The following is a 51,423-nucleotide window of genomic DNA, read 5'->3' on the forward strand; positions in this document are numbered from 1 at the left end:
CCACCTGGAGTAAATCCACAAGTTACCCTGCAGTATACAAAGTCATTCAAACTAGCTGCACCTTTACCAGCTTTGAGAACACTTTAATGATCAATCATTATAAAAACATATCATATATATTATTCTGAAATGGACAACGACTACTTTTACTTTTGCTACTTTAACTATATTTTTATGATAATACTTGTTTTACTTTTACTTGAGTAACATTTTGAATGCAGGACTTTTACTTGTAACAGAGTATTCCTACACAAGATCTGAGTACTTATTCCACCTCTGTCTGATTCAAGCTCTTCAATTTACACCCGGAGTAAGTTTGCAGCAGTGTGTTTTGCTCCACCTTGTAAATAAAACTGCGAAAGCTTGATCACAGAGCGATTAAAAGTCTCACAGTGTGAACGTTATGATCAGCTGATTTTGCGCAGTTCTCCAGTGTGTGCGCGGGGCACAGAGTGCATAGGGGAGTCTCCCTCCGCAGCCAGTTGGCGTAGTTTTGGTATAATTCTGTTTTACATTCCAACGTTTACAGCAGTCCCGTCTGTGCACACGGCCACCAACTCTGTCGTCCAGTGATCTAAGCCCGCCTCCTTGAAAAGCTTCCCCAGCTAGAAATGTTTGGTTCTAAAAACATTCTGAGAATGTTACATTCATTGTTCTTGGAATTTTTTCAGCGGGAAGTTTTCTTTTGGTTCCCAGAACGTTCTTCTGAAAGGTAGGATAACGTTTTCTAAAAACATTCTTTAAATGTTTGGTGATAACATTGTTAGAACATTATGCCCTCCTATTCTTAAATCGTTTTCAGCGGGAAGTTAGATTTGTTTACAGATGGAGCACTGAATTTCGGACTCCAGCTTACAGCTTCCTGCCTACCACCAGCCAAAGACCAGTATAGAGGAATGTTAAGCCCTCCCACTATTTTCTAAGAGGGCGTTGCCAGATTTTCAATTTCAGGTTTTAACCAGGAGATGGCGCTTCATTCACAAATAAAGAAAGACAAGTTTCATGGACTTTCAGTTGTGTTTTGAAGAGCATTTTAACACATCAATATTTTAGATCAACTAAAGTATATCTAATCTTGTAATTCAATAATATATAGTCTTTATATATTAAATAATCATAATTATAATGTAAATGTTTACATTACACTTCTTTATTTGTTATGCTCATACTTTAACCTTTACAATCGTTTGCTTTAATATGCAGTATATTTTTGTGTTTGCTTCTTCCTGCTCCCTTTCGGACACATACTGTATGATTTATTATTATTATTAATATGAAGATATTATTAAGATAAGATAAGATGTTACTTTATTGATTGAACATTTTAGTTTAGAATGTGCTGTCCCACGGTAATTCAGAAGGCTCACAGGTCACATTCCGACCCTTATTTAAAACAATAGGTGCTTTCACACCTTCTACAGTTTGATTTGTATAGAGGGAGCTCTGTCAGTTTTCGAATTACCCATTTGCTTTCGGGGAGCCCTATTTTTCAGAGCACATCCTGCTACTAAATATGTCACACGCACGCTCTGTTGACTGGCGCAGCAGCGCGGATGCGATCAATTGCTATAAAAACACTCTTCTACTAATACAGACGGTGTCACTATGCCGACGGATGTGGCCGTTGTTGAAGCCTCTTCAGGCTCCGCATCGGCAGGCCTCTCCCTCGGTGTGGAGCTGTCAAACTCGACCCTAACGCCGCTTACAGCCGGCCAACTAAAAGTTGTTTTCCGTTCACGTTGTCATTTTTAGACTCCTTCGCTTCTTTGCTTGTGAATCCAAAAGCTGTGACGCTTGGCTGTTTTCGTTTTGCCATATTTTTTTATTACACAGCCAGAGTTAAAAAAATATCAATATGAACATTTCAAATACCGCGCCGGCATCACCGCCATAATCATAGCAACGTGAGTAAGAATGCAGCGCCGCCACATACAGATGGCAACACCCAGACATATTCACAAATATAAAACAAATATTCAGAAACTGTAATGAAAAATAACTATTATTTATTTCAAGAACTGTTATTTACAGAAACTCAACATTTCTAATCTGTGTGACACAAATATGCACGACTGTTTTGGGCTCCCCCTATTTATCTCAAAGTCAGCCTTCAGGGGAGCTCCCTCCCTCTTCGGGGGAGCCAAGCTCCTCCTAGCTCCCCCCCATTTCGAACAGTGTCTGTGGCTGAATGGCCAGCGATTAGGTGCGGCGCATTTGTCATAGGTGATCAGAGCTAACTGCCTGCCGTCAGATTTCATTTAAAAAACAGATCTGATTTTAAGACTATTTCTGCGCTCATAAAGAATGATAAGAATAAGAATAATGCGTATTGAACTGGTTTCATTAATTAGTGAGTTTATTTAATACTAGAACCGCCAATCGGGTCAATTTGTGTGATGTGTTGTTGTGTGTGTGCAATGTAACTTTTTTTCAATAAAATATTAAAGTCTCCCAGTCCCTGACTTTTCCTGAAAGTGTGTTATGTAGCACCCTATGTTGTTAAAAATTGCATTCTAATAGCGGGATTTGACGGTTTGCACCTCCTGGTGGATCAATGATCCATTGCAGCTGGCTTCATTATAAATACATTTATCTATCACGGGGGCGGTCTCAAGTCAAGCTGGAGGTTTTCCCTTGAGCGAGGGCAGATCACGTACCAATCACGGCCCTCGCGTTTCAAACTGTCCGAAATGAATCGCTCCATCTGTATGTTGCCAGAATGTTATTATTTTAGAGAAGGATAACATGCTTTATGTTTAAAACATTATGCAAATGTTCTGTGGTAACAATTTACTAAAATATTTTTACATTATTAGAACATAAAGACATAATATTCCTGTAATTTTTCAACTCAAAATTGTGGACTGACCACTGTGGTCATTAGGATTATTATGATAACTATTGGAATTTGACTATTAACACATGTAAAAGGATGAATCGGAATCAGCTGGTGAAAGTAACGTTTGTTTATTAGAAAAAGGGAGCTGGGAGTGGAGGTTGGTTATGGCAGCTGTGAGAAACAGTTGTTCCAGGGCGGGTGGAGAGGCCTGGCTGTTCTTGGGAGTGTAGAAGGCCTTGAATTCCTCCTGGGATAGACATAAAAATGAGGGGGGGGGGGGGGGGGGGGGGGGTGGGGAAGAGACACACACAGTAGAAACAAACACATACAAACACTAACAGGGGTTTCAGGGACGGGCAGTGACAGTCGGTCCGTTCCTCTATATGTCTGTCGGTCTCAAATCTAAAGGGTGCAATAACGATTTTGATCCAATATGCATAAACAGCGGACACTGTTTATACGCAGCCCTCACAAACCACACACGGCCAGATAGCCTATCTAACAGTTAGAACCTACATACGAGAAACAACCTTTATAGTCAGAAAAAAGTGTGATTATTTTCGGAAATTTTACACATACAGTATGATAGGAATACTGTGGGCCTACATACCTTAGTGTGATTATAAGTGCATGTGGGTGAATATTGGCATGCATAAATTCGTTTTTATACGTCCTATTCATTGTCTCAATGCGCTCATACATCTTAAGAAAGTTATCACCAAAAATGTTAAGAATGTTTTTAGAGAAAGTTATCCTACCTTTCAGAAGAACATTCTGGGAAACAAAATAAAACGTCCCACTGAAAACGTTTTAAGAACAATAGGGCATAATGTTCTAACAATGTTATCAAAAACATCTTAAGAAGGTTATCAAAAACATCTTAAGAATGTTATCACCAAACATTTCAAGAATGTTTTTAAAGAACGTTATCCTACCTTTCAGAAGAACATTCTGGGAACCAAAATAAAACGTCCCGCTGAAAACATTCCTAGAACAACGAATGGTGACAAATATGTCACACATGCCACCGCAAACATGCAATATCTGCTTACAGCTTATCATGAATTACGTGCTTGTTTGTTTTTTTCAAAAGGAAAATATGGTGACATCAGATTTTTTTTAAACATCCTTTTCAAACAAATGTAACAACTTTGTTTTTTAAAGCGCTCTAGAAATAAATCTGATGTTGACCATGACCGTGTTAATATTTGCCATAACAGGAATGTTTTATAAAAAAAAGAATAACATCCTGAAAACATTTTCAGAATGTTTCTTGGAGAATGCTCTTCATTTGTTATCATGTAACATTAAGGGAACGTTTTATAAAAAACATCTTTAATGTGTTACCCAACAACGTCCAAAACACATCCTTAGAATGTTGCAGGCAAAACGTTCCATTTTTGTTAACATATCACATTAAAGGAACATTTTATGAAACACTTTCTGTCACCTCAGGCCTCAATAACATCCTGAAAATATTTTCAGAATGTTGCTTGGAGAATGTTCTTCATTTGTTATCATGTAACATTAAAGGAACATTTTATAAAACCCTTTCTGTCATCTCAGGCCTCAATAACATCCTGAAAACATTTTCAGAATGTTGCTTGGAGAATGTTCTTCATTTGTTATCATGTAACATTGAGGGAACGTTTTATAAAGAACATCTTTAATGTGTTACCCAACAAAGTCCAAAACACATCCTTAGAATGTTGCAGGCAAAAGGTTCCACCTTTGTTAACATATCACATTAAAGGAACATTTTATAAAACAACTTTCTGTCATCTCAGGCCTCAATAACATCCTGAAAGCATCCTCTGAATGTTGCAGTTTAAACGTTATGTCTTACTTAACCTTAAACCTTATAGGAATATTATTTGAACAAATAAACATCTTAAAAAGGTTCTTTGAACATCAGATTAAAACATTTCTTTAAAACCTTATTAGAACCAATAGGTAACGTTAGCCAAAGTTGTGAGAACGTTCCCCGCTAGCTGGGTCACCAGTCCGTCGGTTATGGCCTGCGCGGCGCGGCCAGCACCCAGTATCCAGTTAAATTGGTCCAAGAAAGGGATTTTGCAGATAGCAAAACGCCAACATAGCTGTTTAATGTATTTTGGAGATGTCTAGTAGTTTACTCCATTGAGTGGTGAAACACGTGTAGATGAAATATGTGTTTTGTGTGACGTAACAAGTGACGTTACGCAATTCAGATTTTTGCCGTGCATGCGTACCTGCGTACCAGTTATGTGCACCCCTGGATATAAACATAACTTAATATGGTGATTCCTCCATGGATAAGGGCTTGTTGAAACACTATTGAGACAAACTGCTTGTCCTGCAGAAACAGAGATATCCAAGTGATTCATCTAACACACACAGCTGACGCCTCAGATGAGTCTCAGTTCAACTTTCGGATGCATTTTTGCACAAACAAGGATTGTAGATGTTGCAAATATTTATATAATTTGAATAACACATTTATTCACTTTTTTCCTTTTTCTAATTTAGAATAATAGTATTTTTTGCAAAAGAAAAAAACTATAAATATGTATTATTAACATGTATCATTCTGTAAACCTCCACATGGTGGCAATGAGCCTTAATAGGTCATTAAATATTCCTTTAATTCCTCATCCAGGTACACACATGCTACAGTTTGACTGCTTTGGTAAGTGCAGATGCTTCATGGTCTCAGCTCCACAGTTCATAGGTGATGCTGTTTTAAGGATTTTGTAAAGTATACTTTAAGTACAGTCTCTGTGACATCTCAGCTTGCAACAGCCATTCTCAAAGGACCCCCCTCCAAACATACCTCTGCTACCATCACCGAGCTCCCCCACATGAGTGTGCTTTTAACAATGTAAGTCGGCGATGATTCTCGGACAGATCATGAGGGATCAGTTGACTTTTGGAGATATGTTTTTAATTAAATGTTTATGGAGGTGAATAAATAATGTAGAACAAGAGGTTTCCTCAACAACAATTAAACTGAAAGTACACTGAACAAAAATATAAACGCAACACTTTTGTTTTTGCTCCCATTTTTCATGAGATGAACTCAAAGATCTAAAACATTTTCTAGATACACAAAATAACCATTTCTCTCAAATATTGTTCACAAATCTGAAAAGATCTGTGATAGTGAGCACTTCTCCTTTGCCGAGATAATCCATCCCACCTCACAGGTATGGCATATCAAGATGCTGATTAGACAGCATGACTATTGCACAGGTGAGCCTTAGGCTGGCCACAATAAAAGGCCACTCTGAAACGTGCATTTTTGCTTTATTGGGGGGGTCTCGGGAGGTCCGAAAACCGGTCAGTATCTGGTGTGGTAATGTTGTGAATCGAGTGGCCCATGGTGGTGGTGGGGTTATGGTATGGGCAGGCGTATGTTATGGACGATGAACACAGGCCACTCGATTCACAACATTACCCTAACCCTAATCCTAACCCTCACACCAGATACTGACTGGTTTTCGGACCCCCCCAGAGCCCCCCAATAAAGCAAAAATGCATGTTTCAGAGTGGCCTTTTATTGTGGCCAGCCTAAGGCACACCTGTACAATAATCATGCTGTCTAATCAGCATCTTGATATGCCACACCTGTGAGGTGGGATGGATTATCTCGGCCAAGGAGAAGTGCTCACTATCACGGATGTTTTCAGATTTGTGAACAATATTTGAGAGAAATTGTTATTTTGTGTATGTAGAAAATGTTTTAGATCTTTGAGTTCATCTCATGAAAAATTGGAGCAAAAACAAAAGTGTTGCGTTTATATATTTTTTCAGTGTATATACAGTCAGACCCTCCAGAAAAACGCGGGCAAAGATCCTTGATTATGCGGGCTAAAATCCTTGATTATGCGATCAAACATGCGGGGTTTTTATCTGATTATATGCGGTGAAATTGCGGGAAGTTACGAAATATGCGGAAAGTTGCGAAAAATAATAGATTTTCTTTTAAATATTGGGCTGTCTTATTTATTCTCTCTCACACACAACCTGCCACTAACGTTAAACCCCTTTCCTATTCAATTAAACACATTCAATGTTTATTTATTGTAAAAGCAACAGGGCTATTTCTCTCTCTCTCTCTCTCTCTCTCACAAAAGCGCGAGCACCAGTGGCGCTACAGTGGAATGTTCTACTGCAACACTCCCCACACGCAAACACACAGTACACCCGCAACTGCTACAATGAAGGCTCGATAATCAGCTCACGGTATATAGGCAGGGGTAAAGTGCTATTTTTTACGAGTGGGGAGCGGACCTCACCTCCTCTAGGGGGGTCCGGGAGATTTCTTTAAAATATTGAAGTGAAAAGCATCAATCTGGTGCACTTTGAGAGCAACATTAAGAGATCTATGGATACATCTCTCAACATCCATATGAAACACAACTGTAATCAGATATTCTTTTTCTTTATGGATATTTTACAAATCACACCCCTTTCAAACTGTATTCTTGCTTTACTGCCATATAGTATTTCACAACTGTTTTTCCTTTATTCTCTTGTTTTTTTTATAACGATAATGATCATATGAAGGTGTGCCGTGGAAATAATCTTTTGAATAATTTGTGACCAAACCGTTTGAGACCCACTGAGATAACTTAGACTAAAGTTAACTATCTAAACACTCAGATAATCTTTTAGCTCACCTGAGTCTCTCAGTCTGAGAGGAGAGGACTCTCCCAGCTTGTTGTGGAACAAACAGCTCCTTATGTCCGTTAGTGCAGCTAGCTAACCAGATGCTAACAACACGGTCTCTCTCTCTCTCTCTCTCTCTCTCTCTCTCTCTCTCTCTCTCTCTCTCTCTCTCTCTCTCTCTCTCTCTCTCTCTCTCTCTCTCTCTCTCTCACACACACTTCTGCGGGGATTATGCGGCCTTTTGATAAATATGCGGCCTTTTAAAAATCTGCGCCATTTTGCTGATTATGCGGTAAATTCTGCGATCGCAGGATCGCGTTTTTCTGGAGGGTATGTACAGTACGCCTTTTGTGCAAAAACATGGATCCAAAAGACATTGTAAGCTGGAAACCTCAAGGCATACTGTTTACCATGACATTGTTTCTGCTGAACAAAAGGAAAGTTCTTAATCGGTTACATTTATGGAGGATGTGCTTTTTTGCAGCTCACTCTGTGACACCCACTACCAAACACAGCTAGCATTAATAACATAATAATAATAATAATAATAGATTTAATTTGTTAGCGCTTTTACAGGTGCTCAAAGACGCTTTACAGATAATAGTGAAGAAAAAAGAAAAGAGAAGAAAGGAACAACAAATAAATATATAGTTAAAGTTAAAGTCAAATAATACAAAAACAATCACACATTAAAAGCCAGATTGAAGAGGTGAGTTTTTGTGAGTTTTTTGAAGGTGGTGAGGTCGGTGCAGTCTCTGATGGGTTGTGGGAGTGAGTTCCAGAGGGAGGGGGCAGCGACGGAGAAGGCCCTGTCCCCCCAGGTCCGATGATTGGTGCGGGTGGGGATGGATAGGAGGTTGGCTTCTGATGAGCGGAGGTAGCGGGAAGGGGTGTGGTGGTGCAGCAGGTCTGTGAGGTGGGGGGGGGGGCCTGGTTGTTGAGGGCTTTGTAAGTAATGAGGAGGAATTTGAAGTGGATTCTTTGACGGACGGGGAGCCAGTAGAGGTTCTGGAGGATGGGAGTGATGTGGTCTCGGGAGCGGGTGTGGGTGAGGAGGCGGGCAGCAGAGTTCTGGATATGTTGGAGTTTATTGAGGAGGTTGGATGGTATGCCATAGAGGATGCTATTGCAGTAGTCGAGTCGTGAAGTGATGAATGCATGAATCAGGGTTTCAGCAGCAGAGGAGGAGAGTGATGGGCGGAGACGGGCAATGTTTTTGAGGTTGAAATAGGCGGTCCTTGTGATGTGATTTATGTAGTGGTTGAATTTGAGCTGACTGTCGAAAATGACTCCGAGGTTGCGGATGTGAGGGGGGGAGATAGAGTGTGGCTGTCAATGGTGAAGTTGAAATTCTGGATGTCTTTGATACGGGATGGGGGGCCGATGATGATGATGTCTGATTTGGCACTGTTCAGTTGGAGATAGTTTGTTTGCATCCATGCTTTTATTTCTGAGAGACAGTTGGTGAGAGTGGAGTGTGTTGTGGGGGTGATGGTTTTTGTTGAGATATAAAGTTGGATGTCATCGGCGTAGCAGTGAAATTGAAAGTTGTGGCGACAAATTATTTTGCCAAGGGGGAGCATGTAGAGGATGAAGAGGAGGGGGCCAAGCACCAAACCCTGGGGGACGCGTTGGGACAGAGGAGCAGTGGAGGAGGTGCAGTTGTTGATGTTGATAAACTGATGTCTGTCGGTGAGGTAGGATTTCAGCCAGGAGAGTGCAGTGTCAGTGATGTTGAGTGATGATTCGAGGAGGGACAGCAGGATGGTGTGGTTGATGGTGTCGAATGCTGCGGTGAGGTCGAGGAGGATGAGGATGTTCAGGTTGCCGGAGTCAGAGGAGAGGAGGAGGTCGTTTGTGAGTTTCAGAAGAGCTGTTTCTGTGCTGTGTTTTGATCGGAAACCGGATTGAAATGGCTCAAAGAGGTAATTGGAGCTGAGGTGGGATTTTAGTTGTGAGGCAATGACACGTTCAAGTATTTTTGACAGAAAAGGGAGATTTGAGATGGGCCGGAAGTTGGACATGATGTCAGGTGTGAGTCCAGGTCTTTTGAGAATGGGTGTGACAGCAGCCAGTTTGAGAGAGTGGGGAACTGATCCAGATCTGAGGGAGGAGTTAATGATGGTGGCGATGAGCTGGGAGATGGCAGGGAGGCTCTCTTTAACAAATTTGGAGGGCATTGGGTCAGGTTCAGGTGGAGTTAATTCCAGTCATGAAGTGGGACAGTTGCATGGGGGTCACAGGGGAGAAGTGGGACAGGGGCTGTGAGGTGAAGGGGGGGGAGCCAGGAGAGGAGGTGGGGGCTGGTGATGAGGGTGTCAGATTGCTGTAAATGTTGCTGATTTTGGTTTGGAAAAACGAAAGGAAGGAGTTGCACTGTTCGGTGGTGAAGGACGAGGTGGCGTTGTGACAGGATTTGAGAAGTTTGCTGATGGTGGAGAACAGACGCTTGACATGACCCCATAACTGATAATGAATAATCTTGAAAAGCAGTGTGGCCTGCAACTTCATGTGAATGTTTAATGAATGTGACCTTTACATTTTGTAGCAGAGAAACATCCCATTTGCATACAAATAATTCCTCTTACTGGAGCAGAAATTATGTGCCTGGTTCTGTGATGACGAATGATTAAAAACATTCAAAGAAAAAGTGTGGTGGACTGTAAGGTTTCCAACAAACTACATCCTCTAGTGGTAATAAGCGTGGCTGATTTGTTCTCCTTCTCTCAGAACTCTAGCGGTACTGAAATGATGTACTGTGGCTACACTGTGTATTATGTATCTGGTGTGGTTACAGTATACACTGACTTGATGAAACCCAGCCTTCATTCTTATAAATAATACAGAAACAAATATGTATAGAATCATGATTGTACAACTCAAACAGCACAACCCCAGAAACCAATAGCTTATAAATCCAATGTTCTATACAAATCTCCAGGTAGTTGTATAAATTATATTTCTTGAAGTTTCTTGGGTTCCAAATACTATTAACACTGGACAGTTTCCAGTAAAGTGTGAGTAGTTTTCAGTAAGAATGCTCTCCAAAAACCATCATGTGCCACAAAGGTCTCCATCCTGAACATTGTTCCTGCAGTAAACTGTGCTGTTGTTCTCCAGGGGGGAGTCTTTGAAGCCGAGGCCCCCATTAGGGGTGTAAATAGGCTGAATGCAGAAGTCTCCCTTGAGGAGCTGTTCATTGTTAAGTGAGACTATCTGAAAGCTGGTCTCAGTCATTTCCAGGATGGAGTTGTCTTTCTTGGTGCTTTCCTCGCAGTAGTCGTCTTTTCTGCGACCCTTGTTGTATTTCCAGTTGGTGGAGGACTTGGAGCGGCTCTTCTTGTGCATTTGCCAGCAGAAGATGCTGAGCAGCGCCACCAGCACCACGATCACAGCCCCGCCAATCAGCCCAGCCAGTAGGAAAGGTGAGCTTGGTTCCTGCTGCGTGGTCTGCTCGGGCCCAGACGCTCTTTTGTTGTTGTCGGGGCTGAAAGAGGCCGCCGTGGTCATGGCCTCTGTGCACATTGTGTCATCCTTGGGCCGGTAATTATTGAATGCATCCAGGGGAATGACACATATCCGATAGGTGGACTTTGCCTTGAGATTTGATAGTCTGATCCCTTGGTGATCCCGACCAACTATCCGCTCCCTGACGGTGTCCCCTGTCAGACTGGGGCCCATCCTGGCCCAGGTCACCTTGTAGGCAGTGACTGGAAAAGCAGCCACCCAGCTGACATGGAGAGCCGAACCATTCAGTATGGCAAAAGTGACCTGCAAAGTCTCTCTCCTGGAGTCCAGAGGTTGCTTAGTCCTCAACCCCCTAGCTCTGGTTGAGTAGACAGGGAAGAGCGTGGGGAATGTGGGCAAGGAAGAGGAAACAAACCGGGTGAGCAGTGGGGAGGAAGAGGCCAGGGATGGGATCAGAGCAGCAGGGGAAGTGGACAAAGGGACTTTCACCGTGCTCTCTGGGCACTGGACCAACTCGGCACTCAGCTCCCTGATCACCATGCCCCGGAACTTTTCAGGTTTATGGCACATGAAGCCGCGCACATTGAGTGAAGCCGGAAGAGATTTCAGCCATGACACCACCCATTTCATGTAGCAGTCGCACAGCCAAAGGTTGTTCCGAACAGTGAGCTGCCTGAGACTGACAAGGTCATCAAACACCCCCTCTGTCAGGGACTGCAGCTGGTTGTTAGAGATATCCAGCCTCTCCAGCTTGTGCAACCCTGCAAACGCCCTCACAGGGATCCTGTTTATCTGGTTCTCCTGAAAGTTTAATTTGACAAGCACCTCCCCTGGGAGGAACGGGGGAGGGTATGTGAGTGAGTTCCGGGCCAGGGACAGCTCCCTGAGGGTCACCAGGTTCTGAAAGGTCCCCGGTGCTATCCCTTCATCTGTCAGAAGGTTCCCCTCCAACAGGAGGCGCTTTAGGCGGGTGACATTCCTAAATGCTTCCTCTGCGATAATCGCGATGCGGTTTTCGTCCAGACGCAACTCTTTCAGGTCATCTGGAAGACCAAAAGGAACACTGCTCAGGTGGTTTTTGGTGAGGAAGAGCATCTTCAGACTTATGGCCTCACTGAAGGCCCCTGCCTCCACCCCTACAGTAGAAATTGAGTTATCATCCAAATGCAACTCCTCCAGCCAAAGCAGCTGAGCCAGAGCCGCTCTGGAGATGGTCTGAATATTGTTCTCCTGCAGATGGATAACCCTAACGTTTTTGGGCAGGTTGATGGGGAACTCATCCAGCTGGTTTCCAAAGAGATACACAGTTTCCACAGAAGCCACGTGATGGAGCTCCAAGGGAAAACCAGCGTTATTGATTTGGTTGTTGTGAAGGTAAAGGGTCTTATAACCCTCACCAATTCCCAGAGGCACTGAGGTCAGGCTTCGCTCGTTGCAGTAAACATAGGTCCGATCACAGCGGCACTCCTCGGGACAGTTGGAGGCCCAGGAGAACTGGAGGTGAAGTCCTAACAGTATAGGTATCCACGGCCTTAAAAAGGAGCCCCAGTCCTTATTCCACAAATGCCACTGTATCTCCATATCATCAGAAAAGAACAGACACAAATCAGAGAAAAACGTTTAAGAAATTACGATTTGGAATATCTAATAGAAAAGTCATTTGAATTTTGCTCTTGGCTTACCACCATGTCCAGCCCGATGCTGTGAGTAATCCCATCTTAATTAGTTGTCCTAAACTTCCCAACACAAGAGCGACGCTCTCACTTCGCAATATGATTCCTTCACCAGCCACTGTCCATAATTCAGCTAGGAAACATTAATGAAGTCACATTTTCCCTCTCTTCTCCTTTACCCCGGGAACAGCTCTCTTCATGGCAGTCGATGCTGACACAGCCTGTTCATCCCACCGGAGGATTATCTTCGGGCAGCCTCCTCCACGCTTCTGCTTTCACGTCTCACCCGGGTAATTCCACAGCGATAAAGCTTCTCTGTGACTTTGGATCCAGAAACCTGTTGCAAAGAAAATAAGGGATTCAGTTGTGTTTCACCTCAAAATGAATGCAGAGCACTAAAGACCAAAAGGATTCATTGTCGGCATAGTAAGTTAAGCATACTAAAGCGTACCAAATAAGCATAGTAAATAAAGAGAGCGGAGCGTTGTGCATACAAATGACCAGCAGATTCCTCAGACACACAGCTCAAGGAAAAAATGAAAAGTGCAGAGTATAACATGAGCCCTAATCTAAAATAAAAACATACACAGAGCAGCTTCAAACTTTTTTCCCCAGTTGATAACCGGGTACGTGAACAGACTAACAAAAAAATATTTTAAAAACCACCCAATTCACAGGATCAGAACGTGATAGCCATAAGCATAACGTGAGCAATGACATGTGATGTGAGCTATTGATGGAGACGACTGGCTCTGCTGAGCTCCATGAATCTGTAACCCAGTAAAAGTCACCATAGGAAGACGGGTGAAATATAAAGAGGTTAAAGAGGATGTGGCAGAAACAGAACACTTACAAAGCCATTTATTTGCTCTTAATTATTGTTAAATTAGACTTTGCATTCCTTGATTCATTAAGTTTAGCTGTTGTAGAACATGATGATGAACGCAGCCTGTCAGCAGAGATAAGATGAGAAACATTTTTTGCACAGCGACAAAACAAAGATCGATGTTGGCCTCTCGAGAAGAAGAATGGTGCTACTGTGCGTACAAGGTCATAAAATATAAATAAAGTGCAGATATTGTTGCAGCATCATTATTAGTTGGAAACAAAAGAATCATTATTTAGGTAAATTGCTGAAGAAATATCCATACACCTCTCTCTCCTGATGCATACCTTTTTACAATCCAATGAATTGATGATAATGTATTATTAGTAGTTGTTAGCTTGGTGGTGGTGATGATGAATAAAACGGCAGCAGGCAGCAGCAGCCAATTGACAGATTGCATTGATTTGTGGCCAAGGCAGTTCAACAGTTATATAATGTTCCTTGAGGGGGGTGGCAAACAAGGCATCACATTGAGTCCAATTCCGACCTCCCTGCGTTTATTATCGACAGGGTCTTTGGCATTCATAGATGAAAAATAGAAGTTCTTAAAAATGGCCTGTCCCCAGAAAGATTGGAGTGAGGAGTTTAAATGTTTTAATTAGCTGAAAACTTTTATTTTAATTAAAAAAAACGTAATTAATAACACATTTAACTTGTTATCTTTCACCACAGTTCGTTAAAAACATTGAATAATGCTTACATTTGACCCAAAAAAAATCATGTTTTACAACAGTCCCCATGTTTTTGGTCAGTCCAGTCATGCTTCATAAAATACTCCATATAAAATAGTGCAATACACCTATACATATTCGTACCGAGAATATTCGGTATGGGCCCTTCGGTTCGGTACACGTCGTGTGTACCGAAGTTTACCGAACGAATATAACGTTAAACGTAAAAAAATGAAAACGTGAACAACTTTTTGGAAGTACTCTCAGGTGCTGCGTCGTAGCATTCAGTGTAAATGTACTCACATCGGGTTCAACGCGTCATAGAGCGACCAAGTCATTTCATTGGACGAGAGGCATACTATGACAGCTGGTCACAGGGATGCATTTAAATTTAGTCAGAAATTTGAGGAACTGTCGAAATGGCGAACGCAAATCATCAGCTCGAAAATTCTCCAGCATCATTGAAGTCTCCGGTTTGGGAAAATGTTGGTTTCACAGTTACGTACAAGGATGACGGACAAAGACAGGTGGACCGAACCAAAGCTGTTTGTCGGCATTGTTCAACTAAAATTGGGTACTGGCAATACATCAAATTTGCACACTCATTTGAAAAGACATCACCCGAACGTGAATATCAGCGGTACCAAAAGAAAAAAGACTGAAGTGCAAACCCAACTCCCACTAGCATTCAAGCCTCCACCACTCCCAAAAACTTCAGACCGAGCCAAAGCTATTACAAACGCCAAATATCCTTATGTCATCAATCATCAATCAATGTTTATTTATATAGCCCAATATCACAAATGTTACATTTGTCTCAGTGGACTTCACAGTTTGTACAGAATATCAGTATGACAATACGACACCCTCTGTCCTTAGACCCTCACATCGTACAAGGAAAAACTTCCAGAGAAAACCCCACAGTTTAAAGGGAAAAATGGGAGAAACCTCAGGGAGAGCAACAGAGGAGGGATCCCTCTCCCAGGACGGACAGACGTGCAATAGATGCCGTGTGTAAATTGAAAAGATAATACATTTGCAACATAGGTAGATGTTATGTTATGTTGCCATATTAGCAAAGCGCTACCTGGCTGTATCTGCTCCCTCTGTCCCTAGCGCAGTGGTTCTCAAACTTTTTCTGTCAGGCCCCCCCTTTGGAGAAAAAAAAGGTTGGGCCCCCCCAACACAAATAGTCAGGCTCAGTGGCAGCGCCAGAGATTTCTTTTGGGGGTGCTGTGGCGTAGCTTGACGTTTCATAGAGGGTGCTCAAACATTTAGGGTTTCCCATTAATGTACCGGTCGCTACAGTGGAATGTTCTACTGCAACAATCCCCACGCAAATACACAGTGTGACAGTTACAATGAAGGCTCGATAATCAGCTCACGGCATAGGTGTAAGCAGGGGCAAAGTGCTATTTTTATAAGTGGGGAGTGGACCTAACATAGGGGGGCCGGGGGCAAGCTCCCCCGGGAAGATTTATTTCTAAATATTGAAGTTAAAAGCATCAATCTGGTGCACTTTGAGAGCAAAATGAAGAGATCTATGGATACCTCTCTCAACACCCATATAAAATAGACCTGGAAACAGATTTACTTTTTCTTTATGGATATTTTACAAATCACCCTTTTAAACTTTATTCTTTTTTTACTGTCATATATAGTATTTCATACCTGTTTTTCATTTATTCTCTTTGTATAACTATAATGATCATATAAACGTGTATTTAGGAAATAATTGTTTACATCAAAACGTTTGAGACCCACTGATATAACTTAGACTAAAGTTAACTATCTAAACACTCAGAGAGTCCTTTAGTTCACTGAGCCTCTCAGTCTGACAGGAGAGGACTCTCCTCCACTTTGTTGTTGAAAAAAAGTCCAGCTAGCTAGCACCAGAAGCTACAAAGATCTCCGGTACCGGTGCGCTCTCTCTCTCTCGCTCACGCACGCACACAAAATAGCTCGTTCCACACACACACAGAGCTGAGCTTGAATGAATCACAGAGACCCAGAAGTACTGTACTGTATCATATTATTTTCCAATCAATAATTTTTCAAATTATGATTTTCTTTTTTTTTTTAATGACCATTTTTGACCATTTTTCCTCCTGGTCTCTCATGCCCCCCCTGTCATGCCTCTGCGCCCCCCACTTTGAGAACCACTGCCCTAGCGAGAGGGTGTTCTCCACAGCAGGAGACATTGTTAGTGCCAGCAGATCTGCCCTTTCGGCAAGCAATGTGGACAAGTTAATTTTTATTTAAAAAAACATGAAAATACAATGACAAGCCTAATGTCAAGCTGGCTGTTAGGTGAGTACTAGTACTGTACAGTTCAAGTACATATTATTTCAGTTCATCAAAATGCTGAACCTTAATGTTTATTTTATTATATTTTGTATTTATTTGAGTTAATACATTATTCACAGTTTAATAATAATTGATAAGTGATCATCTTTTCTGCTGTACCGAAAAGCAGAGATGGGGTCGTTACTAAAAAAAAGTAATATATTACATATTACTTTAAAAAAAAAAAAGTAATATATTACACTACTTCGTTACTCTCTACATACTGTAAAGTAACTTGTTACTTTACTCGTTACTCTACTCGCAGGGCCGGCCCGCCCCTCCCTACAGGCAGATCACGCAGACTGCTAAAGTTTCAAATGTTGTCTTTCATTCAGTTTCCATTGTCGCATAAGACTGATCCAGATAGCTCCTGAATGTTTTCCTATCTGACCATGGCTGTCCTCTGTCTCCTGCTTTCTGTATTTTGCGCAGTATATCTCTGAACGATGGTGATTCCACTGTGCAAATGCGCAACATTTCCTCTACTATGAAGGATACTACAAGCCTGTCCATCTCTGTTTTGGTTACCAGTCCTCCAAATTCAAATTGTTGTTGATTCGGTGGCGGCACACTCAAAACATCCTCACTCTGGGTTCGGGGGTCCTTAGCTATTAGCTTCACCTTAGCATGTGTTCTTTGCCGGTGTTTGTTGAGGTGTGACGTCGTGTTTACAGCAGTGGATAACAGCTTCTGGCCTGGACACAGTTTGCACCTCACCGTCACATTCCTGTCTATTCTTCGGACGAACTCAAAATAATGCGCATACCCCTCGAAAGTTAGCGCTGACTCAGCCATGTTTATGCAGCACTGCACCCGGAGATGTGGACGTCAAAGTTGCGCAGATTACATACATATAAACCTGCGGCGGAAACCCCTCTTGTCTGTCAGTGTGATTATGACTGATGACGCTTGTCGGGGCAATGTTAGTAACTGTAGTGTGATTACTGAATTATAAAAGTAGCCCGTTACACTACTCTGTTACCGACAAAAGTAATATCATTACAGTAACGCATTACAGTAACGCATTACTTGTAACGCGTTACACCCAACTCTGCCGTTACTTGTAACGCGTTACACCCAACTCTGCCGAAAACGTACCGAACCGCGACCTACAAACTGAGGTACGTACCAAACCGAAATGTTTGTGAACTGTTACACGCCTAGTGGACAAGCTAAAGGGTCAGGCGCTGTCACATTCAAATATCCCAGAAAAGGATTATATTGTTTCTGTTTAAAAAAAATGTAGATCAGTTCACTAAAATCCCTTTCTAGCAAACTAACTATTTTCAAGCTAACATGTTCAAGCCCTGTCCCTGTCACGTCAGGCACTGTCACACAGTGTCCCTCTTCTTTTGTAGTCATCCCTAAGCTCTGAATATGATATTGCTACTTAAAGGTCACTGTTCTGTCCTCATCAGGTAATTGTTGTTCATTTGTTGGATTTGTCTCCCCCTGCTGGCGGTAGTCGTAATGTGTAAAGTATGTACCATGTGACCTAGTGCATAAGGAAGCTGTATGTGAACAGGACAGCCTCATGTTTTTTTTTGGTGACCACAATCTGCCCTAATCCTTGACGTTCCGTGCCTTTGGTCGCATTATTGGTATGTACAATTGATATAAACGTAGTGTTCTTTCATTTCCAATGAATATGTTTATAGAGACTAGTTTTGAGATGACAGTTAATGTGTGTTCTAAACTCCTCTGTAGAACTACCGTTAGCTACAGCCATGTGTGTGTATGTTCTTTGGTGTTGATGCAATGTATAATGTGTGTAAATATTCTTCCTCATATTTATGTACTTCTTGTATTGTGTTTATTTCCTAGTTTCACCCTTTCTTCATGATTAAAAGCGATTAAACGACATCTACGGTCTCTAGTCCTTGATGGTGGAAGGTGTTTAGCTGACAGTCAAAGTGCACAAGAGATACGTGCACGTAGGACGACACAGTCACCTATTATGCAAAATCCACTTTTTCATGTTCTTTTAAACATAAACATGTGGCCCCCCTCTGTGTAAAGAGATTCTGAAAGTTTCAGGAAAAAATATTCTCTCCCTTTTTTCCTGATCCATTTATATAAAAACTTGTCTTAAAATGAGCTGATCAGATTTTGGCCACTTTATGATGTCAGAACGATGTTTTGGCTAGTGTAACCATTAGCCAATCACCAACCAAGGTAACCCTCCCCCAACTTATTACCGGAATCTCCTCCCAGAGCACCATTGTGTTATTTTTAACCAAATATCTCTCAGAGGGGCGTGGGGAGTAATACATAATAATAATAATTCATTTATTTTATATAGGCGCCTTTCAAGGCTCTCAAGGTCGCCGTACAAACACATAAAAAACAAGATACACAATACATAACACCAGCATAAGAGACATAAACAAGACAATGCAGTATATAAATCAATCAAATAACCAAATAAATAAAAACAGAGGATGTGTGATGGATAATGATCAGGGTGGATATGCGAGTGTGAAGATATATGTTTTGAGGCGGGATTTGAAAATGGGGAGAGAGTCAGTGTTGCGGATGTCAGGTGGGAGGGAGTTCCAGAGGCGGATTGAAGAGCGGCTGAAGGCTCTAGACCCCATGGTGGTTAAACGGAAGGGGGGTGCAGTGAGGCTGATGGAAGCAGAAGATCTGAGTGTGCAGATGGGTGTGTTGATGTGCAGGAGGTCGGAGAGGTACAGAGGAGTGAGGTTATGGATGGCCTTAAAGGCGAGGAGCAGAATCTTAAAAATGATACGGGATTTGACGGGGAGCCAGTGAAGTTGCTGAAGAACAGGAGTGATGTGGTTAATGGAGGGGGGTTCTGGTGATGATGCAGGCGGCAGAGTTCTGAACCAGTTGAAGTCTGTTGATGGATTTGAGAGGGAGACCAAAGAGAAGGGAGTTGCAGTAGTCGATGCGGGAAGTGACCAGCAGGCTTGGAATTTCGTCATTTTAGGGGCAAAGCCATTTGGCCTTTGGTGTCTCACATTTTTTAATTGCGCAAAGGCCACATGCCAGGGCACAAAGGCCATTGAGGGAAACATTTGGATTTGTAGCTTACAAATAAATAACTTCCCTTTTTGATAAGAAAAACACACTAATGACATGCAAAACAAATCACTGTTAATATCAATAATGTCAAACATTATATCATCATATAGGCCTATGCCTCCTGAGTATTACCGTATATAAAATAAAATACTTTACTTTGAATAATTAGTGTTTAGTATGTTTTCCATCTACTACTTCTCCCATTCATAAATCAAATCAAAAAATCTAAAATTATATTAATATGTAACAAATATATTCAATTTCAGAGCTGTGTGTGTGTGTGTGTGTGTGTGTGTGTGTGTGTGTGTGTGTGTGTGTGTGTGTGTGTGTGTGTGTGTGTGTGTGTGTGTGTGTGTGTGTGTGTGTGTGTGTGTGTGTGTGTGTGTGTGTGTGTGTGTGTGTGTGTGTGTGTGTGTGTGTGTGTGTGTGTGTGTGTGTGTGTGTGTGTGTGTGTGTGTGTGTGTGTGTGTGTGTGTGTGTGTGTGTGTGTGTGTGTGTGTGTGTGTGTGTCTCTTTAATCAACTCCTCACAGCTCTGGTCAGAAACTGGACAAAAGTTAAACATGTACAAACCACAGACTGTCATGGCGAATACAATCGCTACTTTAATTCTGTCTTTAGGACGTTGTTGTGAGTGTGGACGGAGCAGCTACAGGTCAGTTTAGCCTGATTGATCCATTCAGAAAACACGCATTTTAAAAGGTTTTTCGCTTGCCGTCTTGTCTGCAGACTTGGCAAAGCATTAATTCATGTTTTTTACTAACCGGTATCAGTATGTAGTTACTTCAGCATCATTTTTGAAACGTGTATTATAATTAAATCACTGTAAAATAGGTTAATTTTGTCTTAGTTGGTTTCCACCACAGTATTTACATTGAAATAAGCCCCGCCCCCTCTCCAGCACGTCATGTTTGAATGACAGGAGTAAACACAGCTGACAGCCGTGGTGAAACTCCAGCGGTTAGTAAAGCAATGAGAATATTCGCATCGCTTCCGTTGTGAACGCAGCATAATGCAGTTCAGAAAACACTGTTCTGACGCTTTTAAAGCAACTTCGCGATTTTAACAGTGTGAGGGGCACACAGGCCATGGTGGCCGTAGGAAGTACAATTATTTGTGGGGCATAACGGCCAGACCGAGGGGCTACGACGGCCATGGCCGTCATGGCCGCCGTGAAAATCCTACCCTGGTGACCAGGGTGTGAACAAGAATGGCGGTGTTCTTAGGGTTAAGGGACGGGCGGAGGCGGTTGATGTTGCGTAGATGGAAATAGGCAGACCGAGTGACATTACTAATGTGAGATTTGAATGAAAGTGTGCCGTCGAGGATGACACCCAGCCTCTTAACCTGAGGGGAGGGGGAGACTGAAGAGTTGTCTATAGTAGTGGAGAAACTGTCAGGTTTGGTTAGGGTGGGTTTTGTGCCAATGAGGAGAACCTCGGTTTTATTGTCGTTAAGTTTGAGAAAGTTAGAGGAAAACCAGGATTTGATGTCCTGTAAGCAGTCAGACAGGGAGGATGGAGGGAGGATGGTGGTTGGTTTGGAGGACAAGTAGAGCTGGGTGTCATCCGCATAGCAATGAAAGTGGATGTTGTGTTTATGGAAGATATTGCCAAGAGGAAGTAAATGGATGATAAAAAGAAGAGGCCTCAGGACAGAGCCCTGGGGAACACCGGTCGTGACTGGAAGTGGCTGTGATTTGAAGGGGCTGTGATTTGAAGGTTTTGAGTTGGATGAACTGAGTGCGGCCAGAGAGATATGATTTAAACCAGAGGAGGGGTGTGTCAGTGATCCCGATGAAGGTCAGTCTTTCAATGAGGATGCTGTGCGAAATGGTGTCAAAAGCTGCACTAAGATCAAGGAGGATGAGGATAGTTAATAGTCCGGAGTCAGCTGCCATGAGGAGGTCGTTAGTGATTTTCACCAGTGCTGTTTCTGTGCTGTGATGGGAGCGGAAACCAGATTGAAATTGTTCGTACAGGTTATTGTCAGACAAGTGGGTATGGATCTGGGATGCAACAGTTTTTTCCAGGATTTTTGAGAGAAATGGTAGGTTAGATATGGGACGAAAGTTATAAAAATTGTTGGGGTCTGCACCAGGTTTCTTCAGTATGGGCGTGATGGCGGCTGATTTGAAAAGTGAGGGAACAAGACCATAGGTGAGGGAGGAGTGTATGATGACAGTTATAAGGGAGGACAATTAAGGTATACAGGCTTTTACCAGGAGGGTAGGAAGTAGGGGTGTAACAACTAATCGACTTAATCGATTAAAATCGATTACCAAATTAGTTGGCAACTAATTCAGTCGTCGATTCGTTGGTGACGTCATCACATGTGTTCTACACCCCGTTAAGCTCCAACGTTATCGCTCTTTTTTATCGGTACAGCACTCAGAGACATTTAAAACATATGTCATATGTATTATTGCTACATAAACATTATATCGCAGTCTTAGTGTCGCCAACTCAGTTTCTAATATGCAATATGACTACAAAATGCGTCTATAATGTATTTTCGATCTTCCCAATTCAGACGAGAGATCTCTCCCCCGCCTGCTTGCGAGGGGGCGGGGCAGTTTACACACACAAGCAGGAGATGGCGGAGAGAATGCGCTCCGAGGTGTGGTTAAACTTTAGCCGTCTCGATGTGGACAATGCTCGTTACCAAAAGTGCAATAACAGTTTATCATATAAAGGCGGTAAAACGAGCAATTTGTCTAAACACTTAGCAAAAGTGCACCACATTCAGACGGAGGAATGCACCGGGTTCGACTGTCTTTCTAGTAGCTCTGTAGCCCCATCCACGAGTAACGTTTCCACGTCAGGTGTTATGTATGCTAGCAGCAACACACAGAGTTAACTCAGTTATAAAAACATAGGTTAATGATTAGAGGTAACTGAGTTATTTTGTTAAAGTTTCAGCTATTCGGTTTACAGTTCTGTCATCACATTATTTAATATGATTTGTTAAAACATTGTTGTTTCTTTTGATGTGAAATATTATGCATTTAATTAAAATAAAAAGCAATGTTAGTTTTGTTCACAATTTGTTTAGTTAGTTTACCTTATTTCTTGTCAAAAGAACCGTTAATACTATCGTTAAAAGGACCGGATCGATAAGCAGTATTGATATAAGTAGTAGTACAGTTAAAACCTTAACGATCCGAATAATCGATTAATCGTTTCATTAATCGATAGATTAATCGATTATCAAATTAGTCGTTTGTTGCAGCCCTAGTAGGAAGAGGGTCTAACTGACAGGTAGATGGCTTGGATTTACTGATGAGGTCAGATATTACAACAGCAGAGGGAAGTGTGAAACTTGAAAGATAATGAGAGAGAGGGTCGGTGAAAACAGGGAGAGATATACTGCAGGTGGTAATAGGAGTTAGTTACTGGTGAATGTTTTCTATTTTGTCATTAAAAAAATGACATGAGGGAGTTACAGTAGGCAGTTGAATACTGATGAGGTGCAAGAGAGTCCGGTGGTCGTAGAATGTTCTTCACTCTAGAGAACAGGACCCTTGTGTTCCCTTCGCCAGAGCTGATGAGAACTGCGTAATATGATGATTTGGCTGTAGAGAGAGTGTCCTTGTAGTGGAGAATGTGGTTATTGTACATCTCTTTGTGAACGACAAATCCAGTTTTTTTACAGAGGCGTTCCAATCGACGGCCTTTTGTTTTGAGTTGGCGTAGTTCAGCTGTAAACCAAGGAGCAGAATGGGTGAAGGAAACAGACCGGGTTTTTAAAGGAGCCAGAGTATTGAGCAGTTTATGAAGATTGTTATTGTAATGAGAAACCAGTTCATCAGGCGGGGATGAACAATTTATGCTGGGGAGGTTGTCAATGCCACTGGAGAGTGTAGTTAAATTAATATCCTTGATGTTGCGGAAGGAAATAACACGTGACAGATTTGGTTTGGACAGTGTTAAGGTGACAGTAAAGGATATTAATGAGTGATCAGAAATGGGAAGATCAGTTGCAGTACATTTAAGAGGAGTGACACCAGAACAGCAGATCAAGTCCAGAATATGTCCTTTGGATATTAAAATCTCCCAGCACTATTATGTTAGGTGAGAGTGAGCAGAGATGTGTGATGAAAGCAGCAAATTTGTTTATGAAATTATTATTAAGCTTAGGTGGACGGTAGACGCTTGCAACTATGGTAGGCATAGGTCCATTGAGTTGTAAGGCAATTGATTCAAATGAGCCGTGAACAGGCACAGATACAGACGAGACTTTCAAACTCTCCCGGTAAATCACCCCATTGTATGGGTTTGGAGTCATCGATGTAAAATCTTCGCCGGGAACCACGGCGGATATATTTCCGACGGGGATGACGAGCGATGTCCAGAAAGAGGTGCAATGCCGGTGATGTGTCGGGCAGGTGGAATCGTAGTCGGAGGAGCTCAGCAGCTGTGTATTGGAGTGCCGCTCGCGATGTTGAACGACAGATACATCCAGATCATATTATAATGGCCAAAGCCATCAAAGTGAGCGATAACAGTTGCATTACATAAAACTAAAACTAAAAGGAGCTAAAAGTAGCTGGAGAGCAGCGGCAGTTAAGTGCGCCAGCGTTCGCTCTCTCTCAAAAAAAGCGTGTCTCCTTATTTTCATCTAAAGTAACAGACAGAGGCCGTGTCTCAATTCAGGGCTACACCCTTCGGAGGCTGCATTTATAGACCGTATACGTCACTTCCACCGAAAGAAGGCTGTCCCAATTTTAAAAAAAGACTCAGAATGCGGCCCACAAATGCGGTCTACTTTTCCCCAATTTGAAGGATACATCTGATGTACACTCAGCGGTCTACCATATCCCAGGGTGCAATGCGCGCAGGGAAGAGTGAGTTTTTTTCAAATGAAATGGCTTCCGGTATCCCCAGCAGAGTGGATTTAAAAGCAGCAGCAAGCGGAGGAATCACTAATAAATGTGAGTATTGGGTTTTAACTTACTTTAAATTAACTAACGTCACACACGTCACGCATTAAAACGTACATTTTCGTTAAATAATACGGATAAATATGTGACGTTAGTGACGCTAACTAGCTAGCTGGATGTACTGCACTGTTTACACTTATTTTTTATTCAATTCAGAAGTTTACTAAAGTCATACAGATATCTTGGCTCTGTTATACATAAGTTATACTTTATATTTCATAAATAGACCAAAGTGAAAACATTTAGACCGGTAGGCTATAGCCTACAGTACGATGGGATTTATAAAATGCTACCCTGACGTGTAGCTGCTGTTAGCTTTACTTATTTCTATGACATGTTCCAATGTTTTACTGTTTATTAAACTTTGGGACAACTTTACAACCTTTGTATTCAGCTGCTGCTTTGAGGTAGGGCTAAAAAAAAGCCTATTTTAAATATTTCCACCAGATTTGATCATCTTTTATTTAGGTTAAAGTGTATTTAATGTATCCTAATCCCATAATAATAACACAATCACAAATAGACAGCCGCCTTTTGCTTGATGTTAGTTTGTGCAGTGCTGTCAAAGGGATGCACGTGTGACTGTCATTTCATCTCTTTAGTTTTTTTAAAACCAGAACAGTACATCATTTTAAATGATCCTTTAGGGATTGTTTGTCTGAAATGCTTAGAGTTACATTTTGCAATAATACTTTTGCAACCCTGTGTTTAATATGATTAATTCACTTTTCTTTTTCTCTTGTTTTTCTCTGTAATTAGGACAATTCTGGAGAAATTAATCTGCTGGAGAAGGACCCCTAATCTGAAAAGTGTACTGCAGATCATCAGGACAGAGCTGCCATCCACCTGGACCCCCAGAAGGACCCCTAACCCCAGCGGACCATCAGGACAGAGCTGCCATCCCAACACGTTCTCACTCCCTACCCGTCACATATTGACGGACGGTCAGGGCCCCTCCCCGTCACTCTATTACGTACAGGGTACCCCTTGGAAGTCAGTTTTCAACGGGCAGGGCGTCCCATAGACCTTCATAGACCTCCCATAACGTTGATAATAGACGCCATGAGAATGCTCCACGGCAAATGCTACCCCGACGGTCGGTTGTTATTGTCAATATTAATATAATTATTATTTATTTTTCAATAGTCACACTCGATTTCGCCGATTTTCTTGTTGCCCCAGCTGGTCGACACCTCTTTTAGCAGAAACAAAGGCTACATTAATGTATTAAATCGATGTTAATCCATGTGTGTGGTTGTGGAATTAATGGACATGATGTTGTGCGATTGCGCAACGCAATAATTTACAAACTCTTCAACTACAACCCTAATTATATTTCAAAACATTTTAGAAGGCCTCACGAATACTTTAATGTAAATTTAAATGTGAAGGGATGTGTGTAATGTGGTGATTATTATTCACCCGCGGATTTATGGGTTGGGGTATTGTTGCGCACGGATATTATAGTTAACCGGACTTCCTGTTGATGTGAAATCCGGAAACATTTTTTAAAAATAAAATAATACTTTATTCCGAGTGTGCTTGCTTTTCTCTTTGAAGGTCATCACATAACGTCATTGTAATACACGGTTCGGCTGCATTAAATATTACATATCTGCCGTAGTTCGCTATTTATAGAGCCCTGGTCAGAAGACATCTAGACAAACAGGAATAACTGCCGCCGAAACTGAATATGTGACGTGGATCATAAATATATCAGCAATCAAACAAAATCTTCAATTTCTCTTCACACAATACGTCTCCTTGCAGTATCAATACTAATTCGGCGTACTTTTATATTTGATCCAATTGGTAGATAGGCTGTATTTACACCATAACGGTGCACAGCTGATAGAAAGGGACACCTGGTGGTTAAAGCACGTTATTGAAATGTATTATTTTGTATTAATAGATATTAATAGGAGACACAGACAGACAAACTAATAAGGCTTTATTTAAACATTAAAGAATACTTTAGGTTAAGTTCTTATTTTGAATAAGAAAAAAGCTTTGGGGGTATACATATTAAGCCTGACAAAGTACTAATATATTGCTTTCCTGCAATGTTAACTACTGTATGTTTAAGCACTTATTTTAACTGATATTAAACACATTTATTATACTCTTATAAGATGTATGTAGATAGTATAAGCAATGTGCAGAATATGAGAGTTTAATGGTGGAGGTATAGACACATACTGTATTGATAGATGTCTTGTAATGCACTGTTGAGGAACCTGCGACCCAGGTTTTTCATCTCCGACCTTGTCAGGTATTGAACAATCAATAAATTAAGAACACAGAATTATTAAATATAAAACACAGAATTTGTGTGATTATACTAAATGATTTACAAATAAACACCACTGCATATTTACAACTGTTACACATGCTGATGTAATGCAAATGTTTCCAACTTAGGATCAATAAAGTATATCTTATCTCTTTCGACTCCACTTCGAGCGATATAATTACTAACAAAGCACTTATATACTAATAAAGGACTCTCTTATCTAAAGCCAGTTGAGTAGCACTGGAAATGTTTTAGCTCTATGAAACCTGATGTACTTATATGATTCTGTTTTCTTCAAGTTTGTATCTTGTTGGTTGTACTTATTGTAAGTCGCTTTGGATAAAAGCGTCAACTAAATGCAATGTAATGTAATGTAAGATGATCGATGGCTATGCAATATTTGCCTCTGAACCTTGACAAGTGCATGTTTCAGGCTTATCAATTAACAACAGGAGGGGTCAGAGACATAAGACCAGCTGTTAAATAAAGCTCTTCTGACCTTAGCTGTCATGTGGTTATATATTAATGCTGCCCATTATGGGCACAAGCAATTTTCACCCATTTATTTATTATATGTTTTAAGTTTTAAGTGTTTCCTATCCCCTAAACCTCCACGGATGTACACAGTTTAATACTGGCAACTTCTTATTATGGGAAATACAAAAACGTCTTTTAAAACTACAACTCCCATTAGAGACGTGCCAAAGAGCATGTTGCAAAACACACAATAGCCAGCATGTTTAGTTCTGGGGACGGGGTGGGAGAGGGGGGGACGGGGTGGACCCGTTCAAATCCAGTTTTGGACAGTCTGCCGTGGTTCCATCCCATTTCAAAGTGTTGTTCGACGCTCGGCGTAACCCTCGGTGCACACTCAAACATCCAATCACAGAGCTTGAGGACTATCATTGGGTTTGTCAAGCGAAGCGGAGAGAATACTTACTTCCGGGTTCTCTAATTCTCTAAAGCAACTACTATGAGCTGCTCCGACCCTCGGTCCTGACGGACTCCAACTTGTATTTATTAATCAAACAAATAAATAAACACAAGGATAATTATGTGTTATTGTTGAGTAAATAACAGTGTGTGGTTTAGAAAATAATACAAAATTAGAAGGAAAAAACGATGAAACAATACAGATTTCCGTATTCTGAGCCCCTACTCTCCCCATAACTGACGGCAACACAAGTCCTACATTATTAAATTAAAATAAAGAAGTAAAAAGAATAAGTGTGGCTTGATATTGAGTAAGAAAAAGGTTGATACGCTGTGAGAATGGATCTGTGGAGAGCATTTCACCGCGATCCCAACTCCTCTATTACCAACGTTCAGGGAGCTCTATGCAAGTCAATGGGACGCCCTGCCCGTTGAAAACTGACTTCCAAGGGGTACCCTGTACGTAATAGAGTGACGGGGAGGGGCCCTGACCGTCCGTCAATATGTGACAGGTTGGGAGTGAGAACGTGTTTGCCATCCACCTGGACCCCCCGAGGTGCTGGAGAAGGACCCCTAACCCCAGTGGATCATCAGGACAGAGCTGCCATCCACCTGGACCCCCCCGTGGTGCTGGAGAAAGCAAAACGTCGATCAGGAACATCCTCCACCCAGACCTCTGCTTACTGCCGTCCTACAGACTTGTGTCTTAGTTTCAGAATTAGATTTTGTATGTGTCCTTCCTTTTAATAGATATTTAACGATTATAGCTTGAGTCTGTCTGATTCCCCAAACAGCTGCTTCTATACTTGCTGCACGTACAATAAAAATAAACAACTCCATAAACACACTTTTGCTGATATTTGTTTTACTGCTGATGATGTTAAATAACATGATTGATTTTCTCTGTCTCAATGATGAAAGTTATAATAATAGAAGACTTGAAGCTGCAGAGAGAGGATGGATATATTCTTACCTCTACTTTTTGATAAGATGAAAATACAATATTAAATTGTAATTGTTAAACACATTGTTTATTTCATTTACTGAGGTTTTAACCATTATTTACAACATGTGTACATAAGCAGTGGAATAATAGGATATCTCTAGGTCATTCAACTGTCTTCAGTTTAATTTTATTAATACAAAACATCATAGAAAATGTTTAATTGTGTATTTCAGCAGAGCGGGGTGTCACGGTGCTGCTGGACCTGGAGGTGCTGACCTAGGGTCAGTGGGACATCATCTGGGCTGGTTTAGGGGAAGAAGGAGAATATAAACTGTTATGATCACAGCTATTAAGATTAGAACACTAATATTGTTAAGAATCAATCTATACAACATGCTTTTGTTCATTTAAAAAACATATTGTTTTCTTAGTACAGAAAAATTAAGACTTATTTTAAATATGAAATAATATGATAAAATTACATCAGCTATATATAATTGACTTGTTAACTTACTAATGTAACATTACTGGGGGCTAAAGGAACAGCTTCATCTTATTTACCTGGCCATGGTCCTCTTTAACTCATCGCCGACGGTGATCTCCAAAAAATTTAAAAGTAACGTTTCTGGATCATTTTCAGCTAATTTGCTAGCAGACTGCTGGAGCAGCGTAACCGAACAACGCGTATCACGTGACGTAAATACGAAGCCCTCTGTAGGCTAGACCGTCTCCTTTCGTAGGCCGCTTGGTCCAGCCTATCCGGTCTACGTGGGCTGGGTCCTCCGTGGACCGGGTAGGCTGCGCACTCCGAAGGGTGCAGCCCCTGAATTGAGACACGGCCAGAGAATCAGCACTTTTGAAACGGGGCTGAAACAGAGGGCATTCTGAGATACTGCAATGATCTGTTTGGTGTTTCAGCCAATCACTTCAGAGACATGTTTTGTATATATCTGAGACCTGTGATATATTGATGAAAAACAGTATAGGTGGGGACCTTTAAATACCTGCTAACATTGTAATGGAGGGTATTATCTCTCTCTCTCTCTCTCTCTCTCTCTCTCTCTCTCTCTCTCTCTCTCTCTCTCTCTCTATATATATATATATATATATATATATATATATATATATATATATAAATGTAAGCTGACAATTAATCAATTATTAGATTAAATGAAATGTTAAATTACCAATGTTATGTTGTAATAAATGTGTTTATTAAAATAATGCTTCGAGCAGTTATCAATACATTTCTATTAAATCTTGTCGTGTGTCCTTAAATTATTATTATCACATCAGTCTAATATTGAATCATGATAATGGTTTAAAAAAGGAAAACTTACCAAAACAAGATTTAAAAAATATAAACATAACTTTTCTGAGTCAATTAAATCTACTAAATCAGTAGCCTTCTGTCACAAGCTGTCAACCCTGTCACACAGGAAATTATAATACAGAAATTGACTTTTAAAAAAAAGATTTAAGTGCAATAACTTCTGCAATTGTGAGCATGGAGGTGGGGGATCATATCCACATCAGCTGTTTTGAAAAATAATTGGTGTAAAAGTATTTTTTTTACAACAATATGATTACCTGGTGATTATTCTTTCCTTAACGTTCTCTACAGTTAACTGATAGGTTGCTAAGAATTCTTAAAAGGATTAAGAAAAACATTTTAGATACAATCAGGGACATGTGATCAATGGGGAAATGATATTTGTATTAAAAAAGATATATTAGGAAACCATTCTACCGTACTCACATTTGTCTGTGACAGGGCCTGACATTTTAAGGATCAAACTCATTTAAAAATTGATTTTATTCAATAATAAAAACATGCTGAGATGGGACAATATGTGTTCCTAACAGTTTAACATGTTTTCCATATGACCTGTTTTTGAAATTGAAATAAATAAATAATTTCTTCAGTATATTTAGATGTGGAAATATACGTTTATGGTAGAATGACACATTTTACGCGTTTTTAGCCTAAAAGAAGATCGCACTGCCCCAGTTTATAGAATAACCTGAAATGTGTGTGTTCCGTCTTGAGAGTACGCAGTTCATGTCAATTTTATTGGTGACATCCCTCATCTATCTTGTTTCTGTTGGATTTTACAACCTGATAAAGAAGTGAGTGATGGTATCAATTAAAGATAATATCTGATAAACGTATTACAGCGAGTCCCAAATGTTTAAGGAATTCCTGTTTATTTCTGGCTCTAGATGTCCGGAGTAAAAGTACAAATACAATTCTAGGTTGATTAAATATATAGTATCAATCAATGCTGCATTTATTATTCTAAATCTTACCTCCAGTAAGACAAAAAGCGTTCCCGCTGCACACCCAACCCTCAGCTCGTCTTCCCGCACACTCCCGCTCTCACACCGGGCACACAGTCCACATTATCCCCGGTGCTCCGCTCCCAGCTCCCGCCTCGGCTGCGGACTGCTGGTTCTTGGTTTTCTTGTGTTGAAAAAGTGGAGCATGTTGCTGAATAGGCAACATCCTGACCCCGTTAGCCAGGAAGGAAGGAAGTTCAGGTCACCAGCGGTGTGGTCTCCATCTCCCCCGCCTCTATCAAACACTATCCGCGCTGCTCCGGAGCTGCCGCTGAAGTTCCTCCGCTGCCCTCAGAGGAGCTCCAGAGGACATAAAGCCGAGAGCAGAGCAAATACCCAGCTGACCCCCAAACACAACACACACACACACACACACACACACACACACACACACACACACACACACACACACACACACACCCCCCCCCACACACACACACACACACACACACACACACACACACACAGTCCCTTTTTATACAGTGAGGTAAATGATAAATGTGCATGTACTGTATGTCGTTCAGTATGCGTTTACAGGTGAATACGTCTGCATTTCCTGCCAAACACTAGCCTCAAAAAGATTAAAATATAATTGCAAATAAACTACTTCTACTAATAATAATAATAATCATCATAATCAATTCAATAATGTAAATATTATTTTTATTATAATATAGTTGTAATATAGTCAAGACAGAACATGCTTATTCCGTGTTTGAAATGGGCGGGAGCCAGGGGGAGCTTGGCTCCCCTAAAGAGGGGGAGAGCTCCCCTGAAGGCCGACTTTGAGATAAATAAGGGGAGCCAAAAAAATGTGTGCATATTTGTGTCACACAGATTAGAAATGTTGAGTTTCTGTAAATAAAAGTTCTTGAAATAAATAATAGTGATTGTTCATTACAGTTTATGAATATTTGTTTTATATTTGTGAATATTTCTGGGTGTTGCCAACTCTACGTGGCGGCACTGCATTCTTTACGCTACTTACGTTGCTATGGTTACGGCGGCGATGCCGGCGCGATATTCGAAATGATATTGATTTTTTTTTAACTTTGTAATACAAAATATGGCAAAACGAAAACAGCCAAGCCTCGCAGCTTTTGGAGTGACAAGCAAAGAAGCGAAGGAGTTTAAAAATTACAACGTGAACGGAACAACTTTTAGTTGGCCGGCTGTAAGCGGCGTTAGGGTCGAGTTTGACAGCTCCACACTGTCATCTCTCCCAAATTATGTTAGTTTAGTTAAGTGTTTTTGTCTTTGTCTAGTGATTTTCCCCTTTAATTTTGAATAGTAACCTTTCCTCTCGTTTCAGATACTCTGACCCTTCCTTGTGTGTCTCCCACTCCTGTGATTGTCGACTACGCCCCTGATTGTTTCCACCTGTTCCCATTACCATGGTGTATTTATTGTCCTCGTCTCCCTTTCTCCTGTGCCAGTTCGTTTCGCTTCTTGTGGCAGTCTACCAGCGTATCATGCCAGGAATAATCCCAAGCAGAGCTTTGAGCCACGTCTTGTCTAAGTATTCTTATATTCATACTCCTAGTGTTTTTCCTCATTTAAGTGATTATGTTTTGTTAGTGTTTTTTCCTCATTAAGAGTGACTTTGTTTTGATACTGTTTTTCTTCGTTAAGAGTGATTTAGTTTTTGTTTACCACTGTTGTTGAGCTTTGGTTTGAATAAAACCTTTTTTTGTTAAAAACCTGTGTGAGTCGTGCATTTGAGTTCAAACCCGTTTATTCAGTCGTAACACACTGAGGGAGAGGCCTGCCGATTGGGAGCCTGAAGAGGCTTCAACAATGAAAATGGCATGAAAGGTAGCCTATCCATGGCTTTTCATAAATAAAATTAAAATGTGGATGTGAGATTTGCAAAGACGCAACAAGTATATTGATCTCCCTGCCGCTTGCAGAAAAATCCACCGCCAGTCAACAGAGGAACGTGTGACATATTTAGTAACAGGATGTGCACTGAAAAATAGGGCTCCCCCGAATGCAAATGGGTAATTCGAACACTGTGCTTATTACATGCGCAAAAACTGATATTTCTCAAATCTGTATTCAAATGTAGTTCCCTCTGTCAGCAATGTATCAACAACATACATTTCTATCAGTATTTCTCTGTGGTTGACATGATGATGACTGTTAGGAGCAGGGACGTGCACAGACATTTGGAGGGGCTATTGCTCTAAACTGAAAAAGGGCCTCCCCTCCCAAAAAAAAACATAAGACCTTTTGAAAATTCTAACTTGTTTTTAATGTAAAAGGTTAATGAAATAAAAACACAACACTTTCATTGCAAGTGACACTCAGTTGACTTTTATGTCCAACTACTAAATTTGTTATTCAGTCTGTTTTTCAGTTCAGCCTCTCAAATGTGCTCTGAACTGGAGGCTTGGGGTTAGCCCCCAACAGAAAATATGAACTTCACTCAGCACATATACAGGCTTTGCATTTATCACTGATTTGTTTTATTAGTGTACTCCAATGTATGTAGTTGCTTGACATAATCACAGTGCTTCACCTGCAGATGCCCTGCAGGCACCTTTTATCCAGCTCTGCAAAGTTGCAGTCCTTTTAGCTGCCTCCTTCAGATATCTCTCTCTCTGCTTCAGTCTCCTCTGTCTTGAAGGCATTCTTCAGCACAGAAATGTAACATTAAGCTATGCTTAAAATAACCAAACGATTATTAAATTAACTAATTTGAACAGTAATTCACATCATCTCATAACAACATAAGCTAAGGCAACTACTTGCATTCAGTGACTAGATTTTTATAATGAAAACCAGGGATATATTTTGTTTTGTGGTCCATATCTCATAAAAAATATATAATGTTAGTAACTATTAAAGAAAGAATGGGGACAATTATGTTTTAATGTAGTTTGACCAGACATACTGATAAAATAGGGCTTCTAACTAATTGCCTTAAATAAACTCAATTAATTCTCACTTAATTTCATTAATGAAACCAGTTCAATACGCATTATTCTTATTCTTATCATTCTTTATGAGCGCAGTAACGGTAAGGTATCTAATTACTTATTTATCTAGTATTCCATAACTTAATAACAGAGATGGTCAAACTGAAGTAGAGACATGGCAGAAATCCTACAATGAAGCGGGACAGTGAAGTGTTCTCCGTGAGAGGGCGATCAAGAAAAGAGAGCGAGCGGTGAGGGAGTTTACAGATGAAAAGACACAGAAAGACAGAAGCATAATAACAAGTATATTTAGGTGTTTTTTTGTAAATAACCGACGGTGTCAAGACGAAGTAAAGTCCCCTGGTTTGTCCCCTAGTCTAACTGCCATGAGAAAACTAAAAATCAATTTTCCAAAATCCGACACTAGAGGTGGTCATAAAAGCATATTTAAAAACGGGGACAGATTGACCCGGGATTGGCCACCAAAGCCAGGCGGGCATTTGGTGTGATCACCATAGCCATACTGTATGAGGCTGGACTCGGAGGGCTTTCCTTTGCTTCCAGCCGTCAGATTGTAAACAAAGTCACGTTACTGGGGGCAGATGAAAGCGCTGACTTCCGGTGTGTTTCCCGCAGCGAGACGCTACAATACTAATTGTGGGCTTATCATGTTTATTCGGCCACAACAGAAAAGAAAAGAAAACCTCAGGGGCAGGTCAGACAAAAATGGCAAACGGGCAACATTAGCCCGTACCTGTGCACGTCCCTGGTTAGGAGTTAAGGGGAGAGGCTGAGCATCACCATGAAATGTGCAAATTGACATAAAAATGAATAAAAGGGGAAAAAATGTTCCATGTTTTTTAGGCTGTAAACTTTAACTGTTATGTAAACCAACTAGACAGACAGTTTATCACTCTTCCTCCTGTACATTAGCAGATAAAAGGCATACAATACTTGAATGAATGGTAAATAAAGAATTCTGGAAATAACTGCATCTCCATTGGAGATGGCAAATCCGGATCCTTTTACGGACTCTGAGTCTTCTGAGTCAGTCATTGAAGAGATCCAGAGTCAGCATCACCAAGAGTGTAGAAATCCTACCGGTGAAACCGAAAAGTTGTTGCATTTCACGAGCCATGGGCGCGGGAAGGGAGGTGCTGAGGGCGCTGCAGCACCCCCTAGCGGCAGGCAGGCGGTGCGGAGCTCCCTTGTCTGAATTATTACTTGACGGTTATTGCTGCTCCTGCTGTGCATAATCTGTGTAATATGTAGGCAATAAATTCCACATTGTTGGTAAAATAATATTTTACATCTTTGTAGGTGTGTGCTCGCCAGTGGCGTCGCCTGGCCTGCCCCGAATGTTTTTTCTGTAGCCCCGGACAATTCTACCTCAAAAATATAATACATTAACCGTGCTTTACGTGAATCTCATCATGACACTAGAGGACGGCAGGACTGTTATTTCCCGTGTTCAGTGAATGCAACAGAGGCAAGACACCAGACCAATCAGAGAAATAAAAGTGTGCTTGTGTCATTCAAGCTTGGCTGTGTGTGTGTGTGTGTGTGTGTGTGTGTGTGTGTGTGTGTGTGTGTGTGTGTGTGTGTGTGTGTGTGTGTGTGTGTGTGTGTGTGTGTGTGTGTGTGTGTGTGCGTGCGTGCGTGCGTGTGTGTGTAAATAGCGCATTTAATGTGAGAGAGAGAGAGAGAGAGAGAGAGAGAGAGAGAGAGAGAGAGAGAGAGAGAGACCGTGTTGTTAGCATCTGGTTAGCTAGCTGCACTAACGGACATAAGGAGCTGTTTGTTCCACAACAAGCTGGGAGAGTCCTCTCCTCTCAGACTGAGAGACTCAGGTGAGCTAAAAGACTCTCTGAGTGTTTAGATAGTTAACTTTAGTCTAAATTATCTCAGTGGGTCACACATTATTCAAAAGATTATTTCCACGGCACACCTTCATATGATCAATATCGTTATAAAAAAACAAGAGAATAAAGGAAAAACAGTTGTGAAATACTATGGCAGTAAAGCAAGAATACAGTTTGAAAGGGGAGTGATTTGTAAAATATCCATAAAGAAAAAGAACATCTGATTACAGTTGTGTTTCATATGGATGTTGAGAGATGTATCCATAGATCTCTTAATGTTGCTCTCAAAGTGCACCAGATTGATGCTTTTCACTTCAATATTTAAAAAAAATCCCCCGGACCCCCCTAGAGGAGGTGAGGTCCGCTCCCCACTCGTAAAAAATAGCACTTTACCCCTCCCTATATGCCGTGAGCTGATTATCGAGCCTTCATTGTAGCAGTTGCGGGTGTACTGTGTGTTTGCGTGTGGGGAGTGTTGCAATAGAACATTCCACTGTAGCGCCCCTGGTGCTCGCGCTTTTGTGCGTGCTCTATAGTGCCCGTAATAGTGTTCACTGGATTCCAGCACCTCAGCACCCCCACTCAAAATACCTTCCCGAGCCTCTGTCACGAGCATATTAAACTAACATTACATTAACCTCCGCTACACAGTGTCTTTTGCTTTAATAAAACATGTTGATCACAAAAAAAAGGGTTATTTTGCGATTTGGCGAATCTGAGTCCGGTGTTGACTCGTGCATGACGACAAGTCTGCTGGATCTGCTGCTATACGTCTACGGCTCTGAGTCCGCACGAGTCTGCTATGTTTTGCACAGTGAGTCAGGATTTGCGAATCTCTGCGTCTGCTGTTGACTCGTGCATAATAGCCGCGGGAAGTAGGGGTGCTGGAGGCGGGGCTGTGAATGGTGTACATTTGAAAAACTTCATGTTACAGTTTTTGAAATCTCTCCCCACTTTTGTCCGCAACCCCTAAGTAAAATGACTTCCCAGTTCCCGCGGCTTTGCTCGACGCATGACGAGTCTGGATCATGGACATGAAGTTTTTCAAATGTACACCATTCACGGCCCCGCCTCCAGCACCCCTACTTCCCGCGGCTATTATGCACGAGTCAACAGCAGACGCAGAGATTCGCACTTATTGTAAGTCGCTTTGGATAAAAACGTCAGCTAAATGCAATGTAATGTAATGGTCTGGATCTTTGGATCTGCTATACGGTTACGGCTCTGAGTCCACACGAGTCTGCAGTAAGTGAAGGAAGTTCCCTAGATTCAGTGAGTCAGGATTTGAGAATCTGAGTCTGCTGTTGACTCGTGCATGATGAGTCTGTCTGGATCACTGGATCTCTGGAACTGCTACGGTTACGGCTCTGAGTCCGCACGAGTCTGCAGGAAGGATATTACTGATCCGCGTCCACTCCCCTGAGCCAAATGATAACTTCTGGCAGCTATCCTACTTGCTAAAGGCTAGGCAGATGGACTGGGGTACGTTGTAATGTGATTGTACATGTTAAAAGGAGAGTAGCGAGTGACGCAATTTATAGTTTTAATTTGTACGTCACCAGGTGTAGGACTCAAAGGACTCGGGTTAATGGAGAGGGGAGACTCGTCACGACCAGCTCATTACTAGGATCCGGGTTAATGATCCGGATGAATCAGGAGTCACCCATCTCTAATCTCCATTAGCCTATTATGCTATGCAGAGACTGCCTTCTTCATGTCGTGAAATGCAGCTGATGGCAATTGGCAAAAGTTTGACATTTGACTTATACAACATTCGCAAGTTGTACATTTGACTCATGCAATAACCCACCTTCGAGTGATGCTCTAGTTTCTTCATGTTTTTAGTTTTTTTCCCTCTTGCTTGCGCCGGACTGAAACTGTGTGTTCGCCAACATCTCTTCACCTGCACTAGTGGCCGTATCAAAGCCGTGATTGGTCAGATGTCTATTCATTGCAACGGTGTCGGGCTACAGACGCGCTCCCCTTGTCACCTCTCACTCTCAGACCCCAATTACACGGGAACATTTGCGGCTCATTCGTGTAAACAAAAGGGCTATACTGAAGAGAAACTATGTGGATACAACCCGTATCGTCGTGTAAACGGGGTCTCACTTGGGGGGGGGGGATGCGCGGAGAACTACGCACAAGCCGAGCTCCCCTGCGCAATGTGAAGCCCCATGCAGCCTGCATGATCGGCCTGAAGGGAGGGACGGCCCTGCACACACACACACAATCACACACAGGGCCGGCCCTAGACTTTTAGGGGCCCTAAGCGAGCTTTGGCTTGGGGGCCCCCCTCACTCTAGCGCATTCTCACTACACACAACACGGAACCAACTTTTGTCTTATGATGTTAGCATAAGTACACATATTGTGTAAATAAGCATGTAAACACCGTGGACCTAACCTCCTCTAGGGGGGTCCGGGGGCATGCTCCCCCGGGAAGAAGTTAAAAGCATCAATCTGGTGCACTTTGAGAGCAAAATGAAGAGATCTATGGATACATCTCTCAACACCCATATGAAACAGAACTGTAAACAGATTTTTCTTTTGGGATATTTTACAAATCACTCCCCTTTTAAACTTTATTCTTGTTTTGTCATATAGTATTTCATAACTGTTTTTCATTTATGGCTGTCTGGTTGTCCATCTCATATTGTTCACATGGAAACTAGCTGTCAATAAGAATATCATTCAGAAAAATTATAATTTCATGCAAAAATCTGTCACACAAAGAGGTTGCACATTTAAATTCAGGTGTTGTTATGCCAATGTCAGTGGCCAAACTGCCACATTTACTGCTGCAAATACGTTCAAACATGCTGTCGACACGTAAAGCAGTGGCAACTATGCCACCATTTCAGCTGACTTTTTCTCAGAAATACTGTCACATAACATCCATATATTTCAGTGCTAGGTTGATGCTTAGCTAAGCTAACTATGAAACACTTTAACTGACAGGACTCAGGATCAACTGTGTACTGTAAGGTAGCTTCTAGCTTCATGTCAAAGTCAACATTTTCCAGAGAGCTTTCTTTGAAATCACCAGGTAACGCTAAAAAACATTACATTTAGATTCTATGACAAAGTGTTTATGTAATATATATGGCTAGCTGTAGCTGTAATTTATGCTTTGCTAACATGTTCGCATAACTTGGAAGTTTACTGACATTTACATACCTTGATTACCTGGCTCAAGTGGTGGCTCTGGGGTTGTTGTGTGAGCCACCACTTGAGAATTGTTGTATTTTTTAAGGAAAAATGTTCTTACTGTATGTCCATCTTCAAAAACTCTGAGTCCGGCTGACAGTTTATTTTAAGCATTGTCACAGCTCACAAGATAGGTACCTGTCAGCCAATAAGACAGATGTTTATTTCCATTCAACTCTCTGGTTGTTCTGTTCTCTTGCCTCTGTTGCATTCACTGAATACGGGAAATTACAATCCTTCCATCCTCTTATGATGAGGTACAGATAAAGCACAATTAATGTATTATATTATTGACTTAATAATATCATACATGACTTTGAGAGTAGGCAATCTAGGCATATTAACAAAATGAATTAAACATACTTATCACGGCGACGGTGTACTGAGGTTTTTATTTATTTTTGCTAGGGGGCCCTTAGTGGCTGCGGGGCTTTAAGCGGCCGCTTATGCCGCTTAATGGGTCGGGCCGGCTCTGTACATACACACACACACCAGTAGCGTAGGCAGACATTTACTTTAGGGCGGGCCTGTATAAAATAGGGTGGGCCAGGTTTTTCCAGGGGGAAAAATGACTTTGAGGTAGGCCTGGCCTATAATAATAATGCCCATTGCCAAGCATCGCTGTAGCATTTCCCATGGTCGAAGACTTGACTGATGATATGAATTGATTGAAATCTCCAATATCAAAGTAAAAGCTATAAAGACACAAAAATAACAAATACATTTAGGCTCCATCCGTATTAGAATCACTTTGGCATACTACCAAATGTTAACTGTAAACAGAGAGCAAAGCTACAAAACAGCATAGCCTACAAACGAATTTGGACACAACCCACATTTTTATATTATAGTTAATACCAACCTTGTGCCTCTTCGGGGGGTGCTAAACTTAAACATAAACTTTATCATTTACTATCTCCGTCTTTATATTTAGATATTACTTTTCTCCGTTAATCTCCGCTCCTTTTATCCCACGTTGTTTTCCATAGCAACATCAACTTCCTGTCAACAGTGAAACTCGCCTTCAAAATAAAAGCATCGAAATAAAACAGGAAGTTAACCTAAATTACATTTAAGACATACAACTGCAACGAAAGTAACAAAAACAATGTGATATCCTTTTCAGTTTCACAGAACACAAATTGTGTTATTTGCAATCGTTAGGTAACTCTTTTATTGCACTAGGTAACAGCAACAATAGGTTGTAGCATTCAAACCAAGCCGTAAACTCTGGGGAACAGCCGGGACGCCAATACGGAAGTGCCACACACTGCAGTTCATATAGTGGCCAGTAGGAGCAGTCTGCAGAAGGGAGCAATTTCCATCGACGCCCATGTTAAAATGTCCAACTTTACAGCAGAAATAAACATGTTTATTGCATGCTCCTCCTACCGACCAATCAGCTTGTTAAATGTGGATTTTAAATTACTGTATAAAATGCCTGCTTTACGTTTGGAAACCGTGTTACCAACCATTATCTCTCCCGATCAAACCGGCTTCATCAAAAATAGGCATTCATTTTTTTACTTAAGACGGCTTTTTAACACAATCTACCAGCCTTCCGCAAATTCTGTACCTGAAGCTGTGATATCTTTAGATGCAGAAAAGGCATTTGATCGTGTGGAGTGGAGGTATCTTTTTCACACCTTGGAGAAATTTGGCTTTGGAAAGAACTTTACCTCATGGGTGAAGCTATTGTACTCCTCTCCCCTAGCTTCAGTGAGAACGAATAATACGCACTCTGAATATTTCCCTTTCCACCGCTCCACCAGGCAGGTTTGTCCCTTGAGCCCTCTCTTATTTGCCTTAGCTATTGAGCCCCTCTCCATCGCTCTTCGTTGTGAACCCCGCATTAGAGGATTTTTTTTAGAAATGGGATAGAACAGAAAGCTTCTCTTTACGCGGATGACCTTCTTCTTTATGTCTCTAATTTATCTGTGCCTGTCCCTGCAGCTCTCTCTATCCTTAGCTCATTTGGTGCTGTATCCTGTTATAAACTCAATTTAAGTAAAAGCGAATTGTTCCCTTTAAATAGAGCCGCGCGTGAGTTCCCTCTACATAGTCTACCATTCAAAATTGCACTACACAGCTTCACTTACCTCGGGATCCAGGTGACCGATACATTTAAAGATCTTTATAAAGCTAATTTTGCCCCCCTTTTGTCCCGCGTACAGGAAGACTTCAACCGCTGGTCAGTGTTAAATCTGTCTCTGATTGCCCGAATTAACTCTATAAAGATGAATATACTCCCCATTTTCCTATATTTATTTCAATGTGTGCCCATTTTCCACACTCAAACCTTTTTTCGTAAAACTGACACTATTTTTTCTAACTTTATTTGGAACAAGAAAACCCCAAGGATACGCAAGCAATTTTTACAGAGACCAAAGGCGCGGGGTGGACTTGCTCTGCCGAACCTGAGGTTCTATTATTGGGCTACAAATCTGAGAATAATACAGACCTGGCTGCAGTCTGACTCACAGCACTCTCCGCCTGTTTGGCTTGAAATGGAGGCTGCTTCCTGTAGTCCAGTATCTCTTTCAGCATTGGCTCACTCTCTCATTAAGACCCCCTCCTCTGCTTACACTAAAAATGTAATTGTCAAAGCAACCTTGGAAATTTGGAATCAGTTCAGACGTTTCTTTGATCTCCAAACATACTCTACATTAGCCCCTTTAACTGCAAACAAGGTTTTTCCTCCATCCTTAGTAGATGGCGCATTTACTATTTGGTTTAACCAAGGCGTTAAAACATTCAAAGACCTTTATATTCACAACACATTTGCCCCTTTCCAACAGCTATCTGATACATTTGCACTACCTAAGCAACATTTCTTCAAGTATCTACAGATTTTCAGTTTTGTTAATAATAGATTTCCTCAGTTTCCTAATCACCCAACTGATTCGCCGCGAGACACACTCCTTAGGCCGTTACCTACTCTGAAGGGAATGATGACGTGTATTTACGCTCAGATTTATTCTCTTCGTTTGGTTACCGTGAACTCCATTAAATCTCTTTGGGAATCAGATCTTGGGGAGGAGATTTCTGAAGAACTTTAGGAAAAAGCACTCATTAATGTACATAAATCTTCTATTTGTGCTAGACATGGACTGATTCATTGCAAAGTGCATCATACACACTTTACTAAGCTCAGGCTCTCTGAAATATATAAGGAGGTGGACCCAACTTGTGACAGATGTAGCCAAGCACCGGCGAGTCACGCACACATGTTCTGGTCTTGTCCGGTCTTACACTCTTATTGGACTGACATCTTTAGATCACTGTCAGAAATCACTGGAAAACCGTTCGCTCCTAATGCCATGACCGCACTGTTTGGTATAACCCCACCCACATGGCCACTCTCTTCTCTGGAGACAGCCTTCATAGCCTTTGTAACCTTACTAGCCAGACACCTGATATTGCTCATGTGGAAGTCTCCAACATCCCCTTCACACACCTTGCGGTTAAAAGAAGTCCTAAATTCAGCCAAACTCGAGAAAATAAGGTACATACTGAGGGACTCCCTGGGGAAATTCCACAAGATGTGGAACCCCTTCTACGGGGTGGTTTTGGCGCAGTGGTTAGAGCGTTGGTCATCAGATCAAGGGGCGTTGGTGAACTCCAGTTCGAATCCCACCTCGGCCGCCACTGCGTCAGGCCGTTGTGTCGTTGGGCAAGACACTTTACCCGCATTTGCTCCTGTGGGTAATGTCCACAGTAATGACTCTTACATGTCTAATATGTGTAATGTGTATTTGTAAAGCGCTTTGAGCACCTGTAAAAGCGCTCTAATAAAAAATGTAATCCATTATTATTATTATTATTATTATTACAAGTATATACGGGAGCTGGACATGCCGGATGTCTTTGTACAACAGGGTGGTGGACCTGTGTTGTTAAACTGTAATTAGTGGGCGGCTGACTGAGTGCTATGTTTTTATTTTATTTTATTTATTTTTTTGTTGTTGATATATTTGGTCTTTTTGTTCCATGTATGCACATTCTTTGATCTCTACTCTTGCATTAAGTTATTAATAATGGACTTAGACTCCGAGCCTTTAGATTTAGTTGATTTTTGTCCTGTCGCAGTCCATTTTTGTTGTTGTTTTGTCTCATTTATTTTTTGTTTTGTCTTTGTTTTTTATCCTGTCGAACTCGAATCACATTGTTGTCATCCTAATTTGTTTGCCAACTGTTACGCCCAGGTCTAGGGGAACCTAGGCGCAGCACACCATTTGCACTCTGCCCACTCTTCCCACTCCCAAGAACACGGACACCGAGTCAGAGAAAGCGTTTGGTACATTTATTTACCAAATATATACAAAAACAGGAGTAGCAAAACCAACAAAAAAGAAACAAACCTTACAAATCAAAATTTTACCTAACCGAGAAAATAAATATACAGGCTTCTTACATACACGACCTTAAACATGAGAAAACGATCGATCCAAAAGGGAAAAGAAAACAAAAGGGTTTGCACTCCTGAGAACGCAGCCAGAGGAGAAGGACAAACGATACCAAAGTGCGCTCACAACACCATAGAACAAAATATCAAAAAGCGCCGCGCTGGGAGTAGGAGAAGTGGAGTCAGCGAGAGCGGCCAAGGAACTGCACGGCTGCCGCTTAATATGCTCCTGTCTCCTCAATGAACATGTTTACATCGTGGTTCAAAAAACCATATTCTCTGTACAGTTAGATCCCCCCTTCATGAATATGGATTGGGGGGGTGAATTTTTTCTCAACTCATCTGTTTAATTAATATTAAGCCTTAAAGTTATGCATATATTAGGGCGTGGTCACATTGAGTGACAGCTCTGTCAATTGACTGCTGCTGCTAGCTTCTTGTCTCTCTGCTAGCTGCTCCTGCTCGGTGCAAACGATGCTAATAGTAGCCTCCAAGTTAAAATCATAGACTATATTTATAAAGGTTAAAACGAAATAGACAAGTGTTAAGCGTTAAGTGGGATAATACTGTAGAACAAACGGCTTCTGTTTGAGGTTGATAAAATAAGGTCTTCCTTGTAACTTAGAGAGATATTTTATTATGTAGGAAGGAACTGTATGCATCGCAAAGGTTAATTTAAATTGGCTATGCTCAAGTATGTAGACAAGCTAACGTCGAAGTAGTGTATGTGAAATCAACCTCACAATAAGATGTGTCTATATTACAAATAATAATGTCATATTTCAAGATGATTAGTTAGATATTACAATATGGTTGGTTGAGCTGGAGTTCATTATTGAGCTCATACGTTAACATCACAGTCATCTGAAAAACGAACCCAAACCTTGTTGTTTTTATGAATTGCATTACCAAATGGGTATCAAATAAACAGTAAGCATTGGTAACACAACTTCCAAAGTTACAGTAAAATAATAAGGACCCTGACTCGGACAATACACAATCCAACATGTTCAACAGAAGATAATCAGTTATATTGTTTGTACACATGGTACTTTACATATATATCTGTTTGTTTAATTAAGGTGTCCAGGTGATGCAGACAGACTGGACCAGAGTGAGAGACAGAACTGGACTCCTCACAGCAGTGAACTTCAGCACAGGTACACAGACTCTATTTTTCATATTGTACAAAGAATCAAGAAAGATATTGGTTTAAATAAATGAAGTATTGACTTGAATACACTGATATACATTCCATTAAACAATACTAAATACTAGATCACCTACACATCAGTTAAGTTGATGTTTTTTCCATGCAAATAATTACATTTAGATATTTAGCAATATGACTTTGTCAGCTTTCGAATGTAATGTATTGAAGGCAAATATATTTAACACATAGTGAGAACTGCTACTATTTATCTCTCAATATTGTCTGAAAAAACGAGGTAAAAGTTATTATTTCAGTGAGACAACAGAGCAAGCTTCTAAAGTTGCACTAAGTTTTGATAACAGTTAAATATTATTTTGATAATAACCTATATTTCAATGTGTATTCATAATCTAATTGTCTTTGTAGCTCACTGTTGAAATAAAAAAAAAAACATTACAATTACAAAATAATTATATCTACAGCCCCTAAACACACAAGCACACCGCTTTCATAAATAACACACTTGTTCTGCAATAATATGTTTTATGTTTCCTGTAATTTTTGTTAGGAAAGGACATGCCTGAAAGACACAACATTTTCTCCTTCTCTGAGGGTCAAGAAGAACATCCAAGAGGAACATTAAAAGCTGATGTTATGAGATTTTAAGACCAGTACACTACTTTTATTGTAAAAACAGTCAGCTGATCGAATCCACCTATTTCCACATCTACACTCCATCGGCTGATTATTTGTATTTGCCTCCCTTTATGAGCTTCACATCACTTGTGCCTTTTACCGCAGAGTTTGCAACGTCACAAATAAATGGGGCCAATCTTCAGTCAGATGTGAATGTGTAATCTAACATTTTCAGTAAGAATAATGGACAAAAGGAGTGCAAATACAAATACAATTTATTGAAATGTGAACCAAAAGTTAATCAAACATGTTTTAAATAAAAAGCACATATGGACAGAAGGTGTAAACCTATTAAATGTATAAGTAAACACATTCAGTCAAATAACGTGACAGACTAGGCCTGTGCAGTTGGAGCATGTTAGCTTAGCTGAGGAAAGACCCTCAGTCCTCTCCAAACCAACAGACAGGACGTCCATCACACGGAGGTTTCTCCCTTAAGTCTCAGCAGCTCTCTGGACACCACGCTGTCTAAAGCCGTCCACACTGAATATGAGAGGGGGAAAATGAAAATAATAAATGCTTTAGACAATAAGAAATATAAAGTTGACTGTTGAGTTGCTCAGTTTTATTAGATTGTCAATACTATTACTGTATAACTAATATATCAGGTTAAGAGGCACATTCAGATAAAGATTGGTCTTTAAATACATTTTGTCTTTTGAATTGTTTGTCTAAAGTCAAGGATCTAGAACTGGTTCTTAGTTTTAATGATACAGTCTGGTTATTATGCTGTTTGGAGGAGGCCTCACAGGTAAGAGCACTAACTAGCTACCATCACATGTACCTTAGCTTGACTTACATGTATTAAACGTATAATTAAGTGATATCAAAATATAAATAACTAATGTCATGCAAACATATTAATATTTGCTTGATTCCAGTGTTGAATTTAGCACAATTGCATACAAATGTCAAGGGATTTTAAGATTCTGAAGTATTATGCTAAAAACTCAATAACTTAGATTATTATTTATAGTTTTGCTGAATAGTTTCATGTCCACTTACCTTAGAAACGTAAAATGCCATGGCAGTGTGCAGATGGGGAGCATGTTAGCTTAGCTTGGTAGCTTCCGCTAGCTCTGGAACTGTTGAGCCGTTAGTGGCCGACTCCGCCTAATAAGGGCTTCTCGGCAACTCTGCAGAATCCTATGGGTGACGTCACGGACCCTACGTCCATTTATATATACAGTATATGATTCAAACCTGCTCATGGACTTGCAGTGGTCCTCGCTTCTTTTATGTCTCTCCAACGAGTTACGCAGGTGCTTCCAGTCTACATATCCATCCCTCGTAAATGCACCTTCAGCTCCTGGGCTGGGGAAATGTCTGCACATTTTACAGAAAAGCGTGTCCCTATTTGCGCTGTATTCCACCCAGGGAAAATCTTCATACCACCTTGATGAGAAGCACCTTGCTTTTCCATGATTAACAGTGTAGGGGAACTTCTTCAGTTTTGGCTGTGAAGGCGGTTCATCAAGTGCAGACAGATCAGCGGGTAAGCCTACACTGCTTCATGCTGACGACCGGGAGCGGGAGGGAGCACTTCTAGCACCATGGAGCAAGTGGCTGTAACAGTATAGTCTCCGGAGTCAGAGAGTCTGGCCCTGGATCGCTGCTAGATGGGCTCCCTAAACGTATGTAGTAGACGAGTTGCGATCGCGGAGAAATGCTCTCCGCAGATCCATTCTCACAGCATTTATATACCTTTTTCTTACTCAATATCAAGCCACACTTATTTTTACTTCTTTATTTTAATTGAATATTGTAGGACTTATGTTGCTGTCAGTTAGGGGGAGAGTAGGGGCTCAGAATACTGAAATTTGTATTGATTCATCGTTTTTTCCTTCTAATTTTGTATTATTTTCTAAACCACACACTGTTATTTACGTCAAGAATAAGACACAATTACCCTTGAGTTTATTTATTTGTTTGATTTTATAATGTCGGACGTTTGGAGTCCGTCAGGACCGACAGTCAGAGCAGCTCATTCGAACACAGGAAGCTGTATTTTCAAAATAAGAGTTCATTTTAATATTATGTTTGATAACTAGACCACTGGGTCATGTTAAGACCATATTTTTGTCGGTTTGGTGTTGCGAATATAAAAACAATATATGTGTGGATAACAAAATACATCCATCATAAACTAAACTGGAAACAGCAGTATATGTTATTGTGTTAACACTGTAAACTTGACAGTTTTTTAACCCACATAGTGGTTAAAGCACGTTATTGAATTTGTTTGTTGATATGTTATATTTGATGAAAACATACACATTTTAAGAGTACATACAAAATAGGGGGAAAGTAGAAGGTCAGTGATATAAATATACAAAACATTACATGTTACTTGTTAGATGCTTTTATCCAAAGTTACTTACATACTCAATACTGTGGACAATCCCCACAGGAGCAACTTGGAGTGAAGTGTCTTGCCAAGGGTCACAACGACATGCTGACTGCAGTGGGACTTGAACTTGCTAACGGAAGCCATGGTTCCGGCTCCAGTTCCGGTTCCAGTGCCTGTTCCAGTTCTAGCTCCAGTTCCGGATCCAGTTCTGGCTCCGTTTCCGGATCCCCGGGCGACGCCATGCCCCCCATGTCCTATTGGCGATCTGGCCGATTCCAGCTCCCCGTCTCCTGTTGGCGGTCCGGCCTTCTCAAGTCCTTACTCAAGTCCCTTCTCAAGTCCCCTCTCAAGTCCCTTCTCCGTCGGGGATCCCGCCGACTCATGTCCCTTCACAGTCGGGGGTCCCGCAGACACCTGTTCCGTTGGGTGCCCCGGCGACACCATGTCCTGTTCCGCCGGGGGGTCCCACCGACACCTGCTCCGCCTGGGTCCCTGCCAACACCATGTCCTGTCCTGTTGGGGGTCCCGCCGACACCTGCTCAGCTGGGGTTCCTGCCAAGTCAATGTCCTGTTCGGTTGGGGGTCCCGCCAACACCATGTCCAGTCCTGTTCGGGGTCCCGCCGACACCTGTTTTCCGCCGAGGGTCTTGCCGACACCAGCCCTTGTTCTGTCGGGAACACCAGTTCCTGTCCCGCCTGGGGTCACGTGTCCCTCCTCCAGATCCTCTCTGCCCACCCTGCTGGACCAACACACTCTCACTCCCTAAGTGTCCAGGAGCGACGCTTGGTCAGGTTCCTGTGGCGTGCAGTTGGGACGCGTCGAGGCTCCTTCAGCTTCATAAATGGACGCAAAGAGTTTTCAACTGATTGCAATGTATTCCCATCGGCGGCGGTATTTGACGCTCAGGGAAGCACCGCATCCGTTTATGTCGGCAGCTCTTAAAGGCAATGTGAGCGTCCATTCCAATTGGAAAATGGAGAATCGTACACCCGGAAGTAAGTATTCTCCTTACTGTCGATTGATTTGAAAGTGATATCTCCACTACTCATCAACTCAAAAACACCAGATTACCTTTGTTAATTAAACGACATTGATAGGTTTAAATTGTGTACAATGCTTTTGTGTTTTTCCCCTTCAATTCTTAGAAACAACTATTTTTCTCTGAAATGTGGAGCACCAAAGAGACTACACTACCCACAATCCCCAGCTATTGTTGTGACGACGCCTGTCCGCTTTGCGACAAACCCCGTGATTAATCTTCAAGCTCTGGGATTGGATGTCGGGGTGGCATTGCGCCAAGGTTACGCCAAGCGTCAGGCTCTTTGAAATGGAACGAAACCACGGCAGACTATTCAAAACTGGACTCCAACGCCCCCCAGAAATGCACATGCTGGCTATTGTGTTTCGCAACATGTTCTCTAGGCCCTCCCATTTGACATTCCTGCCCTCCCCCAATAAACACATTCCTGCCCTCCCCCAATAAACACGTTTTTTATTATTTATAACATTTTTTTTTTTTAAATGATTTTTTTTTTAAATTATACATAAACGGTGAACTTTTATGCTACGATGTATGTGATGTCAGATATTAACTAAAAAGAAATCGCAGGCTACGTCAAATAAATTAATGTGTCTGTTGTGATTTGTGGTTCGTCCTTATTTAGACAAATCACAGCGTCACACTCTGCCGCCTATTCTGGATTTGTTTATTGTTTATTGTGCATTCTGTAGACTCCCATTTCTGTTTGAATTACAAAATGGACATCAGAAATTGGCTTAAAAGGTCTAAGGATTTATTGAAACGAAATAGCGATGAAAGAACTGCAGCCGATGGTGCTGCTGGCGACCCTGCACCTGCCGTTGCAGCAGCACGCCTTTATGTCACAAGCTTGACCTTGGCAAACCCTGGGGCTGAAGCCCAGCCACCAACGCTGTCCTCCGAGGCACAGCCCCTTGTGCCCCTACCATCACCACCTGCGTTGCCACACCCTGTACCACACCCGCCATCCTCCTCCTCCGTGCCGGTGCCTCCACTACAGACGCTACCTTGCAGCACATCAACAGGTAGGCTGCTTTCGGACCAACAGCCCCAGGTGATCTTGGGGTTAATAAACCCAACCAGGTGAAACTGGATCGTTATCCAGGGAGATTGTTTTCAGGAATGAAGCGCACTTTTACCACTGCATGGTAGGGTACTACAACAGGCCATGGCTTGAATATTTGTTAAAAGCAGACGCAGCATTTTGTTTCCCCTGTAGACAGTTTAAAGTAAATACGTCTTCATCTGATGCGGCTTTTACTGTCAAAGGTTTTTGTGACTGGAAACACGCATTACAGACTGATAAAGGACTGATAAGGCATGCCGCATCAAAAGAACACATTTCATGTGAGAGTTTGTGGAGAGAGAGACAGATACGCGAGGAAACAAATAAGGAAATGAGTACTTTGGTGCACACAGATCAACTGGCACGGAACCGTTATTACGTCTCAGCTGTCGTTGATATTATAGCTTTTTTAGCTGTCAACCAACTCCCTCTCAGAGGTGACCACGATTCACTCCACAGCATGTCCGAGTCAGGCAGTGGGCTCTTCCTATCGCTGTTTGAGTATACGCTGCACAAAGATGCAGAGTTGAACAAAATAATGTTCTAAGTTCCTTGAGACCTCAGAAATCGGGAGCATTTCAAAATGCAAAATGGGGGGGGGGCTAGTTTATCGCCAGAGCTGTTAGATTAACATTAACATGCTTATTGTAGTTCTAAGTGCAGCCTGTAGCACCATCCTTGATGGAGCATATGTGTGGGCAGGAAAGGAGTGAGCAGAGAGTAGAGTAGTTGTCGATTCTTGTGTCGATTCTTGTTCTGTTTTCTGTGACTATCTGCCTCACCCTGTCAGACTTTCAGTTGCGCGTGCTACTAAAGCGACGTGTTACCAAAGCGACGTGTTACCATGGAAACCAAACAATGGTGTAGCTGTATTAAAGTCAGAGTGGAAACAGTCTTGAGTAAATCTGATTTTGTCAGAAATCGGGAGAAATATGACCCCGGGAGGAGACCGGGAGAGGGCAATGAAATCGGGAGTCTCCCGCGAAAATCGGGAGGGTTGACAAGTATGGCTCGGCTGAGCGAAAGGATGCGCCTGCAGTGCATATAAATAAACCATGCCCAAGGAGGGCTAAACAGTTCATCGTCTCCATCTCTACTATTACTTCTCTCCGAGTGCAACGATGAGGAAGCTGCCATCCTTACCCAGTGTGTGCCTTGCTCATGATTTACCAGTGTTTGTGTTGCCACGCAAACAATGTTTCAAAAGTGGTTTCTATGTTGCCCTTTATTTGTGTATGTATTTGCGATGAGTGTGTCTTTACGCAATGCTGTTGGCCTTGCTGTTTGATATATATTGTGCCGCAGGCCCGCAGCAAGTGACGGTTTTGTGTGCCCTCCCATGGAAATCATATGCCCTCCCTTTATATTCGTACTGGCGCCGGGTCTGTGTAGTTTACTAGTTGTATTCATGTTTTTACATAATTTTACAGGATATTGCTATGCTATTTCCCATGTTTTACTTCTACAAATTAATATCTGATTTGTAAAACATCACAGACAGAAAGGTATATCCGTCATTTAATGGTAAGCTATTGAAATTGTGATTCCGTAGATAGATTCCATCACCCAAATCCCCTGACTATTCTCTCAACTCAGTATTTACATTCTTATATTCAAAGAAAATCAGTAATATCTTTAAAAACATGCATTGCAGCTAAAACATCCAATCAGCGAGCTGAGGATCTT

The 51,423-nt window shown here is 41.5% G+C and overlaps 1 protein-coding gene and 1 long non-coding RNA gene across 2 annotated transcripts; one reads left to right on the top strand and one right to left on the bottom strand.

Moving 5' to 3' along the window:
- Positions 1-10,433: 10,433 nt before the first annotated feature.
- On the bottom strand, positions 10,434-12,538 carry LOC307047558 (leucine-rich repeat transmembrane protein FLRT2; the record flags this gene model as incomplete). The annotated part of the gene is made up of 1 exon (XM_079694555.1): positions 10,434-12,538. One exon carries the CDS (start codon positions 12,536-12,538, stop codon positions 10,544-10,546), a length of 1,995 nt encoding a protein of 664 aa, XP_079550681.1. The 3' UTR covers positions 10,434-10,543.
- A 5,505-nt stretch (positions 12,539-18,043) lies between these two features.
- LOC307013818 lies at positions 18,044-46,293 on the top strand. Its single transcript, XR_013801078.1, has 3 exons — positions 18,044-18,134; positions 44,515-44,592; positions 45,154-46,293. It is a non-coding gene; the product is annotated as an uncharacterized lncRNA (long non-coding RNA).
- Positions 46,294-51,423: the final 5,130 nt, after the last annotated feature.

This window comes from Notothenia rossii (genome assembly GCF_949606895.1).
Source record: "Notothenia rossii genome assembly, chromosome: 7".
Lineage (NCBI taxonomy): Eukaryota > Metazoa > Chordata > Actinopteri > Perciformes > Nototheniidae > Notothenia > Notothenia rossii.